The sequence below is a fragment of the Oncorhynchus masou genome, unplaced genomic scaffold, assembly GCF_036934945.1.
Source record: "Oncorhynchus masou masou isolate Uvic2021 unplaced genomic scaffold, UVic_Omas_1.1 unplaced_scaffold_582, whole genome shotgun sequence".
NCBI classification, from domain to species: domain Eukaryota; kingdom Metazoa; phylum Chordata; class Actinopteri; order Salmoniformes; family Salmonidae; genus Oncorhynchus; species Oncorhynchus masou.
The window spans coordinates 370730-438729 of NW_027012239.1; the positions used below are offsets into that span (position 1 = coordinate 370730).

The 68000-nt window shown below is 44.6% G+C and overlaps 1 protein-coding gene across 1 annotated transcript; it reads right to left on the reverse strand.

The window, feature by feature from the left end:
• Window positions 1–44418: 44418 nt before the first annotated feature.
• On the reverse strand, window positions 44419–60718 carry LOC135536247 (titin-like). The gene is made up of 5 exons (XM_064962613.1): window positions 53355–60718; window positions 52932–53228; window positions 47685–48272; window positions 46980–47285; window positions 44419–45631 (listed from the first exon to the last, which is right to left on the reverse strand). Exons 1-5 carry the CDS (start codon window positions 60712–60714, stop codon window positions 45318–45320), a joined length of 8865 nt encoding a protein of 2954 aa, XP_064818685.1. The 5' UTR covers window positions 60715–60718; the 3' UTR covers window positions 44419–45317.
• Window positions 60719–68000: the final 7282 nt, after the last annotated feature.

Below are 68000 nucleotides of genomic sequence, written 5' to 3' on the forward strand. Positions count from 1 at the left end.
AGAGGTGAGCCTGCCAGTCAAACTTCACTTCATATGAGCAGAGAGCAGGTATGAGCTCTTGGTCCCTAAAACCAAATGGGGAGGGACAACAACATCATAACAAAACACATCTCCCATCTCCCACTCCATCTTTTACAGAATTCCCTCAGATCCCCTCAAATGGAAAGCCTCCCCCCGCTTCTACAAGGGAAGTTAATGACCAATGCACTTTGGAGGATTCTCCAGTTCCAAGTTTAGAGAGATATGTTGTTTAGAGAGGAGGAGAGGGGTGTATGTTGGGGGAAACAGGGCTGGAGGGGGGCGAGGTAGAGGGGGAGAGGGGTGTATGTTGGGGGAAACAGGCTGGAGTGGGGTGAGGTAGAGGGGGAGAGGGGGAGAGGGGTGTATGTTGGGGGAAACAGGGCTGGAGGGGGACGAGGTAGAGGAGGAGAGGGGTGTATGTTGGGGGAAACAGGCTGGAGTGGGGCGAGGTAGAGGGGGAGAGGGGTGTATGTTGGGGGAAACAGGGCTGGAGGGGGACGAGGTAGAGGGGGAGAGGGGTGTATGTTGGGGGAAACAGGGCTGGAGGGGGCGAGGTAGAGGGGGAGAGGGGGAGAGGGGTGTATGTTGGGGGAAACAGGCTGGAGTGGGGCGAGGTAGAGGGGGAGAGGGGTGTATGTTGGGGGAAACAGGGCTGGAGGGGGACGAGGTAGAGGGGGAGAGGGGTAGAGGGGTGTATGTTGGGGGAAACAGGCTGGAGTGGGGCGAGGTAGAGGGGGAGAGGGGGAGAGGGGTGTATGTTGGGGGAAACAGGGCTGGAGGGGGACGAGGTAGAGGGGAAGAGGGGTAGAGGGGTGTATGTTGGGGGAAACAGGGCTGGAGGGGGACGAGGTAGAGGGGGACAGGGGTGTGTGTTGGGGGGAACAGGGCTGGAGGGGGACGAGGTAGAGGGGGAGAGGGATGTATGTTGGGGGAACAGGGTTGTAGGGGGACAAGTTGAGGGGGGAGGAGCATGTGTGTTGGGGTGGGCAGAGAAGGAAAGGGGTGTGTAATGAGGGTGATATGGGGAGAGGGGTGTGGAGGGAGTTGGTTTGGCCCAACAGGGTGATATGGGGAGAGGGGTGTGGAGGGAGTTGGTTTGGCCCAACAGGGTGATATGGGGAGAGTGGAGTGGGAGAAGGGATGTGGAGTGAGTTGGTTTGGCCCAGAGTTTACTGAAGTGGATCAATAGACATGACCTTCAGTGTTGGGCTGGTTTGGCCCAGAGTTTACTGAATTGGATCAATAGACATGACCTTCAGTGTTGGGCTGGTTTGGCCCAGAGTTTACTGAAGTGGATCAATAGACATGACCTTCAGTGTTGGGCTGGTTTGGCCCAGAGTTTACTGAAGTGGATCAATAGACATGACCTTCAGTGTTGGGCTGGTTTGGCCCAGAGTATACTGAAGTGGATCAATAGACATGACCTTCAGTGTTGGGCTGGTTTGGCCCAGAGTTTACTGAAGTTTATCAATAGACATGACCTTCAGTGTTGGGCTGGTTTGGCCCAGAGTTTACTGAAGTTTATCAATAGACATGACCTTCAGTGTTGGGCTGGTTTGGCCCAGAGTATACTGAAGTGGATCAATAGACATGACCTTCAGTGTTGGGCTGGTTTGGCCCAGAGTTTACTAGAGTTGACTTGATTTGATTTGAAGTTGTGCAAAAAAACAACAACATTTGGAGACATGTGGCTCAAAGTCACAGCCTGAAGCCTGGGAGGCAAGGCCTCATTAGGGTCCATGTTTACTCTTCAGATCCGTCATGAAGTTTGAGGAAAAGCTGCCAGTCCTCCAAGTGTCTGCTAGCAATCAAGGTCTGCATGATTGACGTCGCTGAAGTGAAACACATCTCAACGGTTGTCAAAGTGAATTATGTTATTGGGAGGGGGAAAACCCCCTACATCTGATTAATGGTTGGGTTGATACCATGACTTGGAGCTTGGCTCCTCAGCAGGAGAACCAGTCTTCTTCACTTAGCTAGGATGGTTAGTGATTTATTCATTGTTTCACAACACCAAAAAAAACACTCTAGATGTTGTTCCAGTCTTCTCGTCTTGGGTAGGTACATATCAATGACCTTGAATGAAGGAAACACATCGAGGTGTAGACTTGACGTACGCAAACACATATGATCCTGACCTGCCCAGTCAAAGACCTGACGAAGACATGAAGTAGTCAAGATATCTCCTGTCCAGTCAAAGACCTGACGAAGACATGATTAGTCAAGATATCTCCTGCGCAGTCAAAGACCTGACGAAGACATTATTAGTCAAGATATCTCCTGCGCAGTCAAAGACCTGACGAAGACATGAAGTAGTCAAGATATCTCCTGCCCAGTCAAAGACCTGACGAAGACATTATTAGTCAAGATATCTCCTGACCAGTCAAAGACCTGACGAAGACATGAAGTAGTCAAGATATCTCCTGCCCAGTCAAAGACCTGACGAAGACATTATTAGTCAAGATATCTCCTGACCAGTCAAAGACCTGACGAAGACATTATTAGTCAAGATATCTCCTGACCAGTCAAAGACCTGATGAAGACATTATTAGTCAAGATATCTCCTGCCCAGTCAAAGACCTGATAAAGACATTATTAGTCAAGATATCTCCTGCCCAGTCAAAGACCTGACGAAGACATTATTAGTCAAGATATCTCCTGTCCAGTCAAAGACCTGACGAAGACATTATTAGTCAAGATATCTCCTGTCCAGTCAAAGACCTGATGAAGACATTATTAGTCAAGATATCTCCTGCCCAGTCAAAGACCTGACGAAGACATGAATTAGTCAAGATATCTCCTGTCCAGTCAAAGACCTGACGAAGACATTATTAGTGGTCAGTGGTCTCCAGGGTGTTGAGGGTAGCTGTATTAGTTTAGATATCTCCTGTCCAGTCCAGTGGTCTCCAGGGTGTTGAGGGTAGCTGTATTAGTTTAGATATCTCCTGTCCAGTCCAGTGGTCTCAAGGGTGTTGAGGGTAGCTGTGTTAGTTTAGATATCTCCTGTCTAGCCCAGTGGTCTCCAGGGTGTTGAGGGTAGCTGTATTAGTTTAGATATCTCCTGTCCAGCCCAGTGGGTTGAGGGTAGCTGTATTAGTTTAGATACCTCCTGTCCAGCCCAGTGTGTTGAGGGTATCTATATTAGTCTAGATATCTCCTGTCCAGCCCAGTGGTCTCCAGGGTGTTGAGGGTAGCTGTATTAGTTTAGATATCTCCTGTCCAGTCCAGTGGTCTCCAGGGTGTTGAGGGTAGCTGTATTAGTTTAGATACCTCCTGTCCAGCCCAGTGGTCTCCAGGGTGTTGAGGGTAGCTGTATTAGTTTAGATACCTCCTGTCCAGCCCAGTGGTCTCCAGGGTGTTGAGGGTAGCTGTATTAGTTTAGATATCTCCTGTCCAGTCCAGTGGTCTCCAGGGTGTTGAGGGTAGCTGTATTAGTCTAGATATCTCCTGTCCAGCCCAGTGGTCTCCAGGGTGTTGAGGGTAGCTGTATTAGTTTAGATATCTCCTGTCCAGCCCAGTGGGTTGAGGGTAGCTGTATTAGTTTAGATACCTCCTGTCCAGCCCAGTGTGTTGAGGGTAGCTGTATTAGTCTAGATATCTCCTGTCCAGTCCAGTGGTCTCCAGGGTGTTGAGGGTATCTGTATTAGTTTAGATATCTCCTGTCCAGTCCAGTGGTCTCCAGGTTGTTGAGGGTAGCTGTATTAGTTTAGATATCTCCTGTCCAGTCCAGTGGTCTCCAGGGTGTTGAGGGTAGCTGTATTAGTTTAGATATCTCCTGACCAGTCCAGTGGTCTCCAGGGTGTTGAGGGTAGCTGTATTAGTTTAGATATCTCATGTCCAGCCCAGTGGTATCCAGTGTGTTGAGGGTAGCTGTATTAGTTTAGAGACCTCCTGTCTAGTCCAGTGTGTTGAGGGTAGCTGTATTAGTTTAGATATCTCATGTCCAGCCCAGTGGTATCCAGTGTGTTGAGGGTAGCTGTATTAGTTTAGAGACCTCCTGTCCAGTCCAGTGTGTTGAGGGTAGCTGTATTAGTTTAGATATCTCCTGTCCAGTCCAGTGGTCTCCAGGGTGTTGAGGGTAGCTGTATTAGTTTAGATATCTCCTGTCCAGTCCAGTGGTCTCCAGGGTGTTCAGGGTAGCTGTATTAGTTTAAATATCTCCTGTCCAGCCCAGTGTGTTGAGGGTAGCTGTATTAGTCTAGATATCTCCTGTCCAGTCCAGTGGTCTCCAGGGTGTTGAGGGTAGCTGTATTAGTTTAGATATCTCCTGTCCAGTCCAGTGGTCTCCAGGGTGTTGAGGGTAGCTGTATTAGTTTAGATATCTCCTGTCCAGCCCAGTGGTCTCCAGGGTGTTGAGGGTAGCTGTATTAGTTTTGATATCTCCTGTCCAGTCCAGTGGTCTCCAGGGTGTTGAGGGTAGCTGTATTAGTTTAGATATCTCCTGTCCAGCCCAGTGGTCTCCAGGGTGTTGAGGGTAGCTGTATTAGTTTAAATATCTCCTGTCCAGCCCAGTGTGTTGAGGGTAGCTGTATTAGTCTAGATATCTCCTGTCCAGTCCAGTGGTCTCCAGGGTGTTGAGGGTAGCTGTATTAGTTTAGATATCTCCTGTCCAGTCCAGTGGTCTCCAGGGTGTTGAGGGTAGCTGTATTAGTTTAGATATCTCCTGTCCAGCCCAGTGGTCTCCAGGGTGTTGAGGGTAGCTGTATTAGTTTTGATATCTCCTGTCCAGTCCAGTGGTCTCCAGGGTGTTGAGGGTAGCTGTATTAGTTTAGATATCTCCTGTCCAGCCCAGTGGTCTCCAGGGTGTTGAGGGTAGCTGTATTAGTTTAAATATCTCCTGGCCAGCACAGTGTGTTGAGGGTAGCTGTATTAGTCTAGATATCTCCTGTCCAGTCCAGTGGTCTCCAGGGTGTTGAGGGTAGCTGTATTAGTTTAGATATCTCCTGTCCAGTCCAGTGGTCTCCAGGGTGTTGAGGGTAGCTGTATTAGTTTAGATATCTCCTGTCCAGCCCAGTGGTCTCCAGGGTGTTGAGGGTAGCTGTATTAGTTTAGATATCTCCTGTCCAGCCCAGTGGTCTCCAGGTTGTTGAGGGTAGCTGTATTAGTTTAGATATCTCCTGTCCAGTCCAGTGGTCTCCAGGGTGTTGAGGGTAGCTGTATTAGTTTAGATATCTCCTGTCCAGCCCAGTGGTATCCAGTGTGTTGAGGGTAGCTGTATTAGTCTAGATATCTCCTGTCCAGCCCAGTGGTCTCCAGGGTGTTGAGGGTAGCTGTATTAGTTTAGATATCTCCTGTCCAGCCCAGTGTGTTGAGGGTAGCTGTATTAGTTTAGATATCTCCTGTCCAGCCCAGTGGTCTCCAGGGTGTTGAGGGTAGCTGTATTAGTTTAGATATCTCCTGTCCAGCCCAGTGTTTTGAGGGTAGCTGTATTAGACTAGATATCTCCTGTCCAGCCCAGTGGTCTCCAGGGTGTTGAGGGTAGCTGTATTAGTTTAAATATCTCCTGTCCAGCCCAGTGTGTTGAGGGTAGCTGTATTAGTCTAGATATCTCCTGTCCAGTCCAGTGGTATCCAGTGTGTTGAGGGTAGCTGTATTAGTCTAGATATCTCCTGTCCAGCCCAGTGGTCTCCAGGGTGTTGAGGGTAGCTGTATTAGTTTAGATATCTCATGTCCAGCCCAGTGGTATCCAGTGTGTTGAGGGTAGCTGTATTAGTTTAGAGACCTCCTGTCTAGTCCAGTGTGTTGAGGGTAGCTGTATTTGTTTAGATATCTCATGTCCAGCCCAGTGGTATCCAGTGTGTTGAGGGTAGATGTATTAGTTTAGAGACCTCCTGTCCAGTCCAGTGTGTTGAGGGTAGCTGTATTAGTTTAGATATCTCCTGTCCAGTCCAGTGGTCTCCAGGGTGTTGAGGGTAGCTGTATTAGTTTAGATATCTCCTGTCCAGTCCAGTGGTCTCCAGGGTGTTGAGGGTAGCTGTATTAGTTTAAATATCTCCTGTCCAGCCCAGTGTGTTGAGGGTAGCTGTATTAGTCTAGATATCTCCTGTCCAGTCCAGTGGTCTCCAGGGTGTTGAGGGTAGCTGTATTAGTTTAGATATCTCCTGTCCAGTCCAGTGGTCTCCAGGGTGTTGAGGGTAGCTATATTAGTTTAGATATCTCCTGTCCAGCCCAGTGGTCTCCAGGGTGTTGAGGGTAGCTGTATTAGTTTTGATATCTCCTGTCCAGTCCAGTGGTCTCCAGGGTGTTGAGGGTAGCTGTATTAGTTTAGATATCTCCTGTCCAGCCCAGTGGTCTCCAGGGTGTTGAGGGTAGCTGTATTAGTTTAAATATCTCCTGTCCAGCCCAGTGTGTTGAGGGTAGCTGTATTAGTCTAGATATCTCCTGTCCAGTCCAGTGGTCTCCAGGGTGTTGAGGGTAGCTGTATTAGTTTAGATATCTCCTGTCCAGCCCAGTGGTCTCCAGGGTGTTGAGGGTAGCTGTATTAGTTTAGATATCTCCTGTCCAGCCCAGTGGTCTCCAGGGTGTTGAGGGTAGCTGTATTAGTTTAAATATCTCCTGGCCAGCACAGTGTGTTGAGGGTAGCTGTATTAGTCTAGATATCTCCTGTCCAGTCCAGTGGTCTCCAGGGTGTTGAGGGTAGCTGTATTAGTTTAGATATCTCCTGTCCAGTCCAGTGGTCTCCAGGGTGTTGAGGGTAGCTGTATTAGTTTAGATATCTCCTGTCCAGCCCAGTGGTCTCCAGGGTGTTGAGGGTAGCTGTATTAGTTTAGATATCTCCTGTCCAGCCCAGTGGTCTCCAGGGTGTTGAGGGTAGCTGTATTAGTTTAAATATCTCCTGGCCAGCACAGTGTGTTGAGGGTAGCTGTATTAGTCTAGATATCTCCTGTCCAGTCCAGTGGTCTCCAGGGTGTTGAGGGTAGCTGTATTAGTTTAGATATCTCCTGTCCAGCCCAGTGGTCTCCAGGGTGTTGAGGGTAGCTGTATTAGTTTAGATATCTCCTGTCCAGTCCAGTGGTCTCCAGGGTGTTGAGGGTAGCTGTATTAGTTTAGATATCTCCTGTCCAGCCCAGTGGTCTCCAGGTTGTTGAGGGTAGCTGTATTAGTTTAGATATCTCCTGTCCAGTCCAGTGGTCTCCAGGGTGTTGAGGGTAGCTGTATTAGTTTAGATATCTCCTGTCCAGCCCAGTGGTATCCAGTGTGTTGAGGGTAGCTGTATTAGTCTAGATATCTCCTGTCCAACCCAGTGGTCTCCAGGGTGTTGAGGGTAGCTGTATTAGTTTAGATATCTCCTGTCCAGCCCAGTGTGTTGAGGGTAGCTGTATTAGTTTAGATATCTCCTGTCCAGCCCAGTGGTCTCCAGGGTGTTGAGGGTAGCTGTATTAGTTTAGATATCTCCTGTCCAGCCCAGTGTTTTGAGGGTAGCTGTATTAGACTAGATATCTCCTGTCCAGCCCAGTGGTCTCCAGGGTGTTGAGGGTAGCTGTATTAGTTTAGATATCTCCTGTCCAGTCCAGTGGTCTCCAGGGTGTTGAGGGTAGCTGTATTTGTCTAGATATCTCCTGTCCAGCCCAGTGGTCTCCAGGGTGTTGAGGGTAGCTGTATTAGTTTAGATATCTCCTGTCCAGTCCAGTGGTCTCCAGGGTGTTGAGGGTAGCTGTATTAGTTTAGATATCTCCTGTCCAGTCCAGTGGTCTCCAGGGTGTAGAGGGTAGCTGTATTAGTTTAGATATCTCCTGTCCAGCCCAGTGGTATCCAGTGTGTTGAGGGTAGCTGTATTAGTCTAGATATCTCCTGTCCAGCCCAGTGGTCTCCAGGGTGTTGAGGGTAGCTGTATTAGTTTAGATATCTCCTGTCCAGTCCAGTGGTCTCCAGGGTGTTGAGGGTAGCTGTATTAGTTTAAATATCTCCTGTCCAGCCCAGTGTGTTGAGGGTAGCTGTATTAGTCTAGATATCTCCTGTCCAGTCCAGTGGTCTCCAGGGTGTTGAGGGTAGCTGTATTAGTTTAGATATCTCCTGTCCAGTCCAGTGGTCTCCAGGGTGTTGAGGGTAGCTGTATTAGTTTAGATATCTCCTGTCCAGCCCAGTGGTCTCCAGTGTGTTGAGGGTAGCTGTATTAGTCTAGATATCTCCTGTCCAGTCCAGTGGTCTCCAGTGTGTTGAGGGTAGCTGTATTAGTTTAGATATCTCCTGTCCAGCCCAGTGTGTTGAGGGTAGCTGTATTAGTTTAGATATCTCCTGTCCAGCCCAGTGTGTTGAGGGTAGCTGTATTAGTCTAGATATCTCCTGTCTAGCCCAGTGGTCTCCAGGGTGTTGAGGGTAGCTGTATTAGTTTAGATATCTCCTGTCCAGCCCAGTGGGTTGAGGGTAGCTGTATTAGTTTAGATATCTCCTGTCCAGCCCAGTGGTCTCCAGGGTGTTGAGGGTAGCTGTATTAGTTTAGATATCTCCTGTCCAGTCCAGTGGTCTCCAGGGTGTTGAGGGTAGCTGTATTAGTTTAGATATCTCCTGTCCAGCCCAGTGGTATCCAGTGTGTTGAGGGTAGCTGTATTAGTTTAGATATCTCCTGTCCAGCCCAGTGGTATCCAGTGTGTTGAGGGTAGCTGTATTAGTTTAGATATCTCCTGTCCAGCCCAGTGGTCTCCAGGGTGTTGAGGGTAGCTGTATTAGTTTAGATATCTCCTGTCCAGTCCAGTGGTCTCCAGGGTGTTGGGGGTAGCTGTATTAGTTTAGATATCTCCTGTCCAGTCCAGTGGTCTCCAGGGTGTTGAGGGTAGCTGTATTAGTTTAGATACCTCCTGTCCAGTCAAAGACCTGAAGAAGACATTATTAGTCTAGACCTGGTCTTCAAGTGGACGTCTACATTGATCTATAGCATGTCATCCACTAGGTCTTCAAGTGGACCTCTACATTAATCTATAGCATGTCATCCACTCGGTCTTCAAGTGGACCTCTACATTAATCTATAGCATGTCATCCACTCGGTCTTCAAGTGGACCTCTACATTAATCTATAGCATGTCATCCACTCGGTCTTCAAGTGGACCTCTACATTAATCTATGGCATGTCATCCACTGGGTCAATGAGAAGACAAATATCAAATGCAACTGTATAGTAACTTTATAACAAATGATGCACACAGCGCTGTTAAATTCTTTCCATTCCATTTCTGTTGCCGACTCCTGATTGGATGGTGCCAGATCTACAGGCCGTCCAGCCCAGTGGACTCCAGTGTGTTTATCCCTAGAGGTCAGTTTAGTCCAGGGGATTTAGATAACTGCTGAGGGGGAAGGGGAAATATATGTTAAGTCCCTAATGGCACCCTATTCCCTATATAGTGCACTACTTTAGACCAGAGCCCTATTCCCTATATAGTGCACTACTTTACACCAGAGCCCTACGGCACCCTATTCCCTATATAGTGTACTACTTTAGACCAGAGCCCTATGGCACCCTATTCCCTATATATATAGTGCACTACATTAGACCAGAGCCCAATGGCACCCTATTCCCTACATAGTGCACTACTTTAGACCAGGGTCCACAGGGCTCTGGTCAAAAGTAGTGCACTATATAGGGAAGAGGGGGTATGGTAGAGGGGGTATGTTAGAGGGTTTAGTAGAGCTGTCCATAGAGGGGGTATGGTAGAGGGATTCGTAGAGCTGTCCATAGAGGGGTATGGTAGAAGGATTAGTAGAGCTGTCCATAGAGGGGGTATTGTAGAGGGATTCGTAGAGCTGTCCATAGAGGGGGTATGGTAGAGTGATTCGTAGAGCTGTCCATAGAGGGGGTATGGAAGAGGGATTCGTAGAGCTGTCCATAGAGGGGGTATGGTAGAGGGATTAGTAGAGCTGTCCGTAGAGGGGGTATGGTAGAGTGATTCGGAGAGCTGTCCATAGAGGGGGTATGGTAGAGGGATTAGTAGAGCTGTCCATAGAGGGGGTATGGTAGAGTGATTCGTAGAGCTGTCCATAGAGGGGGTATGGAAGAGGGATTCGTAGAGCTGTCCGTAGAGGGGGTATGGTAGAGTGATTCGTAGAGCTGTCCATAGAGGGGGTATGGAAGAGGGATTCGTAGAGCTGTCCATAGAGGGGGTATGGTAGAGGGATTAGTAGAGCTGTCCGTAGAGGGGATATGGTAGAGTGATTCGGAGAGCTGTCCATAGAGGGGGTATGGAAGAGGGATTCGTAGAGCTGTCCATAGAGGGGGTATGGTAGAGGGATTAGTAGAGCTGTCCGTAGAGGGGGTATGGTAGAGTGATTCGGAGAGCTGTCCATAGAGGGGGTATGGTAGAGGGATTCGTAGAGCTGTCTGTAGGGGGGGAATGGTAGAGGGATTCGTAGAGCTGTCCATAGAGGGGGTATGGTAGAGGGATTAGTAGAGCTGTCCATAGAGGGGGTATGGTAGAGTGATTCGTAGAGCTGTCCATAGAGGGGCTATGGTAGAGGGATTCGTAGAGCTGTCCATAGAGGGGGTATGGTAGAGGGATTCGTAGAGCTGTCCATAGAGGGGGTATGGTAGAGTGATTCGTAGAGCTTTCCATAGAGGGGGTATGGTAGAGTGATTCGTAGAGCTGTCCATAGAGGGGGTATGGTAGAGGGATTAGTAGAGCTGTCCATAGAGGGGGTATGGTAGAGGGATTAGTAGAGCTGTCCATAGAGGGGGTATGGTAGAGGGATCAGTAGAGCTGTCCATAGAGGGGGTATGGTAGAGGGATCAGTAGAGCTGTCCATAGAGGGGTATGGTAGAGGGATTAGTAGAGCTGTCCGTAGAGGGAACAGTAATTACCTCAGTATTTAACTCCAGACTGATGGGCTGTTTGGGAGAGACCTGGAGAAATCAGCCTCTACATTCCTGGTAAAAAATAGTGCACTATGTAGGGAATAGAGTGCCATTTGGGACTGCGGGAAGAGGGTTCTAGTAATGGTATTAGTTGTGGTGGTAGAGTAATGAGACGATCAAACATTAGACAGCAGGGAGGGAGTAGGAGTAAACAGCCTCCACATACCTCACATTCCTCATAGACAGGTTCAACACCACACCTTCAGTACATTCTACAACATGGGTTTAGGTTCAACACCACACCTTCAGTACATTCTACCACAACATGGGTTTAGGTTCAACACCACACCTTCAGTACATTCTACCACAACATGGGTTTAGGTTCAACACCACACCTTCAGTACATTCTACCACAACATGGGTTTAGGTTCAACACCACACCTTCAGTACATTCTACCACATGGGTTTAGGTTCAACACCACACCTTCAGTACATTCTACCACAACATGGGTTTAGGTTCAACACCACACCTTCAGTACATTCTACCACAACATGGGTTTAGGTTCAACACCACACCTTCAGTACATTCTACCACAACATGGGTTTAGGTTCAACACCACACCTTCAGTACATTCTACCACATGGGTTTAGGTTCAACACCACACCTTCAGTACATTCTACCACAACATGGGTTTAGGTTCAACACCACACCTTCAGTACATTCTACCACATGGGTTTAGGTTCAACACCACACCTTCAGTACATTCTACCACATGGGTTTAGGTTCAACACCACACCTTCAGTACATTCTACCACAACATGGGTTTAGGTTCAACACCACACCTTCAGTACATTCTACCACAACATGGGTTTAGGTTCAACAACACCTTCAGTACATTCTACCACAACATGGGTTTAGGTTCAACACCACACCTTCAGTACATTCTACCACATGGGTTTAGGTTCAACACCACACCTTCAGTACATTCTACCACAACATGGGTTTAGGTTCAACACCACACCTTCAGTACATTCTACCACAACATGGGTTTAGGTTCAACACCACACCTTCAGTACATTCTACCACAACATGGGTTTAGGTTCAACACCACAACTTCAGTACATTCTACCACAACATGGGTTTAGGTTCAACACCACACCTTCAGTACATTCTACCACAACATGGGTTTAGGTTCAACACCACACCTTCAGTACATTCTACCACAACATGGGTTTAGGTTCAACACCACACCTTCAGTACATTCTACCACAACATGGGTTTAGGTTCAACACCACACCTTCAGTACATTCTACCACAACATGGGTTTAGGTTCAACACCACACCTTCAGTACATTCTACCACAACATGGGTTTAGGTTCAACACCACACCTTCAGTACATTCTACCACATGGGTTTAGGTTCAACACCACACCTTCAGTACATTCTACACACATGGGTTTAGGTTCAACACCACACCTTCAGTACATTCTACCACAACATGGGTTTAGGTTCAACACCACACCTTCAGTACATTCTACCACAACATGGGTTTAGGTTCAACAACACCTTCAGTACATTCTACCACAACATGGGTTTAGGTTCAACACCACACCTTCAGTACATTCTACCACATGGGTTTAGGTTCAACACCACACCTTCAGTACATTCTACCACAACATGGGTTTAGGTTCAACACCACACCTTCAGTACATTCTACCACAACATGGGTTTAGGTTCAACACCACACCTTCAGTACATTCTACCACAACATGGGTTTAGGTTCAACACCACACCTTCAGTACATTCTACCACAACATGGGTTTAGGTTCAACACCACACCTTCAGTACATTCTACCACAACATGGGTTTAGGTTCAACACCACACCTTCAGTACATTCTACCACAACATGGGTTTAGGTTCAACACCACACCTTCAGTACATTCTACCACAACATGGGTTTAGGTTCAACACCACACCTTCAGTACATTCTACCACAACATGGGTTTAGGTTCAACACCACACCATTTCAGTTACATTCTACATTCACAACATGGGTTTAGGTTCAACACCACACCTTCAGTACATTCTACCACATGGGTTTAGGTTCAACACCACACCTTCAGTACATTCATGGGTTTAGGTTACCTTCAGTACATTCTACACAACATGGGTTTAGGTTCAACACCACACCTTCAGTACATTCTACACAACATGGGTTTAGGTTCAACACCACACCTTCAGTACATTCTACCACAACATGGGTTTAGGTTCAACACCACACCTTCAGTACATTCTACCACAACATGGGTTTAGGTTCAACACCACACCTTCAGTACATTCTACCACAACATGGGTTTAGGTTCAACACCACACCTTCAGTACATTCTACCACAACATGGGTTTAGGTTCAACACCACACCTTCAGTACATTCTACCAACATGGGTTTAGGTTCAACACCACACCTTCAGTACATTCTACACAACATGGGTTTAGGTTCAACACCACACCTTCAGTACATTCTACATTCACAACATGGGTTTAGGTTCAACACCACACCTTCAGTACATTCTACCACAACATGGGTTTAGGTTCAACACCACACCTTCAGTACATTCTACCACAACATGGGTTTAGGTTCAACACCACACCTTCAGTACATTCACAACATGGGTTTAGGTTCACCTTACATTCTACCACAACATGGGTTTAGGTTCAACACCACACCTTCAGTACATTCTACCACAACATGGGTTTAGGTTCAACACCACACCTTCAGTACATTCTACCACATGGGTTTAGGTTCAACACCACACCTTCAGTACATTCTACCACAACATGGGTTTAGGTTCAACACCACACCTTCAGTACATTCTACCACAACATGGGTTTAGGTTCAACACCACACCTTCAGTACATTCTACCACAACATGGGTTTAGGTTCAACACCACACCTTCAGTACATTCTACCACAACATGGGTTTAGGTTCAACACCACACCTTCAGTACATTCTACCACAACATGGGTTTAGGTTCAACACCACACCTTCAGTACATTCTACCACAACATGGGTTTAGGTTCAACACCACACCTTCAGTACATTCTACCACAACATGGGTTTAGGTTCAACACCACACCTTCAGTACATTCTACCACATGGGTTTAGGTTCAACACCACACCTTCAGTACATTCTACCACAACATGGGTTTAGGTTCAACACCACACCTTCAGTACATTCTACCACAACATGGGTTTAGGTTCAACACCACACCTTCAGTACATTCTACCACATGGGTTTAGGTTCAACACATTCACACCTTCAGTACATTCTACCACAACATGGGTTTAGGTTCAACACCACACCTTCAGTACATTCTAACACAACATGGGTTTAGGTTCAACACCACACCTTCAGCACATTCTACCACAACATGGGTTTAGGTTCAACACCACACCTTCAGTACATTCTACCACAACATGGGTTTAGGTTCAACACCACACCTTCAGTACATTCTACCACATGGGTTTAGGTTCAACACCACACCTTCAGTACATTCTACCACAACATGGGTTTAGGTTCAACACCACACCTTCAGTACATTCTACCACATGGGTTTACGTTCAACACCACACCTTCAGTACATTCTACCACATGGGTTTAGGTTCAACACCACACCTTCAGTACATTCTACCACATGGGTTTAGGTTCAACACATTCACACCATGGGTTTAGGTTACATTCTACATTCTACAACATGGGTTTAGGTTCAACACCACACCTTCAGTACATTCTACCACAACATGGGTTTAGGTTCAACACCACACCTTCAGTACATTCTACCACAACATGGGTTTAGGTTCAACACCACACCTTCAGTACATTCTACCACAACATGGGTTTAGGTTCAACACCACACCTTCAGTACATTCTACCACAACATGGGTTTAGGTTCAACACCACACCTTCAGTACATTCTACCACAACATGGGTTTAGGTTCAACACCACACCTTCAGTACATTCTACCACATGGGTTTAGGTTCAACACCACACCTTCAGTACATTCTACCACAACATGGGTTTAGGTTCAACACCACACCTTCAGTACATTCTACACAACATGGGTTTAGGTTCAACACCACACCTTCAGTACATTCTACCACAACATGGGTTTAGGTTCAACACCACACCTTCAGTACATTCTACCACAACATGGGTTTAGGTTCAACACCACACCTTCAGTACATTCTACACAACATGGGTTTAGGTTCAACACCACACCTTCAGTACATTCTACAGTACACAACATGGGTTTAGGTTCAACACCACACCTTCAGTACATTCTACACAACATGGGTTTAGGTTCAACACCACACCTTCAGTACATTCTACCACATGGGTTTAGGTTCAACACCACACCTTCAGTACATTCTACACAACATGGGTTTAGGTTCAACACCACACCTTCAGTACATTCTACCACAACATGGGTTTAGGTTCAACACCACACCTTCAGTACATTCTACCACAACATGGGTTTAGGTTCAACACCACACAGTACATTTCAGTTACATTCTACATTCTACCACAACATGGGTTTAGGTTCAACACCACACCTTCAGTACATTCTACCACAACATGGGTTTAGGTTCAACACCACACCTTCAGTACATTCTACCACAACATGGGTTTAGGTTCAACACCACACCTTCAGTACATTCTACCACAACATGGGTTTAGGTTCAACACCACACCTTCAGTACATTCTACCACAACATGGGTTTATGGGTTTAGGTTCAACACCACACCTTCAGTACATTCTACCACAACATGGGTTTAGGTTCAACACCACACCTTCAGTACATTCTAACATGGGTTTAGGTTCAACACCACCTTCAGTACATTCTACCACAACATGGGTTTAGGTTCAACACCACACCTTCAGTACATTCTACCACAACATGGGTTTAGGTTCAACACCACACCTTCAGTACATTCTACCACAACATGGGTTTAGGTTCAACACCACACCTTCAGTACATTCTACCACAACATGGGTTTAGGTTCAACACCACACCTTCAGTACATTCTACCACAACATGGGTTTAGGTTCAACACCACACCTTCAGTACATTCTACCACAACATGGGTTTAGGTTCAACACCACACCTTCAGTACATTCTACATGGGTTTAGGTTCAACACCACACCTTCAGTACATTCTACCACAACATGGGTTTAGGTTCAACACCACACCTTCAGTACATTCTACCACAACATGGGTTTAGGTTCAACACCACACCTTCAGTACATTCTACCACAACATGGGTTTAGGTTCAACACCACACCTTCAGTACATTCTACCACAACATGGGTTTAGGTTCAACACCACACCTTCAGTACATTCTACCAACATGGGTTTAGGTTCAACACCACACCTTCAGTACATTCTACACAACATGGGTTTAGGTTCAACACCACACCTTCAGTACATTCTACCACAACATGGGTTTAGGTTCAACACCACACCTTCAGTACATGGGTTTAGGTTCAACACCACACCTTCAGTACATTCAACATGGGTTTAGGTTCAACACCACACCTTCAGTACATTCTACCACAACATGGGTTTAGGTTCAACACCACACCTTCAGTACATTCTACCACAACATGGGTTTAGGTTCAACACCACACCTTCAGTACATTCTACCACAACATGGGTTTAGGTTCAACACCACACCTTCAGTACATTCTACCACAACATGGGTTTAGGTTCAACACCACACCTTCAGTACATTCTACCACAACATGGGTTTAGGTTCAACACCACACCTTCAGTACATTCTACCACCAACATGGGTTTAGGTTCAACACCACACCTTCAGTACATTCTACCACAACATGGGTTTAGGTTCAACACCACACCTTCAGTACATTCTACCACAACATGGGTTTAGGTTCAACACCACACCTTCAGTACATTCTACCACAACATGGGTTTAGGTTCAACACCACACCTTCAGTACATTCTACCACAACATGGGTTTAGGTTCAACACCACACCTTCAGTACATTCTACCACAACATGGGTTTAGGTTCAACACCACACCTTCAGTACATTCTACCACAACATGGGTTTAGGTTCAACACCACACCTTCAGTACATTCTACCACAACATGGGTTTAGGTTCAACACCACACCTTCAGTACATTCTACCACAACATGGGTTTAGGTTCAACACCACACCTTCAGTACATTCTACCACAACATGGGTTTAGGTTCAACACCACACAGTACATTCTACCACAACATGGGTTTAGGTTCAACACCACATTCTACCACAACATGGGTTTAGGTTCAACACCACACCTTCAGTACATTCTACCACAACATGGGTTTAGGTTCACCACACCTTCACATTCACACCTTCAGTACATTCTACATTCACAACATGGGTTTAGGTTCAACACCACACCTTCAGTACATTCTACCACAACATGGGTTTAGGTTCAACACCACACTTCAGTACATTTACCACAACATGGGTTTACATTCATTCTACCACAACATGGGTTTAGGTTCAACACCACACCTTCAGTACATTCTACCACAACATGGGTTTAGGTTCAACACCACACCTTCAGTACATTCTACCACAACATGGGTTTAGGTTCAACACCACACCTTCAGTACATTCTACCACATGGGTTTAGGTTCAACACCACACCATTTCAGTACACCTTCAGTACATTCTAACATGGGTTTAGGTTCAACACCACACCTTCAGTACATTCTACCACAACATGGGTTTAGGTTCAACACCACCTTCAGTACCTTGGGTTTACATTCTACATTCACAACATGGGTTTAGGTTCAACACCACACCTTCAGTACATTCTACCACAACATGGGTTTAGGTTCAACACCACACCTTCAGTACATTCTACCACAACATGGGTTTAGGTTCAACACCACACCTTCAGTACATTCTACCACAACATGGGTTTAGGTTCAACACCACACCTTCAGTACATTCTACCACAACATGGGTTTAGGTTCAACACCACACCTTCAGTACATTCTACCACAACATGGGTTTAGGTTCAACACCACACCTTCAGTACATTCTACCACAACATGGGTTTAGGTTCAACACCACACCTTCAGTACATTCTACCACAACATGGGTTTGGTTCAACACCACACCTTCAGTACATTCTACACACATGGGTTTAGGTTCAACACCACACCTTCAGTACATTCTACCACAACATGGGTTTAGGTTCAACACCACACCTTCAGTACATTCTACCACAACATGGGTTTAGGTTCAACACCACACCTTCAGTACATTCTACCACAACATGGGTTTAGGTTCAACACCACACCTTCAGTACATTCTACCACATGGGTTTAGGTTCAACACCACACCTTCAGTACATTCTACCAACATGGGTTTAGGTTCAACACCACACCTTCAGTACATTCTACCACAACATGGGTTTAGGTTCAACACCACACCTTCAGTACATTCTACATGGGTTTAGGTTCAACAACATGGTACATTCTACCACAACATGGGTTTAGGTTCAACACCACACCTTCAGTACATTCTACCACAACATGGGTTTAGGTTCAACACCACACCTTCAGTACATTCTACCACAACATGGGTTTAGGTTCAACACCACACCTTCAGTACATTCTACCACAACATGGGTTTAGGTTCAACACCACACCTTCAGTACATTCTACCACAACATGGGTTTAGGTTCAACACACCTTCAGTACATTCTACATGGGTTTAGGTTCAACACCACACCTTGGGTTTAGGTTCAACACCACACCTTCAGTACATTCTACCACAACATGGGTTTAGGTTCAACACCACACCTTCAGTACATTCTACATTCACAACATGGGTTTAGGTTCAACACCACACCTTCAGTACATTCTACCACAACATGGGTTTAGGTTCAACACCACACCTTCAGTACATTCTACCACAACATGGGTTTAGGTTCAACACCACACCTTCAGTACATTCTAGGTTCAACACCACACCTTCAGTACATTCTACCACAACATGGGTTTAGGTTCAACACCACACCTTCAGTACATTCTACCACAACATGGGTTTAGGTTCAACACCACACCTTCAGTACATTCTACCACAACATGGGTTTAGGTTCAACACCACACCTTCAGTACATTCTACCACAACATGGGTTTAGGTTCAACACCACACCTTCAGTACATTCTACCACAACATGGGTTTAGGTTCAACACCACACCTTCAGTACATTCTACCACAACATGGGTTTAGGTTCAACACCACACCTTCAGTACATTCTACCACAACATGGGTTTAGGTTCAACACCACACCTTCAGTACATTCTACCACAACATGGGTTTAGGGTACATTTACCACAACAGGTTCAACACCACACCTTCAGTACATTCTACCACAACATGGGTTTAGGTTCAACACCACACCTTCAGTACATTCTACACAACATGGGTTTAGGGTACATTCTAACATGGGTTTAGGTTCCACACCTTCAGTACATTCTACCACAACATGGGTTTGGGTTTAGGTTCAACACCACACCTTCAGTACATTCTACCACAACATGGGTTTAGGTTCAACACATGGGTTTAGGTTCAACACCTTCAGTACATTCTACCACAACATGGGTTTAGGTTCAACACCACACCTTCAGTACATTCTACCAACATGGGTTTAGGTTCAACACCACACCTTCAGTACATTCTACCACAACATGGGTTTAGGTTCAACACACCTTCAGTACATTCTACCACAACATGGGTTTAGGTTCAACACCACACCTTCAGTACATTCTACCACAACATGGGTTTGGTTCAACACCACACCTTCAGTACATTTACCACAACATGGGTTTAGGTTCAACACCACACCTTCAGTACATTCTACACAACATGGGTTTAGGTTCAACACCACACCTTCAGTACATTCTACCACATGGGTTTAGGTTCAACACCACACCTTCAGTACATTCTACCACAACATGGGTTTAGGTTCAACACCACACCTTCAGTACATTCTACCACAACATGGGTTTAGGTTCAACACCACACCTTCAGTACATTCTTCATGGGTTTAGGTTCAACACCACACCTTCAGTACATTCTAACATGGGTTTAGGTTCAACACCACACCTTCAGTACATTCTACCACAACATGGGTTTAGGTTCAACACCACACCTTCAGTACATTCTACCACAACATGGGTTTAGGTTCAACACCACACCTTCAGTACATTCTACCACAACATGGGTTTGGTTCAACACCACACCTTCAGTACATTCTACCACAACATTTAGGTTCAACACCACACCTTCAGTACATTCTACCACAACATGGGTTTAGGTTCAACACCACACCTTCAGTACATTCTACCACAACATGGGTTTAGGTTCAACACCACACCTTCAGTACATTCTACCACAACATGGGTTTAGGTTCAACACCACACCTTCAGTACATTTCTACCTTCAGTACATTCTACCACAACATGGGTTTAGGTTCAACACCACACCTTCAGTACATTCTACCACAACATGGGTTTAGGTTCAACACCACACCTTCAGTACATTCTACCACAACATGGGTTTAGGTTCAACACCACACCTTCAGTACATTCTACCACAACATGGGTTTAGGTTCAACACCACACCTTCAGTACATTCTACCACAACATGGGTTTAGGTTCAACACCACACCTTCAGTACATTCTTCATGGGTTTAGGTTCAACACCACACCTTCAGTACATTCACAACATGGGTTTAGGTTCAACACCACACCTTCAGTACATTCTACCACAACATGGGTTTAGGTTCAACACCACACCTTCAGTACATTCTACCACAACATGGGTTTAGGTTCAACACCACACCTTCAGTACATTCTACCACAACATGGGTTTAGGTTCAACACCACACCTTCAGTACATTCTACCACAACATGGGTTTAGGTTCAACACCACACCTTCAGTACATTCTACCACAACATGGGTTTAGGTTCAACACCACACCTTCAGTACATTCTACCACAACATGGGTTTAGGTTCAACACCACACCTTCAGTACATTCTACCACAACATGGGTTTAGGTTCAACACCACACCTTCAGTACATTCTACCACAACATGGGTTTAGGTTCAACACCACACCTTCAGTACATTCTACCACAACATGGGTTTAGGTTCAACACCACACCTTCAGTACATTCTACCACAACATGGGTTTAGGTTCAACACCACACCTTCAGTACATTCTACCACAACATGGGTTTAGGTTCAACACCACACCTTCAGTACATTCTACCACATGGGTTTAGGTTCAACACCACACCTTCAGTACATTCTACCACAACATGGGTTTAGGTTCAACACCACACCTTCAGTACATTCTACCACAACATGGGTTTAGGTTCAACACCACACCTTCAGTACATTCTACCACAACATGGGTTTGGTTCAACACCACACCTTTACATTCTACCACAACATGGGTTTAGGTTCAACACCACACCTTCAGTACATTCTACAACATGGGTTTAGGTTCAACACCACACCTTCAGTACATTCTACCACAACATGGGTTTAGGTTCAACACCACACCTTCAGTACATTCTACCACAACATGGGTTTAGGTTCAACACCACACCTTCAGTACATTCTACCACAACATGGGTTTAGGTTCAACACCACACCTTCAGTACATTCTACCACAACATGGGTTTAGGTTCAACACCACACCTTCAGTACATTCTACCACAACATGGGTTTAGGTTCAACACCACACCTTCAGTACATTCTACCACATGGGTTTAGGTTCAACACCACACCTTCAGTACATTCTACCACAACATGGGTTTAGGTTCAACACCACACCTTCAGTACATTCTACCACACATGGGTTTAGGTTCAACACCACACCTTCAGTACATTCTACACAACATGGGTTTAGGTTCAACACCACACCTTCAGTACATTCAACATGGGTTTAGGTTCAACACCACACCTTCAGTACATTCTACCACAACATGGGTTTAGGTTCAACACCACACCTTCAGTACATTCTACCACAACATGGGTTTAGGTTCAACACCACACCTTCAGTACATTCTACCACAACATGGGTTTAGGTTCAACACCACACCTTCAGTACATTCTACCACAACATGGGTTTACACCACACCTTCAGTACATTCTACCACAACATGGGTTTAGGTTCAACACCACACCTTCAGTACATTCTACCACAACATGGGTTTAGGTTCAACACCACACCTTCAGTACATTCTACCACAACATGGGTTTAGGTTCAACACCACACCTTCAGTACATTCTACCACAACATGGGTTTAGGTTCAACACCACACCTTCAGTACATTCTACCACAACATGGGTTTAGGTTCAACACCACACCTTCAGTACATTCTACACAACATGGGTTTAGGTTCAACACCACACCTTCAGTACATTCTACCACAACATGGGTTTAGGTTCAACACCACACCTTCAGTACATTCTACCACAACATGGGTTTAGGTTCAACACCACACCTTCAGTACATTCTACCACAACATGGGTTTAGGTTCAACACCACACCTTCAGTACATTCTACCACAACATGGGTTTAGGTTCAACACACAACATGGGTTTAGGTTCAACACCACACCTTCAGTACATTCTACACATGGGTTTAGGTTCAACACACCTTCAGTACATTCTACCACATGGGTTTAGGTTCAACACCACACCTTCAGTACATTCTACCACAACATGGGTTTAGGTTCAACACCACACCTTCAGTACATTCTACCACAACATGGGTTTAGGTTCAACACCACACCTTCAGTACATTCTACCACAACATGGGTTTAGGTTCAACACCACACCTTCAGTACATTCTACCACAACATGGGTTTAGGTTCAACACCACACCTTCAGTACATTCTACCACATGGGTTTAGGTTCAACACCACACCTTCAGTACATTCTACCACAACATGGGTTTAGGTTCAACACCACACCTTCAGTACATTCTACACAACATGGGTTTAGGTTCAACACCACACCTTCAGTACATTCTACCACAGTACATTCTACCACAACCAACACCACACCTTCAGTACATTCTACCACAACATGGGTTTAGGTTCAACACCACACCTTCAGTACATTCTACCACAACATGGGTTTAGGTTCAACACCACACCTTCAGTACATTCTACCACAACATGGGTTTAGGTTCAACACCACACCTTCAGTACATTCTACCACAACATGGGTTTAGGTTCAACACCACACCTTCAGTACATTCTACCACAACATGGGTTTAGGTTCAACACCACACCTTCAGTACATTCTACCACATGGGTTTAGGTTCAACACCACACCTTCAGTACATTCTACCACAACATGGGTTTAGGTTCAACACCACACCTTCAGTACATTCTACCACAACATGGGTTTAGGTTCAACACCACACCTTCAGTACATTCTACCACAACATGGGTTTAGGTTCAACACCACACCTTCAGTACATTCTACCACAACATGTACATTCTACCACAACATGGGTTTAGGGTTCAACACCACATTTACATTCACAACATGGGTTTAGGTTCAACACCACACCTTCAGTACATTCTACCACTACATGGGTTTAGGTTCAACACCACACCTTCAGTACATTCTACCACATGGGTTTAGGTTCAACACCACACCTTCAGTACATTCTACCACAACATGGGTTTAGGTTCAACACCACACCTTCAGTACATTCTACCACAACATGGGTTTAGGTTCAACACCACACCTTCAGTACATTCTACCACAACATGGGTTTAGGTTCAACACCACACCTTCAGTACATTCTACCACAACATGGGTTTAGGTTCAACACCACACCTTCAGTACATTCTACCACAACATGGGTTTAGGTTCAACACCACACCTTCAGTACATTCTACCACAACATGGGTTTAGGTTCAACACCACACCTTCAGTACATTCTACCACAACATGGGTTTAGGTTCAACACCACACCTTCAGTACATTCTACCACAACATGGGTTTAGGTTCAACACCACACCTTCAGTACATTCTACCACAACATGGGTTTAGGTTCAACACCACACCTTCAGTACATTCTACCACAACATGGGTTTAGGTTCAACACCACACCTTCAGTACATTCTACCACAACATGGGTTTAGGTTCAACACCACACCTTCAGTACATTCTACCACAACATGGGTTTAGGTTCAACACCACACCTTCAGTACATTCTACCACAACATGGGTTTAGGTTCAAGGTTCAACACCACCTTCAGTACATTCTACCACAACATGGGTTTAGGTTCAACACCACACCTTCAGTACATTCTACCACATGGGTTTAGGTTCAACACCACACCTTCAGTACATTCTACCACATGGGTTTAGGTTCAACACCACACCTTCAGTACATTCTACCACAACATGGGTTTAGGTTCAACACCACACCTTCAGTACATTCTACCACAACATGGGTTTAGGGTTCAACACCACACCTTCAGTACATTCTACCACAACATGGGTTTAGGTTCAACACCACACCTTCAGTACATTCTACCACAACATGGGTTTAGGTTCAACACCACACCTTCAGTACATTCTACCACAACATGGGTTTAGGTTCAACACCACACCTTCAGTACATTCTACCACAACATGGGTTTAGGTTCAACACCACACCTTCAGTACATTCTACCACAACATGGGTTTAGGTTCAACACCACACCTTCAGTACATTCTACCACAACATGGGTTTAGGTTCAACACCACACCTTCAGTACATTCTACCACAACATGGGTTTAGGTTCAACACCACACCTTCAGTACATTCTACCACAACAGTACATTCTACATTCTACCACAACATGGGTTTAGGTTCAACACCACACCTTCAGTACATTCTACCACAACATGGGTTTAGGTTCAACACCACACCTTCAGTACATTTACCACAACATGGGTTTAGGTTCAACACCACACCTTCAGTACATTCTACCACAACATGGGTTTAGGTTCAACACCACATGGGTTTTTACCTTCAGTACATTTCAACATGGGTTTAGGTTCAACACCACACCTTCAGTACATTCTACCACAACATGGGTTTAGGTTCAACACCACACCTTCAGTACATTCTACCACAACATGGGTTTAGGTTCAACACCACACCTTCAGTACATTCTACCACAACATGGGTTTAGGTTCAACACCACACCTTCAGTACATTCTTCATGGGTTTAGGTTCAACACCACACCTTCAGTACATTCTAACATGGGTTTAGGTTCAACACCACACCTTCAGTACATTCTACCTTCAGTACACAACATGGGTTTAGGTTCAACACCACACCTTCAGTACATTCTACCACAACATGGGTACATTTTGGGTTCAACACCACACCTTCAGTACATTCTACCACAACATGGGTTTAGGTTCAACACCACACCTTCAGTACATTCTACCACAACATGGGTTTAGGTTCAACACCACACCTTCAGTACATTCTACCACAACATGGGTTTAGGTTCAACACCACACCTTCAGTACATTCTACCACAACATGGGTTTAGGTTCAACACCACACCTTCAGTACATTCTACACAACATGGGTTTAGGTTCAACACCACACCTTCAGTACATTCTACCACAACATGGGTTTAGGTTCAACACCACACCTTCAGTACATTCTACCACAACATGGGTTTAGGTTCAACACCACACCTTCAGTACATTCTACCACAACATGGGTTTAGGTTCAACACCACACCTTCAGTACATTCTACCACAACATGGGTTTAGGTTCAACACCACACCTTCAGTACATTCTACCACAACATGGGTTTAGGTTCAACACCACACCTTCAGTACATTCTACCACAACATGGGTTTAGGTTCAACACCACACCTTCAGTACATTCTACCACAACATGGGTTTAGGTTCAACACCACACCTTCAGTACATTCTACCACAACATGGGTTTAGGTTCAACACCACACCTTCAGTACATTCTACCACAACATGGGTTTAGGTTCAACACCACACCTTCAGTACATTCTACCACATGGGTTTAGGTTCAACACCACACCTTCAGTACATTCTACCACAACATGGGTTTAGGTTCAACACCACACCTTCAGTACATTCTACCCACAACATGGGTTTAGGTTCAACACCACACCTTCAGTACATTCTACCACAACATGGGTTTAGGTTCAACACCACACCTTCAGTACATTCTACCACAACATGGGTTTAGGTTCAACACCACACCTTCAGTACATTCTACCACAACATGGGTTTAGGTTCAACACCACACCTTCAGTACATTAGGTTCAACACCACACCTTCAGTACATTCTAACATGGGTTTAGGTTCAACACCACACCTTCAGTACATTCTACCAACATGGGTTTAGGTTCAACACCACACCTTCAGTACATTCTACCACAACATGGGTTTAGGTTCAACACCACACCTTCAGTACATTCTACCACAACATGGGTTTAGGTTCAACACCACACCTTCAGTACATTCTACCACAACATGGGTTTAGGTTCAACACCACACCTTCAGTACATTCTACCACAACATGGGTTTAGGTTCAACACCACACCTTCAGTACATTCTACCACAACATGGGTTTAGGTTCAACACCACACCTTCAGTACATTCTACACAACATGGGTTTAGGTTCAACACCACACCTTCAGTACATTCTACCACAACATGGGTTTAGGTTCAACACCACACCTTCAGTACATTCTACCACAACATGGGTTTAGGTTCAACACCACACCTTCAGTACATTCTACCACAACATGGGTTTAGGTTCAACACCACACCTTCAGTACATTCTACCACAACATGGGTTTAGGTTCAACACCACACCTTCAGTACATGGGTTTATTCTACATTCTACCACAACATGGGTTTAGGTTCAACACCACACCTTCAGTACATTCTACCACAACATGGGTTTAGGTTCAACACCACACCTTCAGTACATTCTACACAACATGGGTTTAGGTTCAACACCACACCTTCAGTACATTCTACCACAACATGGGTTTAGGTTCAACACCACACCTTCAGTACATTCTACACAACATGGGTTTAGGTTCAACACCACACCTTCAGTACATTCTACCACAACATGGGTTTAGGTTCAACACCACACCTTCAGTACATTCTACACAACATGGGTTTAGGTTCAACACCACACCTTCAGTACATTCTACCACATGGGTTTAGGTTCAACACCACACCTTCAGTACATTCTTACATTCACATGGGTTTAGGTTCAACACCACACCTTCAGTACATTCTACCACAACATGGGTTTAGGTTCAACACCACACCTTCAGTACATTCTACCACAACATGGGTTTAGGTTCAACACCACACCATTTACCACAACATGGGTTTAGGTTCAACACCACACCTTCAGTACATTCTACCACAGTACATGGGTTTAGGTTCAACACCACACCTTCAGTACATTCTACCTACCACAACATGGGTTTAGGTTCAACACCACACCTTCAGTACATTCTACCACAACATGGGTTTAGGTTCAACACCACACCTTCAGTACATTCTACCACATGGGTTTAGGTTCAACACCACACCTTCAGTACATTCTACCACAACATGGGTTTAGGTTCAACACCACACCTTCAGTACATTCTACACAACATGGGTTTAGGTTCAACACCACACCTTCAGTACATTCTACCACAACATGGGTTTAGGTTCAACACCACACCTTCAGTACATTCTACCACAACATGGGTTTACCTTCAGTTCAACACCACACCTTCAGTACATTCTACCACAACATGGGTTTAGGTTCAACACCACACCTTCAGTACATTCAGTACATTCTACCACAACATGGGTTTAGGTTCAACACCACACCTTCAGTACATTCTACCACAACATGGGTTTAGGTTCAACACCACACCTTCAGTACATTCTACATTCACAACATGGGTTTAGGTTCAACACCACACCTTCAGTACATTCTACCACAACATGGGTTTAGGTTCAACACCACACCTTCAGTACATTCTACCACAACATGGGTTTAGGTTCAACACCACACCTTCAGTACATTCTACCACAACATGGGTTTAGGTTCAACACCACACCTTCAGTACATTCTACATTCACAACATGGGTTTAGGTTCAACACCACACCTTCAGTACATTCTACACAACATGGGTTTAGGTTCAACACCACACCTTCAGTACATTCTACCACATGGGTTTAGGTTCAACACCACACCTTCAGTTACATTCTACATTCACAACATGGGTTTAGGTTCATGGGTTTACACCACACCTTCAGTACATTCTACCACAACATGGGTTTAGGTTCAACACCACACCTTCAGTACATTCTACCACAACATGGGTTTAGGTTCAACACCACACCTTCAGTACATTCTAACACAACATGGGTTTAGGTTCAACACCACACCTTCAGCACATTCTACCACAACATGGGTTTAGGTTCAACACCACACCTTCAGTACATTCTACCACAACATGGGTTTAGGTTCAACACCACACCTTCAGTACATTCTACCACATGGGTTTAGGTTCAACACCACACCTTCAGTACATTCTACCACAACATGGGTTTAGGTTCAACACCACACCTTCAGTACATTCTACCACAACATGGGTTTAGGTTCAACGGTCAGACACACAGCACACCTTCAGCACATTCTACCACAACACCTTCATTATTACTTTAGGACTTCATTAGGACTTCATTAGGACTTTAGGACTTCATTAGGACTTTAGGACTTCATTAGGACTTCATTAGGACTTCATTAGGACTTCATTAGGACTTCATTAGGACTTCATTAGGACTTTAGGACTTCATTAGGACTTCATTAGGACTTCATTAGGCGGCAGTGTAGCTTAGTGGTTAGAGCATTGGACTAGTAACCGGAAGGTTGGGAGTTCAAACCCCCGAGCTGACAAGGTACAAAATCTGTCGTTCTGCCCCTGAACAGGCAGTTAACCCACTGTTCCCAGGCCGTCATTGAAAATAAGAATTTGTTCTTAACTGACTTGCCTGGTTAAATAAAGGTAAAAAAAAAAAAAAAAAAATTAGGACTTCATTAGGACTTCATTAGGACTTTAGGACCTCATTAGGACTTCATTAGGACTTTAGGACTTCATTACAACCCTAACTGCTAACCCAAACTACTAACTACTAACCCTAACTACTACCCCTAAATACTAACCCTAACTACTATCCCTAACTGCTAACCCTAACTACTAACACTAACTGCTAACTACTAACCCTAACTACTAACCCTAACTACTAACTACTATCCATAACTGCTAACCCTAACTACTATCCCTAGCTACTAACTGCTTCCCCTAACTATTAACCCTAACTACTAACTACTATCCCTAACTACTAACCCTAACCCTAACTGCTAACCCTAACTGCTAACCTAACTGTGAACCCTAACTACTAACCCTAACTGCTAACTACTAATCCTAACTTCTAACCATATCTACTAACCCTAACTACTAACTACTAACCCTAACTACTAACTGCTAACATAACTACTAACCCTAACTTCTAACTACTAACCTTAACTACTAACCATAACTACTTACCTTAACTACTAACTCTAACTACTAACTACTATACCTAACTGCTAACCCTAACTACTAACCCTAACTACTAACCCTAACTACTAACTACTACGCCTAACTACTAACTACAAACCCTAACTACTAACTACTAACACTAACTACTAACCCTAACTACTATCCCTTAACTTCTAACCCTAACTAATAACCCTAAATACTAACCCTAACTACTAACCCTAACTACTAACACTAACTACTAACCCTAACTACTAACCCTAACTACTAACTACTAACCCTAACTACTAACCTAACTGCAAACCCTAGCTACTAACCCTAACTATTAACTACTATCCCTAACTACTAACCCTAACTACTAACCTAACTGCAAACCCTAACTACTAACCCTAACTATTAACTACTATCCCTAACTACTAACCCTAACTACTAACCCTAACTACTAACTACTAACTGCTAACATAACTACTAACCCTAACTTCTAACTACTAACCCTGACTACTAACCTTAACTACTATCCCTAACTACTAACCATAACTACTTACCTTAACTACTAACTCTAACTACTAACTACTATACCTAACTGCTAACCCTAACTACTAACCCTAACTACTAACCATAACTACTAACCCTAACTACTAACCGAAACTACTAACTACTACCCCTAACTACTAACTACTAACCCTAACTACTAACTACTAACCCTAACTACTAACCCTAACTGCTAACCCTAACTACTAACACTAACTACTAACCCTAACTAATAACCCTAAATACTAACCCTAACTACTAACCCTAACTAATAACCCTAAATACTAACCCTAACTACTAACCCTAACTGCTAACCCTAACTACTAACACTAACTACTAACTACTAACCCTAACTACTAACTACTAACCCTAACTACTAACCTAACTGCTAACCCTAACTACTAACCCTAACTACTAACCATAACTACTAACTACTAACCCTAACTACTAACTGCTAACCATAACTGCTAACCTAACTGCTAACCCTAACTGCTAACTACTACTACCGTTCACCTTTCCCTTGATCCTGACTAGTCTCCCAGTCCCTGCCGCTGAAAAACATCCCCACAGCATGATGCTGCCACCACCATGCTTCACCGTAGGGATGGTGCCAGGTTTCCTCCAGACGTGACACATGGCATTTAAGCCTAAGAGTTTGGTCTGAGATTCGTTAGGTACCTTTTGGCAAACTCCAAGCGGGCTGTCATGTGCCTTTTACTGAGTAGTGGCGACTCTACCATAATGGTCTGGTTGGTGGAGTGCAGCAGAGATAGTTGTCCTTCTGGAAGGTTCTCCCATCTCCATAGAGGAACTCTGGAGCCCTGTCAAAGTGACCATCAAGTTCTTGGTCACCTCCCTGACCAAGGCCATCTCCCCCGATTGCTAGGTTTGGCCAGGAGGCCAGCTCTAGGAAGAGTCTTGGTGGTTCCAAACGTCTTCCATTTTAGAATGATGGCGGCCACTGTGTTCTTGGGGTCCTTCAATGCTGCAGAAATGTTTTGGTACCCTTCCCCAGATCTGTGCCTCGCCACAATCCTGTCTCGGAGCTCTACGGACAATTCCTTCAACCTCATGGATTGGTTTTTACTCTGATATGCACTGTCAACTGTGGGACCTTATATAGACAGGTGTGTGCCTTTCCAAATCATGTCCAATCAGTTGAATTTACCACAGGTGGACTCCAATCAAGTTGTAGAAACATCTCAAGGATGATCAATGGAAACAGGATGCACCTGAGATCAATTTCGAGTCTCACAGCAAAGCTTCTGAATACTAATGTAAACAAAGTATTTCTGTTTTATTTTTATTTTTTTAAATTAAACATTTGCACAAATGTCTAAAAACTTGTTTTCACGTTGTCATTATTGTGTGTAGACTGACGAGGAAATTGTGATCTGACGTCCATTTTGGAATAATGCAACAGGATGTGGAAACAGCAAAGGTGTCCGAATTCACTGGAAGAACACTAGTTACATTGAAATCTGAGACGTCTGGTTTTTTTGTAGCAGGTTTCTACTGTAAAACGCCTGACATATTTTATTTCATCTTTATTTAACCAGGTAAACCAGTTGAGAACAAGTTCTCATTTACAACTGCGACCTGGCCAAGGTAAAAAGCAAAGCAGTTCGACACACACACACACAACGACAGAGTTTACACAGAGCCGATTATATAAGAGCCCCTTTTAAAACGTGAAATTGAAGTTAATCAATAGGTGAAGTGCTGTGTTTAAAGATCCTGCTTTATCTACGTCAGCCATAGTAGTAAACTCCTGGCAGCTCTGACTCCCTGTTCAACACACTTATCGCTGGACAGACATGGGATAAGACAAGCGAGCGGAGCAAACATCATATCTACGTCCGTGGCATGTTAACAAGGCCTACGTCCCAAAGGGCACCCTATTCCCTACATAGTGCACTACTTTAGACCGGGATCTATGTCACCCTATTCCCTATATAGTGCACTACTTCAGACCAGAGCCCTATTCCTTATATAGTGCACTTCTTTAGACCAGAGCCCTATTCCCTACATAGTGCACTACTTTAGACCGGGATCTATGTCACCCTATTCCCTACATAGTGCACTACTTTAGACCGGGATCTATGTCACCCTATTCCCTACATAGTGCACTACTTTAGACCGGGACCTATGTCACCCTATTCCCTACATAGTGCACTACTTTAGACCAGAGCCCTATGGCACCCTATTCCCTATATATAGTGCACTACTTTAGACCAGAGCCCTATGGCACCCTGTTCCCTATATATAGTGCACTACTTTAGACCAGGGCCTATCACACCCTATTCCCTATATAGTGCACTACTTTAGACCAGAGCCCTATGGCACCCTGTTCCCTATATATAGTGCACTACTTTAGACTGGGGCCTATGTCACCCAATTCCCTACATAATAGTGCACTACTTTTGGTCCCTGGTCAAAAGTAGTGCACTACATAGGGAACAGGGTGGCATTCAGGACATTGCCAAGGAAACATTCTTCTGAGGGGAAAACAGTGATACAGCATGTTTCATTTTGAGACTCGGTGTTGAAAGATCTGGCCAGGATATTTATAGTAACAATGGTCCATGGGAGGATGGGTGTGTGAAAGATAGACAGAGGTATTTCTCTTCAATGCACATTTATGACAAGTTAGTTTAGTCGTTTAATGACTTGGCTCCATTGTTCTCTGTTGACCTTAAATAAAACACCTGACAGGTTAGTTAGTGGTTAGTTAGTGGTTAGTTAGTGGTTAGTCAGTGGTTTAATTGTTCCATTGTTCTCCGTTGACCTTAAATAAAACACCTGACAGGGTAGTTAGTGGTTAGTTAGTGGGTAGTTAGTGGTTAGTTAGTGGTTAGTAGGTGGTTCAATTGTTCCATTGTTCTCCGTTGACCTTAAATAAAACAACCCATATTGTTCCAGTAACCACGAGGTTGTGATGTCACAGCCCTGTTACTCATTCACAGTCTGACTGACTATGTCCTATGTCAGACTTCATCTGTCTATGTCCTATGTCAGACTTCATCTGTCTGTGTCCTATGTCAGACTTCATCTGTCTATGTCCTATGTCAGACTTCATCTGTCTATGTCCTATGTCAGACTTCATCTGTCTGTGTCCTATGTCAGACTTCATCTGTCTATGTCAGAGTTCATCTGACTATGTCCTATGTCAGACTTCATCTGTCTGTGTCCTATGTCAGACTTCATCTGTCTATGTCCTATGTCAGACTTCATCTGTCTGTGTCCTATGTCAGACTTCATCTGTCTATGTCCTATGTCAGACTTCATCTGTCTGTGTCCTATGTCAGACTTCATCTGTCTATGTCAGAGTTCATCTGACTATGTCAGAGTTCATCTGTCTATGTCCTATGTCAAACTTCATCTGTCTATGTCCTATGTCAGACTTCATTTCTCTGTGTCCTATGTCAGACTTCATCTGTCTGTGTCCTATGTCAGACTTCATCTGTCTATGTCCTATGTCAGACTTCATCTGTCTATGTCAGACTTCATCTGTCTGTGTCCTATGTCAGACTTCATCTGTCTATGTCCTATGTCAGACTTCATCTGTCTGTGTCCTATGTCAGACTTCATCTGTCTGTGTCCTATGTCAGACTTCATCTGACTATGTCCTATGTCAGACTTCATTTGACTATGTCAGACTTCATCTGTCTATGTCCTATGTCAGAGTTCATCTGTCTATGTCAGAGTTCATCTGTCTGTGTCCTATGTCAGACTTCATCTGTCTATGTCCTATGTCAGACTTCATCTGTCTATGTCCTATGTCAGACTTCATCTGACTATGTCCTATGTCAGACTTCATCTGTCTGTGTCCTATGTCAGAGTTCATCTGACTATGTCCTATGTCAGACTTCATCTGTCTGTGTCCTATGTCAGAGTTCATCTGACTATGTCCTATGTCAGACTTCATCTGTCTGTGTCCTATGTCAGACTTCATCTGTCTATGTCCTATGTCAGACTTCATCTGTCTATGTCCTATGTCAGACTTCATCTGTCTGTGTCCTATGTCAGACTTCATCTGTCTATGTCCTATGTCAGACTTCATCTGTCTATGTCCTATGTCAGACTTCATCTGTCTATGTCCTATGTCAGACTTCATCTGTCTGTGTCCTATGTCAGACTTCATCTGTCTGTGTCCTATGTCAGACTTCATCTGTCTATGTCCTATGTCAGACTTCATCTGTCTATGTCCTATGTCAGACTTCATCTGTCTATGTCCTATGTCAGACTTCATCTGTCTATGTCCTATGTCAGACATCATCTGTCTATGTCAGAGTTCATCTGACTATGTCCTATGTCAGACTTCATTTGACTATGTCCTGATGGTCAGAATTCATTTCTCTATGTCCTATGTCAGACTTAATTTATCTATGTCCTATGTCAGACTTAATTTGTCTATGTCAGCCTTCATTTGTCTATGTCAGCCTTCATTTGTCTATGTCCTGATGGTCAGACATAATTTGACTATGTCCTATGTCAGACTTAATTTGTCTATGTCAGCCTTCATTTGTCTATGTCCTGATGGTCAGACATAATTTGACTATGTCCTATGTCAGACTTAATTTATCTATGTCCTATGTCAGACTTCATCTGTCTATGTCCTATGTCAAACTTCATTTGTCATACATAATCAAAGCAAAGCGGACACTTCCTGTAACACCAGGTGACCATCAGGTGAAAGGACACCTCCTGTAATACCAGGTGACCATCAGGTGAATGTGAATGGACACCTCCTGTAATACCAGGTGACCATCAGGTGAATGGGCACCTCCTGTAATACCAGGTGACCATCAGGTGAATGGGCACCTCCTGTAATACCAGGTGACCATCAGGTGAAAGGACACCTCCTGTAATACCAGGTGACCATCAGGTGAAAGGACACCTCCTGTAATACCAGGTGACCATCAGGTGAAAGGACACCTCCTGTAATACCAGGTGACCATCAGGTGAATGGGCACCTCCTGTAATACCAGGTGACCATCAGGTGAATGGACACCTCCTGTAATACCAGGTGACCATCAGGTGAAAGTGAATGGACACCTCCTGTAATACTAGGTGACCATCAGGTGAATGGACACCTCCTGTAATACCAGGTGACCATCAGGTGAATGGACACCTCCTGTAATACCAGGTGACCATCAGGTGAATGGACACCTCCTGTAATACCAGGTGACCATCAGGTGAATGGACACCTCCTGTAATACCAGGTGACCTTCAGGTGAATGTGAATGGACACCTCCTGTAATACCAGGTGACCATCAGGTGAATGTGAATGGACACCTCCTGTAATACCAGGTGACCATCAGGTGAAAGGACACCTCCTGTAATACCAGGTGACCATCAGGTGAATGTGAATGGACACCTCCTGTAATACCAGGTGACCATCAGGTGAATGGGCACCTCCTTAATACCAGGTGACAATCAGGTGAATGTGAATGGACACCTCCTGTAATACCAGGTGACCATCAGGTGAAAGGGCACCTCCTGTAATACCAGGTGACCATCAGGTGAATGGGCACCTCCTTAATACCAGGTGACCATCAGGTGAATGTGAATGGACACCTCCTGTAATACCAGGTGACCATCAGGTGAAAGGGCACCTCCTGTAATACCAGGTGACCATCAGGTGAAAGGGCACCTCCTGTAATACCAGGTGACCATCAGGTGAATGGGCACCTCCTTAATACCAGGTGACCATCAGGTGAATGTGAATGGACACCTCCTGTAATACCAGGTGACCATCAGGTGAAAGGGCACCTCCTGTAATACCAGGTGACCATCAGGTGAAAGGACACCTCCTGTAATACCAGGTGACCATCAGGTGAACGGACACCTCCTGTAATACCAGGTGACCATCAGGTGAAAGGACACCTCCTGTAATACCAGGTGACCATCAGGTGAACGGACACCTCCTGTAATACCAGGTGACCATCAGGTGAATGGACACCTCCTGTAATACCAGGTGACCATCAGGTGAATGGACACCTCCTGTAATACCAGGTGCCTATCAGGTGAATGGACACCTCCTGTAATACCAGGTGCCTATCAGGTGAACGGACACCTCCTGTAATACCAGGTGACCATCAGGTGAAAGGACACCTCCTGTAATACCAGGTGACCATCAGGTGAATGGACACATCCTGTAATACCAGGTGACCATCAGGTGAATGGACACCTCCTGTAATACCAGCTGACCATCAGGTGAATGGACACCTCCTGTAATACCAGGTGACCTTCAGGTGAATGTGAATGGACACCTCCTGTAATACCAGGTGACCATCAGGTGAATGTGAATGGACACCTCCTGTAATACCAGGTGACCATCAGGTAAAAGGACACCTCCTGTAATACCAGGTGACCATCAGGTGAATGTGAATGGACACCTCCTGTAATACCAGGTGACCATCAGGTGAATGGGCACCTCCTTAATACCAGGTGACAATCAGGTGAATGTGAATGGACACCTCCTGTAATACCAGGTGACCATCAGGTGAAAGGGCACCTCCTGTAATACCAGGTGACCATCAGGTGAATGGGCACCTCCTTAATACCAGGTGACCATCAGGTGAATGTGAATGGACACCTCCTGTAATACCAGGTGACCATCAGGTGAAAGGGCACCTCCTGTAATACCAGGTGACCATCAGGTGAAAGGACACCTCCTGTAATACCAGGTGACCATCAGGTGAACGGACACCTCCTGTAATACCAGGTGACCATCAGGTGAAAGGACACCTCCTGTAATACCAGGTGACCATCAGGTGAACGGACACCTCCTGTAATACCAGGTGACCATCAGGTGAATGGACACCTCCTGTAATACCAGGTGACCATCAGGTGAATGGACACCTCCTGTAATACCAGGTGCCTATCAGGTGAATGGACACCTCCTGTAATACCAGGTGCCTATCAGGTGAACGGACACCTCCTGTAATACCAGGTGACCATCAGGTGAAAGGACACCTCCTGTAATACCAGGTGACCATCAGGTGAATGGACACCTCCTGTAATACCAGGTGACCATCAGGTGAATGGACACCTCCTGTAATACCAGGTGACCATCAGGTGAAAGGCTGATTTTAATGGTCATTCATCTATTATAATGTAATCAGAAACCCACACCTCATCTCTCTGTAATACCTATAAAAAAAACTGGCACCGAGTTAACGACCTGGTCCCAAAATGACAACCTTATTCCCTATCTAGTTCACTAGTTTGAGCAGGGTCCATAGGGTGAGTGACATTTGGCACACACCTTATCTATGATCTAGAACCTGGGGACTATCAGCTAGACTGGCAGCTATTCACCAGCCTGACATCTTGGCACTGAGACGGTGAGCTGACTGGAAAGGACACCGGTGTATTGTACTGGAGGTGATGTCATCATGTCTTATCTCCTGTACAGAACTCTTCCACACAGCAACAGGTGTGTCTGTCTCTGGGGAGACTGTTTCCACACAGCAACAGGTGTGTCTGTCTCTGAGAAGACTGTTTCCACACAGCAACAGGTGTGTCTGTCTCTGAGAAGACTGTTTCCACACAGCAACAGGTGTGTCTGTCTCTGGGAAGACTGTTTCCACACAGCAACAGGTGTGTCTGTCTCTGGGGAAGACTGTTTCCACACAGCAACAGGTGTGTCTGTCTCTGGGAAGACTGTTTCCACACAGCAACAGGTGTGTCTGTCTCTGGGAAGACTGTTTCCACACAGCAACAGGTGTGTCTGTCTCTGAGAAGACTGTTTCCACACAGCAACAGGTGTGTCTGTCTCTGGGAAGAATGTTTCCACACAGCAACAGGTGTGTCTGTCTCTGAGAAGACTGTTTCCACACAGCAACAGGTGTGTCTGTCTCTGAGAAGACTGTTTCCACACAGCAACAGGTGTGTCTGTCTCTGGGGAAGACTGTTTCCACACAGCAACAGGTGTGTCTGTCTCTGGGAAGACTGTTTCCACACAGCAACAGGTGTGTCTGTCTCTGGGAAGACTGTTTCCACACAGCAACAGGTGTGTCTGTCTCTGAGAAGACTGTTTCCACACAGCAACAGGTGTATCTGTCTCTGGGGAAGACTGTTTCCACACAGCAACAGGTGTGTCTGTCTCTGGGAAGACTGTTTCCACACAGCAACAGGTGTGTCTGTCTCTGAGAAGACTGTTTCCACACAGCAACAGGTGTGTCTGTCTCTGGGAAGACTGTTTCCACACAGCAACAGGTGTGTCTGTCTCTGGGGAGACTGTTTCCACACAGCAACAGGTGTGTCTGTCTCTGAGTAGACTGTTTCCACACAGCAACAGGTGTGTCTGTCTCTGAGAAGACTGTTTCCACACAGCAACAGGTGTGTCTGTCTCTGGGGAGACTGTTTCCACACAGCAACAGGTGTGTCTGTCTCTGAGAAGACTGTTTCCACACTGCAACAGGTGTGTCTGTCTCTGAGAAGACTGTTTCCATACAGCAACAGGTGTGTCTGTCTCTGAGAAGACTGTTTCCACACAGCAACAGGTGTGTCTGTCTCTGGGAAGACTGTTTCCACACAGCGACAGGTGTGTCTGTCTCTGAGAAGACTGTTTCCACACAGCAACAGGTGTGTCTGTCTCTGGGGAAGACTGTTTCCACACAGCAACAGGTGTGTCTGTCTCTGAGAAGACTGTTTCCACACAGCAACAGGTGTGTCTGTCTCTGAGAAGACTGTTTCCACACAGCAACAGGTGTGTCTGTCTCTGAGAAGACTGTTTCCACACAGCAGCAGGTGTGTCTGTCTCTGAGAAGACTGTTTCCACACAGCAACAGGTGTGTCTGTCTCTGAGAAGACTGTTTCCACACAGCAACAGGTGTGTCTGTCTCTGAGAAGACTGTTTCCACACAGCAACAGGTGTGTCTGTCTCTGAGAAGACTGTTTCCACACAGCAACAGGTGTGTCTGTCTCTGAGAAGACTGTTTCCACACAGCAACAGGTGTGTCTGTCTCTGGGAAGACTGTTTCCACACAGCAACAGGTGTGTCTGTCTCTGAGAAGACTGTTTCCACACAGCAACAGGTGTGTCTGTCTCTGAGAAGACTGTTTCCACACAGCAACAGGTGTGTCTGTCTCTGGGAGACTGTTTCCACACAGCAACAGGTGTGTCTGTCTCTGGGGAGACTGTTTCCACACAGCAACAGGTGTGTCTGTCTCTGAGAAGACTGTTTCCACACAGCAACAGGTGTGTCTGTCTCTGGGGAAGACTGTTTCCACACAGCAACAGGTGTGTCTGTCTCTGAGAAGACTGTTTCCACACAGCAACAGGTGTGTCTGTCTCTGGGGAAGACTGTTTCCACACAGCAACAGGTGTGTCTGTCTCTGAGAAGACTGTTTCCACACAGCAACAGGTGTGTCTGTCTCTGGGGAGACTGTTTCCACACAGCAACAGGTGTGTCTGTCTCTGAGAAGACTGTTTCCACACAGCAACAGGTGTGTCTGTCTCTGAGAAGACTGTTTCCACACAGCAACAGGTGTGTCTGTCTCTGGGGAAGACTGTTTCCACACAGCAACAGGTGTGTCTGTCTCTGGGGAGACTGTTTCCACACAGCAACAGGTGTGTCTGTCTCTGGGGAGACTGTTTCCACACAGCAACAGGTGTGTCTGTCTCTGGGAAGACTGTTTCCACACAGCAACAGGTGTGTCTGTCTCTGAGAAGACTGTTTCCACACAGCAACAGGTGTGTCTGTCTCTGAGAAGACTGTTTCCACACAGCAACAGGTGTGTCTGTCTCTGAGAAGACTGTTTCCACACAGCAACAGGTGTGTCTGTCTCTGAGAAGACTGTTTCCACACAGCAACAGGTGTGTCTGTCTCTGAGGAGACTGAAGTTTTGTGTGGGAAGCATTTACAGTAGAGGGTGTGTACTGAGTTATTGTTACATGGTAGTTACTGGGTGTCTCTGGATTCCAGGAGTTATTGTTACATGGTAGTTACCGGGTGTCTCTGGATTCCAGGAGTTATTGTTACATGGTAGTTACTGGGTGTCTCTGGATTCCAGGAGTTATTGTTACATGGTAGTTACTGGGTGTCTCTGGATTCCAGGAGTTATTGTTACATGGTAGTTACCGGGTGTCTCTGGATTCCAGGAGTTATTGTTACATGGTAGTGACTGGGTGTCTCTAGATTCCAGGAGTTATTGTTACATGGTAGTGACTGGGTGTCTCTGGAGTTTCCAACATTGTGTAGCCCTATCAATGGGTTGTTGTTTGGAAAGGCAGGTACAGGCTAGTTGCTGGGTAGAACTGAATGTTGGGTATATTGTGTATTTTTTTTAACCTTTATTTAACCAGGCAAGTCAGTTAAGAACAAATTCTTATTTTCAATGACGGCCTAGGAACAGTGGGTTAACTGCCTGTTCAGGGGCAGAACGACAGATTTGTACCTTGTCAACTCGGTGGGTTTGAACTTGCAACGGTTACTCGTCCAACACTCAAACCACTAGGCTACACTTTTGGGCTTTTGAGAAAAGCATTACATTAGTGATTGAGTTAGGACTTCAGGAGTTTTATTGCAGAAGTGTTGGCTAGTTGCTGGTTAGATTCTTGTCTTGTGACAGCCTCGGGTAAAGCAGGGATACCCCCCCTTCCCTCCATCTAACCCAGAAACAAAACACCTCGGGGACTACAGCACCACTATCAATATTCATAAGCACGTACTTAGCATGCATCTAATTACTGCACTTCTGTTTCATCGTATGCTAATTATTACCTAGAGAGAGTCAGAACTAACCTTGTGTTTATGGGTAACAACTGTATGAACCCAAGTGTTCCAGAGTAGGAATTCTGATCTAGGATCAGGTCTCAGGGTAGGAGTGGTGATCTAGGATCAGGTCTAGGATCAGGTCTCAGGGTAGGAGTGGTGGTCTAGGATCAGGTCTCAGGGTAGGAGTGGTGGTCTAGGATCAGGTCTCAGGGTTGGAGTGGTGGTCTAGGATCAGGTCTCAGGGTAGGAGTGGTGATCAGGTCTCAGGGTAGGAGTGGTGATCTAGGATCAGGTCTAGGATCAGGTCTCAGGGTAGGAGTGGTGGTCTAGGATCAGGTCTCAGGGTAGGAGTGGTGGTCTAGGATCAGGTCTCAGGGTAGGAGTGGTGGTCTAGGATCAGGTCTCAGGGTAGGAGTGGTGGTCTAGGATCAGGTCTCAGGGTAGGAGTGGTGGTCTAGGATCAGGTCTCAGGGTAGGAGTGCTGATCTAGGATCAGGTCTCAGGGTAGGAGTGGTGGTCTAGGATCAGGTCTCAGGGTAGGAGTGGTGGTCTAGGATCAGGTCTCAGGGTAGGAGTGGTGGTCTAGGATCAGGTCTCAGGGTAGGAGTGGTGGTCTAGGATCAGGTCTCAGGGTAGGAGTGGTGGTCTAGGATCAGGTCTCAGGGTAGGAGTGGTGGTCTAGGATCAGGTCTCAGGGTAGGAGTGGTGGTCTAGGATCAGGTCTCAGGGTAGGAGTGGTGGTCTAGGATCAGGTCTCAGGGTAGGAGTGGTGATCTAGGATCAGGTCTCAGGGTCGGAGTGGTGATCTAGGATCAGGTCTCAGGGTAGGAGTGGTGGTCTAGGATCAGGTCTCAGGGTAGGAGTGGTGGTCTAGGATCAGGTCTCAGGGTAGGAGTGGTGGTCTAGGATCAGGTCTCAGGGTAGGAGTGGTGGTCTAGGATCAGGTCTCAGGGTAGGAGTGCTGATCTAGGATCAGGTCTCAGGGTAGGAGTGTTGGTCTAGGATCAGGTCTCAGGGTAGGAGTGCTGATCTAGGATCAGGTCTCAGGGTAGGAGTGGTGGTCTAGGATCAGGTCTCAGGGTAGGAGTGGTGGTCTAGGATCAGGTCTTAGGGTAGGAGTGGTGGTCTAGGATCAGGTCTTAGGGTAGGAGTGCTGATCTAGGATCAGTTTAGCCTTTTTAGAGCATTGTTAAAAAGACTTTACAGACAAGGGGAGACCTGATCCCAGATCAGCACCACTATTCTGAGATGCTTGATATTGTACACACAGTCCCAGCCAGGTGTCCAGTTATTCTGCAGGGTGAGGGGTTATACAGGTATTCTGACTCATAGGTCATAGCATTAAATGGGCCCTCCAAGTCCAATAACTGGTTTGACGAATCCAGATGCACCGTTCCTTTGATTCATACTCTGGTCTGGGAGCCAGAGATTTGTCCTACACTCCTTAAAGCTGACTTATCAGCTGTCCTCCTTCTTAAAGGTGACTTATCAGCTGTCCTCCTTCTTAAAGGTGACTTATCAGCTGTCCTCCACTCCTTAAAGATGACTTATCAGCCCAGCGGTGAGAACACACCGGGTGGGAGGGAGGGAGAACGGGAGGGAGGGAGAACGGGAGGGAGGGTGATACTGGCAGGATGGATCTCTCTCCTTGGCAGGACCCACTGAGGAGAGATGTAGGGACACGTAGAGATAGAGACAGAGGTAGAGACAGAGGTAGAGACAGAGATAGAGATAGAGACAGAGGTAGAGACAGAGACAGATGGAGACAGAGGTAGAGACAGAGGTAGAGACAGAGGTAGAGATAGAGACAGAGGTAGAGACAGATGGAGACAGAGGTAGAGACAGAGAAAGAGGTAGAGACAGAGGGAGACAGAGGTAGAGACAGAGATAGAGACAGATGGAGACAGAGGTAGAGACAGAGATAGAGACAGAGGTAGAGACAGATGGAGACAGAGGTAGAGACAGAGGTAGAGACAGAGACAGAGATAGAGACAGAGGTAGAGACAGATGGAGACAGAGGTAGAGACAGAGAAAGAGGTAGAGACAGAGGGAGACAGAGGTAGAGACAGAGATAGAGACAGATGGAGACAGAGGTAGAGACAGAGATAGAGACAGAGATAGAGACAGAGATAGAGACAGAGATAGAGACAGAGGTAGAGACAGAGGTAGAGACAGAGGTAGAGACAGAGGTAGAGACAGAGGTAGAGATAGAGGGAGAGACAGAGGTACCTACACCAACCCCACCAGCCGCAACACCCCCACCAGCCTAGTGGTCAGAGAGTTGGGCTAGTAACCAGAAGGTTGCAAGTTCAAACCCCTGAGCTGACAAAGTACAAATCTGTCATTATGCCCCTGAACAGGCAGTTCACCCACTGTTCCTAGGCCGTCATTGAAAATAAGAATTTGTTCTTAACTGACTTGCCTAGTTAAATAAAGGTAAAATTAAATATTAAAAACCCCCACCACCCTCAACACCCTACATGAAATGTGTGTTATTTCAGTTTTGATGTCTTCACTACTATTCTACAATGTAGAAAATAGTACAAATAAAGAAAACCCCTGGAATGAGCAGGTCCAAACTTTGGACCGGAACTGTATGTAAAAGTCACATTTTATTTTTTTATGGTTACTAGTCCAACGCTCTAACCACTAGTCTACCTGCTGGTTACTAGTCCAACACTCTAACCACTAGGCTACCTGATTGTTACTAGTCCAACGCTCTAACCACTAGGCTACCTGTATTAGAGGAGAGAGAGAGAGAGAGAGATAGAGAGAGAGAGAAATCTATGGAGAGAGAGAAAGAGAGAGACCCTTTTAATTAAATTGAAATACAGAGACTGACAGAGGCCGAGAGTTTTATTACATTCTTTAGTAAACCATTGTTTAACTAGTCAAATCAGTTAAGAAGAAACTTGTATTTATAATGACGGCCTACTGGGGAACAGTAGGGGGAACAGTAGGGGGAACTGTGGGTTAACTGCCTTGTTCAGGGGCAGAACGACAGATTTTTACCTTGTCAGCTCAGGGATTCAATCCAGCAAACTTTCGGTTACTGGCCCAACACTCTAACCACTAGGCTACCTGCTGATTACAAGTCCAATGCTCTATCCACTAGGCTACCTGCTGGTTACTGGCCCAACGCTCTAACCACTAGTCTACCTGCTGGTTACTGGCCCAATGCTCTATCCACTAGGCTACCTGCTGGTTACTGGCCCAACGCTCTAACCACTAGGCTACCTGCTGGTTACTAGTCCAACGCTCTAACCACTCGGCTACCTGCCGCCCCTCCACCCCTCCACTCTAACCACTAGGCTACCTGCCGCCCCTCCACCCCTCCACTCTAACCACTAGTCTACCTGCCGTCCCTCAACCTCTAACCACTAGGCTACCCTGCCGCCCCTCCACTCTAACCACTAGTCTACCTGCCGTCCCTCCACTCTAACCACTAGGCTACCTGCCGTCCCTCCACTCTAACCACTAGTCTACCTGCCGTCCCTCCACTCTAACCACTAGGCTACCTGCCGTCATCCACTCTAACCACTAGTCTACCTGCCGTCCATCCACTCTAACCACTAGGCTACCAGCCGTCCCTCCACTCTAATCCCTCCACTCTAACCACTAGGCTACCTGCCGTCCCTCCACTCTAACCACTAGTCTACCTGCCGTCCCTCCACTCTAACCACTAGTCTACCTGCCGCCCCTCCACTCTAACCACTAGGCTACCTGCCGCCCCTCCACTCTAACCACTAGGCTACCAGCCGTCCCTCCACTCTAACCACTAGGCTACCAGCCGTCCCTCCACTCTAACCACTAGGCTACCTGCCGTCCCTCTACTCTAACCACTAGTCTACCTGCCGCCCCTCTACTCTAACCACTAGTCTACCTGCCGTCCCTCTACTCTAACCACTAGTCTACCTGCCGTCCCTCCACTCTATCCACTAGTCTACCTGCCGTCCCTCCACTCTAACCACTAGGCTACCTGCCGCCCCTCCACTCTAACCACTAGGCTACCTGCTGAGAGAGTAGAGGCAACATGACTACCGTTATCTGACACACGTCTGTTTTTCGATTTCTTCTCTTAAACTGTTAAATATAATAATACCAATCAAATGTAAAAACAAAAACGTGCAAACAGTCCACACGGCTGACAATATGTTTCCATGGGATTTCTTCAACATTGTAAAACTCACACTCTAAATAAACAAGTGATGACATCCCATCCACTGTTAACACTGTGATTTACGCACACAAATCAACCATTCTGACCTTTTTCCCAACAAGTCATACAATGGTTGAAGCATATCAAATCTTCTCTGCTATTAAAATCAGCTATCAGAACAGAAATATCGTCTACCAAATCAAAACAAATAGCTATTTCAGTAACCACATCAATGAAAAAATTTTAAAGAAAAAAAAAAACAAATGCAAATTTAACGACTTCGACCACTTTTCACAACAATACTAGCAAAGCCTCTGACAATTAAAAAAAAATCAGATAAAACCCATCTAATCTTCTTCGTAAGCGTCCGTGTCCACACACATCACCGGGCCGGCAGCGACGGACGGATTACTGACTGATCCCGCTGCATTCTTGGCCACGACTCTGAATTCGTAAAGCACACACTCCTTCAGCTCGGTCACAGTATAGTGGGTGTCAGACACGTTGGTGAGGTTGGCCTGCGTCCACCTGTCTCTTTCTCCCTCTTTCTTCTCAACCAGGTATCCCGTTACCTTGCTACCACCATCGTAAGTCGGCTTCAGCCATTCAAGTCTGACGGAGGACTTTCTGATGTGAGTGATCCGCACGTTGGTCGGAGGCTCTGCAACAAACAACGACAACAAAAGATATAGAGGTTCAGATACAGTTGTTAATATTTAGTTTAAAAGGAAGTAGACAGTGTTATTGAAAAACACAACAAATTAAAGCAAGTGTAACGTGAGGTTTTAATAATAAACAGATATAACTCAATCCTGCTGACTACGCCACACTGTGATGGACAACCACTAGGTGATAGAGAAATGTGATGGACCAACCACTAGGTGATAGAGAAATGTGATGGACAACCACTAGGTGATAAAGAAATGTGATGGACAACCACTAGGTGATAGAGAAATGTGATGGACCAACCACTAGGTGATAGAGAAATGTGATGGACCAACCACTAGGTGATAGAGAAATGTGATGGACCAACCACTAGGTAAAGAAATGTGATGGACAACCACTAGGTGATAAAGAAATGTGATGGACAACCACTAGGTGATAAAGAAATGTGATGGACAACCACTAGGTGATAAAGAAATGTGATGGACAACCACTAGGTGATAGAGAAATGTGATGGACCAACCACTAGGTGATAGAGAAATGTGATGGACAACCACTAGGTGATAGAGAAATGTGATGGACCAACCACTAGGTGATAGAGAAATGTGATGGACAACCACTAGGTGATAGAGAAATGTGATGGACCAACCACTAGGTGATAGAGAAATGTGATGGACCAACCACTAGGTGATAGAGAAATGTGATGGACAACCACTAGGTGATAGAGAAAAGTGACGGACCAACCACTAGGTGATAGAGAAATGTGATGGACCAACCACTAGGTGATAGAGAAATGTGATGGACCAACCACTAGGTGATAAAGAAATGTGATGGACAACCACTAGGTGATAGAGAAATGTGATGGACCAACCACTAGGTGATAGAGAAATGTGATGGACCAACCACTAGGTGATAGAGAAATGTGATGGACCAACCACTAGGTGATAAAGAAATGTGATGGACAACCACTAGGTGATAGAGAAATGTGATGGACCAACCACTAGGTGATAGAGAAATGTGATGGACCAACCACTAGGTGATAGAGAAATGTGATGGACCAACCACTAGGTGATAAAGAAATGTGATGGACAACCACTAGGTGATAGAGAAATGTGATGGACCAACCACTAGGTGATAGAGAAATGTGATGGACCAACCACTAGGTGATAGAGAAATGTGATGGACCAACCACTAGGTGATAAAGAAATGTGATGGACAACCACTAGGTGATAGAGAAATGTGATGGACCAACCACTAGGTGATAGAGAAATGTGATGGACCAACCACTAGGTGATAGAGAAATGTGATGGACCAACCACTACTGAAAGTAACGAAAGTTGCCTCACCACAAGCATCAATTGCCAGTACAGCGTCTGAGATCTTGCTAAGGGGACTGCATCCAGCTGCGTTTTCCGCTACCACCTTGAACTCATAGATGAGACCAGCAACGATGACGTTCGTCACTTTGAAGTGTGTGGCACGGATAACGGTTTTGTTCACCGTCTGCCACAGGATGCTGTTCTTGTCCTTCATCTGAAGATGGTATCCGACGACCGGTCTTCCTCCGTTCCAGTTCGGCTCCGTCCAGGCCACAGTGACGCTTTCTCTGGTTACAGACGTAACGATAGGGGGTGACGGAGATTCAGGGACGGCTATAGACGAAAGAAAACAACATTTAGCGGTATCTTTTACAATAACACGTTCTCAGGTATTCTTTATCAGTTCAATGGGTGGCATAGTACAGCGCCTCCTAGTGGTCTGTCACAAGTTGATATGTTACATGTACAATTAGTTTTACTTTACCTTTATATAACTAGGCAAGTCAGTTAAGAACAAATTCTTATTTACAATGACGACCTACCGGAGAACAGTGGGTTAACTGCCTTGTTCAGGGGCAGAACGACAGATTTGTACTTTGTCAGCTTGGAGGATTCGATCTTGCAACCTTTCGGTCACTCTAACCACTAGGCTACGCTGCCGCCACATACATGTATATATGGAGAGAGAGAAAATACAAAGATAAAACGTGAATAGAGTCGTATAAAACTTACTGTAGTTGAGATCCACTCTGACGGCTGCAGAGTCGATGCTCTCACTGATGCCGTAGCGATTTTCAGCCCTGATTCTGAACTGGTAATCCCGTCCTGTTATGAGCTTCATGATTTTCATTGTGCATTTCGCAACGACCGAGGAGACTTGGGTCCAGTCGGCGTTTGTCGTTTCTCGTTTGGTTACAATGTAGTTTGTGACGGGGCTTCCGCCGTCATACCGAGGAGGAAGCCACGCCAGACTCACACTGTCCTCGGTCACCTCAGACATTCCAATAGGACCAACTGGGGCGCTGGGTCTGTCCAGAACCACGATGGTCACAAAAGACCTGCAGGCTCCGCTGGTGTTGGAGGCACATATGTCGTACCGTCCTGAATCGGTAGCAGTGCTCTCACGAAGACTGATGATAAGATGTTCAGGAGTGACTTCAGAGTTGAATCTCATTGTTGACTTCAACACCACGTCGTCCTTCGACAGAGATATTTTTGGCGCAGGTTTCCCAGTAAGTGGGATCTGGCAATTTAGGTTTGATCCTGCTCTGACGTAGACTATATTGTCAGGGAACTTGTTCATGTTAATTTCAGGAGGTTCTGTTGAAAGATAGATGAAGACGTGTTGAAGATATCAGATCACAATGAAACAATCTACATGTAAGAATCCGTTTTCCAGAATGTAGTAAACCATCTGTCTTGGTTATGAATGTGGTAAACTATCTGTCTTGGTTATGAATGTGGTAAACTATCTGTCTTGGTTATGAATGTAGTAAACTATCTGTCTTGGTTATGAATGTAGTAAACCATCTGTCTTGGTTATGAATGTGGTAAACTATCTGTCTTGGTTATGAATGTGGTAAACCATCTGTCTTGGTTATGAATGTAGTAAACCATCTGTCTTGGTTATGAATGTGGTAAACTATCTGTCTTGGTTATGAATGTGGTACACTATCTGTCTTGGTTATGAATGTGGTAAACTATCTGTCTTGGTTATGAATGTGGTAAACTATCTGTCTTGGTTATGAATGTGGTAAACTTTCTGTCTTGGTTATGAATGTGGTAAACTATCTGTCTTGGTTATGAATGTGGTAAACTATCTGTATTGGTTATGAATGTGGTACACTATCTGTCTTGGTTATGAATGTAGTAAACTATCTGTCTTGGTTATGAATGTAGTAAACTATCTGTCTTGGTTATGAATGTGGTTAACTATCTGTCTTGGTTATGAATGTGGTAAACTATCTGTATTGGTTATGAATGTGGTAAACTCTCTGTCTTGGTTATGAATGTGGTAAACTATCTGTCTTAGTTATGAATGTGGTAAACTATCTGTCTTGGTTATGAATGTGGTAAACTATCTGTGTTGGTTATGAATGTAGTAAACTATCTGTCTTGGTTATGAATGTGGTACACTATCTGTCTTGGTTATGAATGTGGTAAACTATCTGTCTTGGTTATGAATGTGGTAAACTATCGGTCTTGGTTATGAATGTAGTAAACTATCTGTCTTGGTTATGAATGTGGTAAACTATCTGTCTTGGTTATGAATGTGGTAAACTATCTGTCTTGGTTATGAATGTGGTAAACTATCTGTCTTGGTTATGAATGTAGTAAACTATCTGTCTTGGTTATGAATGTGTTAAACTATCTGTCTTGGTTATGAATGTGTTAAACTATCTGTCTTGGTTATGAATGTGGTACACTATCTGTCTTGGTTATGAATGTAGTAAACTATCTGTCTTGGTTATGAATGTGGTACACTATCTGTCTTGGTTATGAATGTGGTACACTATCTGTCTTGGTTATGAATGTAGTAAACTATCTGTCTTGGTTATGAATGTGGTAAACTATCTGTCTTGGTTATGAATGTGGTAAACTATCTGTCTTGGTTATGAATGTGGTAAACTATCTGTCTTGGTTATGAATGTGGTAAACTATCTGTCTTGGTTATGAATGTAGTAAACTATCTGTCTTGGTTATGAATGTGGTACACTATCTGTCTTGGTTATGAATGTGGTAAACTATCTGTCTTGGTTATGAATGTGGTAAACTATCAGTCTTGGTTATGAATGTAGTAAACTATCTGTCTTGGTTATGAATGTAGTAAACCATCTGTCTTGGTTATGAATGTGGTAAACTATCTGTCTTGGTTATGAATGTGGTAAACTATCTGTCTTGGTTATGAATGTGGTACACTATCTGTCTTGGTTATGAATGTGGTAAACTATCTGTCTTGGTTATGAATGTAGTAAACTATCTGTCTTAGCTATGAATGTGGTAAACTATCTGTCTTGGTTATGAATGTGGTAAACTATCTGTCTTGGTTATGAATGTGGTAAACTATCTGTCTTGGTTATGAATGTGGTAAACTATCTGTCTTGGTTATGAATGTGGTAAACTCTCTGTCTTGGTTATGAATGTAGTAAACTATCTGTCTTGGTTATGAATGTAGTAAACTATCTGTCTTGGTTATGAATGTAGTAAACTATCTGTCTTGGTTATGAATGTGGTACACTATCTGTCTTGGTTATGAATGTGGTAAACTATCTGTCTTGGTTATGAATGTGGTAAACTATCGGTCTTGGTTATGAATGTAGTAAACTATCTGTCTTGGTTATGAATGTGGTAAACTATCTGTCTTGGTTATGAATGTGGTAAACTATCTGTCTTGGTTATGAATGTGGTAAATAATCTGTCTTGGTTATGAATGTAGTAAACTATCTGTCTTGGTTATGAATGTGTTAAACTATCTGTCTTGGTTATGAATGTGTTAAACTATCTGTCTTGGTTATGAATGTGGTACACTATCTGTCTTGGTTATGAATGTAGTAAACTATCTGTCTTGGTCATGAATGTGGTACACTATCTGTCTTGGTTATGAATGTGGTACACTATCTGTCTTGGTTATGAATGTAGTAAACTATCTGTCTTGGTTATGAATGTGGTAAACTATCTGTCTTGGTTATGAATGTGGTAAACTATCTGTCTTGGTTATGAATGTGGTAAACTATCTGTCTTGGTTATGAATGTGGTAAACTATCTGTCTTGGTTATGAATGTAGTAAACTATCTGTCTTGGTTATGAATGTGGTACACTATCTGTCTTGGTTATGAATGTGGTAAACTATCTGTCTTGGTTATGAATGTGGTAAACTATCAGTCTTGGTTATGAATGTGGTAAACTATCTGTCTTGGTTATGAATGTAGTAAACCATCTGTCTTGGTTATGAATGTGGTAAACTCTCTGTCTTGGTTATGAATGTGGTAAACTATCTGTCTTGGTTATGAATGTGGTACACTATCTGTCTTGGTTATGAATGTGGTAAACTATCTGTCTTGGTTATGAATGTAGTAAACTATCTGTCTTAGTTATGAATGTGGTAAACTATCTGTCTTGGTTATGAATGTGGTAAACTATCTGTCTTAGTTATGAATGTGGTAAACTATCTGTCTTGGTTATGAATGTGGTAAACTATCTGTGTTGGTTATGAATGTAGTAAACTATCTGTCTTGGTTATGAATGTAGTAAACTATCTGTCTTGGTTATGAATGTGGTACACTATCTGTCTTGGTTATGAATGTGGTACACTATCTGTCTTGGTTATGAATGTAGTAAATTATCTGTCTTGGTTATGAATGTGGTAAACTATCTGTCTTGGTTATGAATGTGGTAAACTATCTGTCTTGGTTATGAATGTGGTAAACTATCTGTCTTGGTTATGAATGTGGTAAACTATCTGTCTTGGTTATGAATGTAGTAAACTATCTGTCTTGGTTATGAATGTGGTACACTATCTGTCTTGGTTATGAATGTGGTAAACTATCTGTCTTGGTTATGAATGTGGTAAACTATCAGTCTTGGTTATGAATGTGGTAAACTATCTGTCTTGGTTATGAATGTAGTAAACCATCTGTCTTGGTTATGAATGTGGTAAACTATCTGTCTTGGTTATGAATGTGGTAAACTATCTGTCTTGGTTATGAATGTGGTACACTATCTGTCTTGGTTATGAATGTGGTAAACTATCTGTCTTGGTTATGAATGTAGTAAACTATCTGTCTTAGTTATGAATGTGGTAAACTATCTGTCTTGGTTATGAATGTGGTAAACTATCTGTCTTAGTTATGAATGTGGTAAACTATCTGTCTTGGTTATGAATGTGGTAAACTATCTGTGTTGGTTATGAATGTAGTAAACTATCTGTCTTGGTTATGAATGTAGTAAACTATCTGTCTTGGTTATGAATGTGGTACACTATCTGTCTTGGTTATGAATGTGGTAAACTATCTGTCTTGGTTATGAATGTAGTAAACCATCTGTCTTGGTTATGAATGTAGTAAACTATCTCTCTTTGTTATGAATGTAGTAAACTATCTGTCTTGGTTATGAATGTGGTAAACTATCTGTCTTGGTTATGAATGTGGTAAACTATCTGTCTTGGTTATGAATGTGGTAAACTATCTGTCTTGGTTATGAATGTGGTAAACTCTCTGTCTTGGTTATGAATGTAGTAAACTATCTGTCTTGGTTATGAATGTAGTAAACTATCTGTCTTGGTTATGAATGTGGTACACTATCTGTCTTGGTTATGAATGTGGTAAACTATCTGTCTTGGTTATGAATGTGGTAAACTATCGGTCTTGGTTATGAATGTGGTAAACTATCTGTCTTGGTTATGAATGTAGTAAACTATCTGTCTTGGTTATGAATGTGGTAAACTATCTGTCTTGGTTATGAATGTGGTAAACTATCTGTCTTGGTTATGAATGTGGTAAACTATCTGTCTTGGTTATGAATGTGGTAAACTATCTGTCTTGGTTATGAATGTGGTAAACTATCTGTCTTGGTTATGAATGTGGTAAACTATCTGTCTTGGTTATGAATGTAGTAAACTATCTGTCTTGGTTATGAATGTGGTACACTATCTGTCTTGGTTATGAATGTGGTAAACTATCTGTCTTGGTTATGAATGTGGTAAACTATCAGTCTTGGTTATGAATGTAGTAAACTATCTGTCTTGGTTATGAATGTAGTAAACCATCTGTCTTGGTTATGAATGTGGTAAACTATCTGTCTTGGTTATGAATGTGGTAAACTATCTGTCTTGGTTATGAATGTGGTACACTATCTGTCTTGGTTATGAATGTGGTAAACTATCTGTCTTGGTTATGAATGTAGTAAACTATCTGTCTTGGTTTATGCTCAGCAATTCTCTACCCTTAGTAACTGTACATGTAGGTTTGGGCAACAACTCACCAAGTTGCCCTTTAACTAACACAGGGAGAGCCATTTCTGTAGGGTCACTGAATCCAGCGTGGTTTTCAGCACGAACTCTAAAAAAGTATTGAGTAGCTTCCTTCAGGTCGTACACCACAAAGTGGACGGTCTTGGTGACACCACACTTCACCCATTTATCCTGACCGTTCTCGAGAGCATCGACGCGATAACTGGTGATTCTGCTCCCTCCGTCATTCTCGGGCTTAATCCATGACAAGGACACGCTTTCCTTGGTGATCTCGGTGACTTCGATGGTTTGTGGTGGGCTTGGTTTTTCTGAAATCAAGAAGAAAAAAAAAGAAAAAAAACTTCTGTTTAATTTTTTTTTTAAACATACAAAAATGAAATTTTTTACAAATATATATTGGAACGTTAACATTTGGATTATCAGTTCTGGCATACCTGTAATCATTGCTCCGTATTTGGTCTCAGCTGGCAAGCCGGTTCCATACTGGTTTTCTCCAGTGACTCTGAAGTAGTACACACCTCCCTCTTGTAGATCTGACACTCTGTAGGTCAGACGAGGACATGAATCTGTGACTCTGGTCCATCCCTTGTTGTTCACCTCACGAATATCAACAAGGTAGTTGGTGACAGCAGCACCAACTTCATTTTCTGGGGTATCCCAGGCAACTGTTGCAGAGCTCTTGGTAACATCCTTGACCGCAACACGGCACGGTGGACCAGGAGAGTCAAGAACCCTGACATTTAACGTACATGTGACTTTTCCAGCAACGTTTTGTAAAGTTAATGTATATTTTCCAGAGTCGTCTCTTGTTGCTTGATCCACCGTGATAGACGTGACGGTATCAGTGGTATGAATACTGGCCCTCACTCTCAGGTCAACATCTGCCTTGTCCCACATAACGTTAGGAAAAGGCTTGCCGCTGAACGGCACAGTTAAGGTGAAAGAACTGCCGTCCTTTACAAGAAGAGTCTTTCGCATCTCATTGCTGATATTAAACTGTGGTTCCTCTTCTCGGTCCTCAGCTGCTTGTGGATCAGTAGGAGGGCTTGGCTCACTGACACCAATCTTGTTGATGGATTTGACAACAAATATATATTCTGCACCAGGTGTCAAACCAATGACAGTGGATTCAGTGTTCTCTGTGTTTGAAACACTGACGAACCAGTCCTCCTCATCCGTTCTCTTATATTCAACGCAGTATCCTGTTACAGGAGCTCCCCCATCAAACAACGGCTTATTCCATGAAAGAGTTACAGAAGTCTTGGTTGAGTCAATGACGTTGGGTTTAGCTGGTGGGGACGGCAGAAATTGTGGATCCTCTGCTTTTGTCAGTTTGCAAGGAACACTTGGGGGACTCGAGCCTGCAACATTTTCTGCATAGACTCTGTACTCATACTCACATCCCTCACAGAGATTGGATGCCTTGACCCGAAGGTCATTCACAGGCTTTGTGTTCACCCGTACCCAGCGCATTCCTGATTTCTCTCGTTTCTCAATAACGTAGCCAGAAATGCTGCTTCCTCCATCGGACTCAGGTCTTTTCCAGCAGATTGTCATTGTCTCACTTGTTATGCTGGTGATTTCAACATCTGTTGGTGCAGCAGGGACAGTGAATGGATCTGTGGCCCTGGTTGGCTCACTCTCCAAGGCTTCACCTTCTCCATATTCATTCACTGCCTTTACTCTGAAGATGTATTCCTTTCCTTTACGCAGACCGGTGACCTTGCATGTTGTAGCCTTCGTGTCTTCATATACTGAAGTCCAGGTGACACGACTGGTTTCACATTTATCAACTATATAGCGCAGAATTTCCGCACCACCGTTTTCTTGAGGTGGTCCCCAGGTCAAAGTGCATTTCTCTGCGGTCAGACCAGTCACATCCAATGGCCCAGAGGACGGTCCAGGGCGGTCAAGAACCTTACAGTTTACAGACAGGGACCTTGTACCAGCAATGTTCTGCACTGTTACAGTGTACTGACCCGAGTCTCTTCGGATAGTGTCTCTGACTAGTAATGTGGTGGTAGTGTGTGTTGAAGTGATCTCTATTCTTGCCTTGATCTCAATCCTTTCACCATCTTTTGACCAGGAAATGACTGGACGTGGGCGCCCAGAAATATCTGCATCGATTCTCAGAACATCTCCGGCTTTGACAACGACTAATTTCTTATACTTGTTATCCAAGACAATGCGAGGTAGAACAACGTTATCCTTGACTGTGACGGCAGCTGTGCATTGCGACGGCTCACTGAGTACTCCAGCAGAGTTCTTTGCAATAACACGGAAGTCATATTGAATGTCCTCCGTAAGACCTTCAATGTCAAAGCAAGTTTCCTGGAGATTGGTGAAATTGCACTTCAGCCAACAGCCATCTGGAAGCTCCCTGCGTTCAACAATGTAGCCAGTCACCTTGGCTCCACCATCATTCTCTGGCTTGGACCAAGTAAGAGAAATTGAAGATCTTGTGATGTCTGTGACTGTAAGGTTAGCAGGAGGATCACATGGGTCTCTTGCAGCTATAGGCTCAGTGGCTTTGCTGTACGGTCCAACGCCAGCAATATTCTCAGCAGCAACACGGAATTCATACTGCAAGCTTTCTTCAACGCCATTCACTTTAAATTCTGTTTCAGCAATGAGACGTCCTCTGTTAGTTTTTGTCCAGCGAATACTGCTATAGTCCTTCATTTCCAGGTGATAACCGATGATTGGACTACCACCGTCACTGGCTGGTTCATGCCACGTAACCAACATGAAGGACTTTGTAGCCTGGGAAACACGGAGAGTAGTGGGAGGGCCAGGTGTCTCGAAGGGGTACTGTGCAACAACTGAAGCGGACTCCACAGCATGGCTCATGCCGTAACGGTTTTCAGCTGCAATTCGAAACTGATATTCAGTGCCTTGTGTCAAACGAGGAACCTTAATAGACGTTCTGGCAACTGTGGATGAAACAGTCTTCCATGTTGTAGTGGTAGTATCTCTCTTCTCTACTACGTAGTTGCTGATTGGACATCCACCATCGTAGAGTGGGGGATCCCAAGACAGTGAAATATAGTCAGCGTTGACCTCATCTACCTTGATTGGACCAGGTGGGCCAGGTTTATCCAAGATGACAACAGCTATTATTGCTGATTTTCTACCAACTGTGTTGGTTAAGGTGATCTTATAGTTCCCTGATTCCTCCCTGGTTGCGCTTCTGATAGTGATTAGTGATGAGTTATTAGATGTTAGAAAGCTAACCCTGGTTGTCTCCTTCAACTCAGCACCATCTTTCTTCCATGAAACCTCAGGTTCAGGTCTACCCTTGAATGGAACATCAATCTTCAGGTTGTCTCCTGCCTTGACACTGTATGAGTTGCTCATTAGATCTATGATGGGTTCTATTGTGTCGTCCTTTACTGGCCTGGCCAGTGGCTTCGGGTCACTCTTGTCTGTAATCATTGCTCCGTATTTGGTCTCAGCTGGCAAGCCGGTTCCATACTGGTTTTCACCAGTGACTCTGAAGTAGTACACACCTCCCTCTTGTAGATCTGACACTCTGTAGGTCAGACGAGGACATGAATCTGTGACTCTGGTCCATCCCTTGTTGTTCACCTCACGAATATCAACAAGGTAGTTGGTGACAGCAGCACCACCTTCATTTTCTGGGGTATCCCAGGCAACTGTTGCAGAGCTCTTGGTAACATCTTTGACCGCAACACGGCACGGTGGACCAGGAGAGTCAAGAACCCTGACATTTAACGTACATGTGACTTTTCCAGCAATGTTTCGTAAAGTCACTGTATATTTTCCAGAGTCGTCTCTTGTTGCTTGTTCCACCGTGATAGACGTGACGGTATCAGTGGTATGAATACTGGCCCTCACTCTCAGGTCAACATCTGCCTTGTCCCACATAACGTTAGGAAAAGGCTTGCCGCTGAACGGCACAGTTAAGGTGAAAGAACTGCCGTCCTTTACAAGAAGAGTCTTTCTCATCTCATTGCTGATATTGAACTGTGGTTCCTCTTCTCTGTCCTCAGCTGCTTGTGGATCAGTAGGAGGGCTTGGCTCACTGACACCAATCTTGTTGATGGATTTGACAACAAATATATATTCTGCACCAGGTGTCAAACCAACGACAGTGGATTCAGTGTTCTCTGTGTTTGAAACACTGACACACCAGTCCTCCTCATCCGTTCTCTTATATTCAACGCAGTATCCTGTTACAGCAGCTCCCCCATCAAACAATGGCTTATTCCATGAAAGAGTTACAGAAGTCTTGGTTGAGTCAATGACTTTGGGTTTAGCTGGTGGGGACGGCAGGAATTGTGGATCCTCTGCTTTTGTCAGTTTGCAAGGAATACTTGGGGGACTCGAGCCTGCAACATTTTCTGCATAGACTCTGTACTCATACTCACATCCCTCACAGAGATTGGATGCCTTGACCCGAAGGTCATTCACAGGCTTTGTGTTCACCTGTGCCCAGCGCATTCCTAATTTCTCTCGTTTCTCAATAACGTAGCCAGAAATGCTGCTTCCTCCATCGGACTCAGGTCTTTTCCAGCAGATTGTCATTGTCTCACTTGTTATGCTGGTGATTTCAACATCTGTTGGTGCAGCAGGGACAGTGAATGGATCTGTGGCCCTGGTTGGCTCACTCTCCAAGGCTTCACCTTCTCCATATTCATTCACTGCCTTTACTCTGAAGATGTATTCCTTTCCTTTACGCAGACCGGTGACCTTGCATGTTGTAGCCTTCGTGTCTTCATATACTGAAGTCCAGGTGACACGACTGGTTTCACATTTATCAACTATATAGCGCAGAATTTCCGCACCACCTTTTTCTTGAGGTGGTCCCCAGGTCAAAGTGCATTTCTCTGCGGTCAGACCAGTCACATCCAATGGCCCAGAGGACGGTCCAGGGCGGTCAAGAACCTTACAGTTTACAGACAGGGACCTTGTACCAGCAATGTTCTGCACTGTTACAGTGTACTGACCCGAGTCTCTTCGGATAGTGTCTCTGACTAGTAATGTGGTGGTAGTGTGTGTTGAAGTGATCTTTATTCTTGCATTGATCTCAATCCTTTCACCATCTTTTGACCAGGAAATGACTGGACGTGGGCGCCCAGAAATATCTGCATCGATTCTCAGAACATCTCCGGCTTTGACAACGACTAATTTCTTATACTTGTTATCCAAGACAATGCGAGGTAGAACAACGTTATCCTTGACTGTGACGGCACCTGTGCATTGCGACGGCTCACTGAGTACTCCAGCAGAGTTCTTTGCAATAACACGGAAGTCATATTGAATGTCCTCCGTAAGACCTTCAATGTCATAGCAAGTTTCCTGGAGATTGGTGAAATTGCACTTCAGCCAACAACCATCTGGAAGCTCCCTGCGTTCAACAATGTAGCCAGTCACCTTGGCTCCACCATCATTCTCTGGCTTGGACCAAGTAAGAGAAATTGAAGATCTTGTGATGTCTGTGACTGTAAGGTTAGCAGGAGGATCACATGGATCTCTTGCAGCTATAGGCTCAGTGGCTTTGCTGTACGGTCCAACGCCAGCAATATTCTCAGCAGCAACACGGAATTCATACTGCAAGCTTTCTTCAACGCCATTCACTTTAAATTCTGTTTCAGCAATGAGACGTCCTCTGTTAGTTTTTGTCCAGCGAATACTGCTATAGTCCTTCATTTCCAGGTGATAACCGATGATTGGACTACCACCGTCACTGGCTGGTTCATTCCACGTAACCAACATGAAGGACTTTGTAGCCTGGGCAACACGGAGGGTAGTGGGAGGGCCAGGTGTCTCGAAGGGGTACTGTGCAACAACTGAAGCGGACTCCACAGCATGGCTCATGCCGTAACGGTTTTCAGCTGCAATTCGGAACTGATATTCAGTGCCTTGTGTCAAACGAGGAACCTTAATAGACGTTCTGGCAACTGTGGATGAAACAGTCTTCCATGTTGTAGTGGTAGTATCTCTCTTCTCTACTACGTAGTTGCTGATTGGACATCCACCATCGTAGAGTGGGGGATCCCAAGACAGTGAAATATAGTCAGCGTTGACTTCATCTACCTTGATTGCACCAGGTGGGCCAGGTTTATCCAAGATGACAACAGCTATTATGGCTGATTTTCTACCAACCGTGTTGGTTAAGGTGATCTCATAGTTCCCCGATTCCTCCCTGGTTGTGTTTCTGATAGTGATTAGTGATGCGTTATTAGATGTTAGAAAGCTAACGCTGGTCGTCTCCTTCAATTCAACACCATCTTTGTTCCATGTAACCTCAGGTTCAGGTCTGCCTCTAAATGGAACATCGATCTTCAGGTCGTCTCCTGCCTTGACACTGTATGTGTTACACATCAGATCTATTATGGGTTCCGTTGTGTCGTTGTTTACTACGACAGCCTCTGCCAGTAGCTTAGGTTCACTCTTGCCTGTTTCATTGACTGCACTAATCCTAAATGAATATTCCTCACCTGTTAAGAGTCCATCAATAGTTGATCTCAATCCCCGTATCTCAGTACACACAGTCCATTTGTCATCGCTCTTGGTTTGCATTTCCACTACGTAGCACTTGATTCTGCTACCACCGTCATCGTCAGGCTTTTCCCATGACAGACTCACACTGTCGTGAGTAACATCTACAACAGTGACTTTACCAGGAGGCAAAGGAGCTTGGGATACCTTGATTGGTTCTGGTGTTTCCGCTGGCAAACCCACACCGAGCTCATTAACAGCTCGTACACGGAAGTAATAAATCCCCCCTTCTATAAGGTTGTCGATCTTCATTCTATTTCTTCCACAGTTCTCGGAAACACTGGTAAAGGCCAGTCTTTGAGCTTCTCTCTTCTCCACAATGTAATGTGTGATCTTAGCTCCGCCGTCAATCAGTGGAGGCTCCCAGGATAGTGATACAGAATCTCTAGTAATGTCCTTGACTTCAAAGTGCTCAGGGGCACTTGGTGAATCCAACACCGTGACATTAATGAAAGCAGACTTCATACCGCTGACGTTCTCAAGAGTCAACGCATACTTGCCAGTGTCAAGTCTGTTGACAGTGTGGATGACAAGGACTGTGTAGGTGCTTGTGACCTCAATGTGTGCAAGCTCAGTAAGAGGACCTTCCATCTTGGACCACCTGACTACAGGTTGAGGTTTTCCTTTGAATGGGACAAACAGACGCAGTTTTGCACACGCCCGAACTGACACCATTTTCCTAAGGTCTGAATCGAGTTCAATCTCAGGTGCCTCAAGTCTTTCAGATGTAACTACAGGCCCTGGTACATCAGCTGGTTCCCCAACTCCTTCAGTGTTAATCGCACAGACGTGGAAGTTGTATTCTCCATTTTCCTTCAGTGTTTTCACAGTGAAGTGTGTTTCTTCAACACCAGTTGGCGGTGTACAGGTTGTCCACTCTTCCTCCGTTACTTCCTTCATCTCAACAACATATCCTTTGATGGCTGCTCCGCCATCATAGATGGGTTTTGCCCATGAGATGGACACGGTTGTAGTTGACTGGTCTGTCACCCTAGGGTTGTAAGGAGGACCTGGTGGATATAAGGGGTCACAAGCTTTGATATATCCTGTTGGTTCACTTGGCACTCCCACACCAGCAGAATTCTCAGCAGATACTCTGAACTCGTAGGAATGCCCCTCGGCGAGTCCGGTGCATCTGAACCGAATATCGTTAAGTCTTCTCTTGTTACACTTTGTCCATCTAACACCGTCTTTATCGCGTTTTTCAACGATATAGCCATCTATTTCTGAGCCGCCATCGTTTTCTGGACGACTCCATGTAAGGACCATTGAGTCGCTTTGGCTCCTTATTTACTATATAGTGCACTACCTTTGGCCAGGGGCTCTGGACAGAAGTAGTACACTATATAAGGAACATGATGCCATTTCAGACGCTCAAGTCAACAAGTGTAGATAGAAAATATTGGACCGTGTCAATTTGTCATGATTTGACTTCCATTGAAAACCAGATAAATGCTGAGTCATTATGCCGGGGGAAAGGAGAATCTGTCACTTGGGCTGGCAATGCAGGCTGGATGTTAGTACAGTGCATTAGAATTCTCCTCAGGTGAATCTAACTACAGCTTTAAAATCCAATTTGTGTCTTGTTTTGGCCCCCAGAAGACCAGTTTGTTTCCAAATAACGAGTCTGATCTGTGCTGACAACATACCTGACACAGCTAATAAACACTGCTTATGCTCATCACTGTGGACAGTGGTGAGCTAATAGACTATGCTGTGTTAATCTGCTCACTGTACATGTTGTATGTGCGTACAGTATATGAAACAGGATATACTACATGTATATAGTATAATACAGTACAGTGTTATACTGTCTCGAGTCAAACCATGGCGGATGAAATGTCCTTTGTATCAGTTGTGTTTTTCAGAATGAGGTTCTGATTCAGAGCTGAGTGGAACATACAGCAGCAGAGAGATAAAATACCACTACATTCCTCTTAAGGCCCTGTGTGTGACAGCCTGTAAGAGGCTCTGAATTACTGCCTTGGTATTTAGTACTAGTAGACAAGAAAGTTTCTCTCGCTCTCTCGCTCTCTCTCTTCCTGCCTCTCTCTACCTCTCTCTCTCTCTCTCTCTCTCTCTCTCTCTCTCTCTCTCTCTCTCTCTCTCTCTCTTCCTGCCTCTCTCTACCTCCCTCTCTCTCTCTCTTGCTCTCTCTCTCTGCCTCTCTCTCTCTCTCTCTCTCTCTTTCTTCCTGCCTCTCTCTACCTCCCTCTCTCTCTCTCTCACTCTCTCTCTTCCTGCCTCTCTCTACCTCTCTTTCTCTCTCTCTCTCTCTCTCTCTCTCTCTCTCTATCTCTTACTGCCTCTCTCTACCTCCCTCTCTCTCTCTCTTGCTCTCTCTCTCTCTGCCTCTCTCTCTACCTCCCTCTCTCTCTCTCTTACTGCTCCTCTGCTCTCTCTCTCTCTCTACCTTCTCTCTCTACCTCCTCTCTCTCTCTCTCTCTCTCTGCCTCTCTATCACCATCATTCTCTCTCTGTGTCTGTTTTACCTCAGTCTCTTGAACTGCATTGTTGGTTAAGGGCTTGTAAGTAAGCATTTCACGGTAAGGTCTACACATGTTGTATTCGGGGCATGTGAAAAGTAAAGTTTGATTTGATTTAAGAACAGAGAGAAAAAGAGTCAGAGAGAGTGAAAGAAGGAAAGAGGGAGAACAAAACAGAGAGAGAGAGGGGGGGGGAGAAAGAGAGGGAAAGAGAGACAGAGAGATAGAGAGAGACAGAGAGAGAGAGAGAGGAGAGAGAGACAGAGAGATAGAGAGAGAGAGAGAGAAAGAGAGAGAGGTAGAGAGAGGCAGGAAGAGAGAGAGAGAGAGAGAGAGAGAGAGAGAGAGAGGGAAAGAGAGAGGAAAAGAGAGGGAAAGAGAGACAGAGAGAGAGAGAGAGAGAGAGAGATAGAGAAAGAGAGGGAAAGAGAGGGAAAGAGAGACAGAGAGAGAGAGAGAGAGAGAGACAGAGAGAGAGAGAGAGAGAGAGAGAGGGAAAGAGAGGGAAAGAGAGAGAGAGAGAGAGAGAGAGAGAGAGACATTGGGTTGTGATGCAGAAGAGTTATATTGTATTCCAGTTGTCATGGTGACAGCGACAAAATTCAGAATCCTCATGAAGGGCTAATCAGAGACAACATCCTCCTGCATAGACAGTCTGAATCTACTTCATCATTGGAGCACACACACACACACACACACACACACACACACACACACACACACACACACACACACACACACACACACACACACACACACACACACACACACACACACACACAATCATACAGACACACACTCCCACTCCCCACTCCCTTCCTGTCCTAGTATTTGCATGTGTATTGCTATACAGAGTACTGAGATTCATTCTGTCTACAGACAACCGATTAGTAATGCTTTATACAAGAGCTTTACAAGCAGCTTTAAATTCAGCTCAATGTATTCATGACCTCAATGTATTCAAGGACCCTCAATGTATTCATGACCCTCAATGTATTCATGACCCTCAATGTATTCATAACTTTTAAGGGATGGGAAAATAGCGTATACATGATATTTCCTATTTATGGGTTCTTCATATATTTAGCTGGTATCTGGGAGGCCTTGGCCAAGACATGATTTACAGAGCCACACTCCCTCCACACAGACACTTATTTAATACAAGAAGATAAGTAGAATGAGGAGGAGGAGGGGAGGAGGAGGAGGAGGAGGGAACGTATAAAAGAAAAAGAAAGAGAGAATGAGAGAGAGAAATAGAAAATAACATTTCCGGAGCACTAAGAGCCACACGAGACACTTTCAGATGAGCACAGATACAAAGGCAATGGAAAAGACAGAAAGGGAGCAGGAAGGAAGGAGAAATAAGAAAAGACTCAAAGGGAGGAAAGCAGGAAGGAAGAAGAAATAAGAAAAGACTCAAAGGGAGCAGGAAGGAGGGAGGAATAAGAAAAGACTCAAAGGGAGGAAAGCAGGAAGGAAGAAGGAATAAGAAAAGACTCAAAGGGAGCAGGAAGGAAGGAGGAATAAGAAAAGACAGAAAGGGAGGAAAGCAGGAAGGAAGGAGAAATAAGAAAAGACAGAAAGGGAGGAAAGCAGGAAGACATTAATCATGTCAACGTTATCGGTTGCCTGTTTTGTCGATTCACATCATGCTCCCATGACAACGGGGTAGATATCACCGTGGGAACGTCAACGATCCACAACACTTCACTGTGATCTATCGTTTTATTGGCCAGATTAGATGGATTGCTGATGTGTCACAGATCAGGTGGGATACATTGTATTTGGTGTCACAGACATTAGTGTATTAAAACAGAACATCAGGAATAATGTCCAATTTATATTTCATGTTTATCTTTCCTTCTTACTGAGTCATGCGGCTTCACGGGACAGTAACGATGTCACTAGTTTAACGTAACCAATAAGGTACACTAAATACGACATGCGTATTTCTGACTTAAAACTTCGTAGTCAGAAAAAACTTAAACTTCAGTAGAGTTCTGACTCACTAACTCTGGAAGGGAAAAACATCATTGAAACAAAACACTTCAAACACAATTCATACACAATGTTCTGTAGACTGGAGATTATATACTGTATGCTAGGAGGAGAGAAAATAGAGTGTTAGATGAAATACAAACCTTACAAACACATTTTATATCTGACAGGGAAAATAATGAGCATCAAATCCAAATGAACCGTTAACGTCAATGATCTGAACAAGAGCTCAAATTAAAGGGCACAAACGCACATTTCTAAATGTACATGATGGCTGATATGGTGATATGGGTCTATTGAGAATGACTGGTTTTCATGGAGCCACACACACACACACACACACACACACACACACACACACACACACACACACACACACACACACACACACACACACACACACACACACACACACACACACACACATGTGCACGCACACACACCACGCATGTGCACGCACACACGCATGCCACGCACACACACACACACACACAAACACACACACACACACACACACAATATCACACACACACACACACACACACACACAAACACACACACACACACACACACACACAAACACACACACACACACACACACACACTACAATGCTTGTGGGGACCAAAGAAATGATTCCCATTCAAAATTCTATTTAACTAACCCTAACCTGAACCTTAAGCTCAAACCTAGTTATAACCCTGACTCTAATTGTATCACTAACCCTGAACCTAAACCCTAAGCCTAATATAGCCTTTTTCCTTGTGAGTACCGGCAAAATGGCCCCACTTGCATGTGGATTCCTCGTTTTACCATTATTGTCAGGACGTCTGGTCCCCGCAACGATAGTAAAACCAAAACACACCACAAACACACCACCCACAACAACAACTAAACACCCACTCATTCTACAGTAGAGGACACATTTTCAGAAGAGAGGGAGGAGAGAGAGGGCAGAGGAGATAATAACATCCTACAGAGAGAGAGGGCAGAGGAGATAATAACATCCTACAGAGAGAGAGGCCAGAGGAGATAATAACATCCTACAGAGAGAGAGGGCAGAGGAGATAATAACATCCTACAGAGAGAGAGGGCAGAAGAGATAATAACATCCTACAGAGAGAGAGGGCAGAGGAGATAATAACATCCTACAGAGAGAGGGCAGAGGAGATAATAACATCCTACAGAGAGAGAGGGCAGAGGAGATAATAACATCCTACAGAGAGAGAGGGCAGAGGAGATAATAACATCCTACAGAGAGAGAGGGCAGAGGAGATAATAACATCCTACAGAGAGAGAGGGCAGAGGAGATAATAACATCCTACAGAGAGAGAGGGCAGAGGAGATAATAACATCCTACAGAGAGAGAGGCCAGAGGAGATAATAACATCCTACAGAGAGAGAGGCAGAGGAGATAATAACATCCTACAGAGAGAGAGGGCAGAGGAGATAATAACATCCTACAGAGAGAGAGGGCAGAGGAGATAATAACATCCTACAGAGAGAGAGGGCAGAGGAGATAATAACATCCTACAGAGAGAGGCAGAGGAGATAATAACATCCTACAGAGAGAGAGGCAGAGGAGATAATAACATCCTACAGAGAGAGGGCAGAGGAGATAATAACATCCTACAGAGAGAGAGGGCAGAGGAGATAATAACATCCTACAGAGAGAGAGGCCAGAGGAGATAATAACATCCTACAGAGAGAGAGGGCAGAGGAGATAATAACATCCTACAGAGAGAGAGGGCAGAGGAGATAATAACATCCTACAGAGAGAGAGGGCAGAGGAGATAATAACATCCTACAGAGAGAGGGCAGAGGAGATAATAACATCCTACAGAGAGAGAGGGCAGAGGAGATAATAACATCCTACAGAGAGAGAGGGCAGAGGAGATAATAACATCCTACAGAGAGAGAGGGCAGAGGAGATAATAACATCCTACAGAGAGAGAGGCCAGAGGAGATAATAACATCCTACAGAGAGAGAGGGCAGAGGAGATAATAACATCCTACAGAGAGAGAGGGCAGAGGAGATAATAACATCCTACAGAGAGAGAGGGCAGAGGAGATAATAACATCCTACAGAGAGAGAGGGCAGAGGAGATAATAACATCCTACAGAGAGAGAGGCAGAGGAGATAATAACATCCTACAGAGAGAGAGGCAGAGGAGATAATAACATCCTACAGAGAGAGAGCAGAGGAGATAATAACATCCTACAGAGAGAGAGGGCAGAGGAGATAATAACATCCTACAGAGAGAGAGGGCAGAGGAGATAATAACATCCTACAGAGAGAGGGCAGAGGAGATAATAACATCCTACAGAGAGAGAGGGCAGAGGAGATAATAACATCCTACAGAGAGAGAGGGCAGAGGAGATAATAACATCCTACAGAGAGAGAGGGCAGAGGAGATAATAACATCCTACAGAGAGAGGGCAGAGGAGATAATAACATCCTACAGAGAGAGAGGGCAGAGGAGATAATAACATCCTACAGAGAGAGAGGGCAGAGGAGATAATAACATCCTACAGAGAGAGAGGGCAGAGGAGATAATAACATCCTACAGAGAGGGCAGAGGAGATAATAACATCCTACAGAGAGGACAGAGGAGATAATAACATCCTACAGAGAGGGCAGAGGAGATAATAACATCCTACAGAGAGAGAGGGCAGAGGAGATAATAACATCCTACAGAGAGGGCAGAGGAGATAATAACATCCTACAGAGAGAGGCCAGAGGAGATAATAACATCCTACAGAGAGAGAGGGCAGAGGAGATAATAACATCCTACAGAGAGAGAGGGCAGAGGAGATAATAACATCCTACAGAGAGAGAGGGCAGAGGAGATAATAACATCCTACAGAGAGAGAGGCAGAGGAGATAATAACATCCTACAGAGAGAGAGGGCAGAGGAGATAATAACATCCTACAGAGAGGGCAGAGGAGATAATAACATCCTGCAGAGGAGATAATAACATCCGACAGAGAGAGAGAGGGCAGAGGAGATAATAACATCCTACAGAGAGAGAGGGCAGAGGAGATAATAACATCCTACAGAGAGAGAGGGCAGAGGAGATAATAACATCCTACAGAGAGAGAGGGCAGAGGAGATAATAACATCCTACAGAGAGAGAGGGCAGAGGAGATAATAACATCCTACAGGCTTTCCAGTTTACTCAGGCTAAATGGAGGGGCGGGATGGAGGGAAGAGAGGGAGGAGAGGGGATACATAAATCACAGTAACACAGACACGTGTAGATAGTACAGCCTTTTAACACGTCAGGTCTTTTGAGTGTCAGAACCACTCAGTAGGAGGCCTGGGACCTCTCTCCTCTCTCAATTCAATTCAAGGGGCTTTATTGGCATGGGTAACATTGCCAAAGCAAGTAAGATAGATAATATATAAAGTGAAATAAACAATAAAAATTAACAGTAGATATCACAAATACTGAAGTTTCAAATCAATAAAGACATTACAAATGTCATATTATATATATATACAGTGTTTTTACAATGTACAAATGGTAAAGGACACAAGATAAAATAAATAAACATAGATATGGGTTGTATTTACAATGGTGAGTGTTCTTCACTGGTTGCCCTTTTCTCGTGGCAACAGGTCACAAATCTTGCTGCTCTGATGGCACACTGTGGAATTTCACCCAGTAGATATGGGAGTTTTTCAAAATTGGATTTGTTTTCGAATTCTTTGTGGATCTGTGTAATCTGAGGGAAATATGTCTCTCTAATATGGTCATACATTGGGCAGGAGGTTAGGAAGTGCAGCTCAGTTTCCACCTCATTTTGTGGGCAGTGAGCACATAGCCTGTCTTCTCTTGAGAGCCATGTCTGCCTACGGCGGCCTTTCTCAATAGCAAGGCTATGCTCGCTGAGTCTGTACATAGTCAAAGCTTTCCTTAATTTTGGGTCAGTCACAGTGGTCAGGTATTCTGCCGCTGTGTACTCTCTGTGTAGGGCCAAATAGCATTCTAGTTTGCTCTGTTTTTTTGTTAATTCTTTCCAATGTGTCAAGTAATTATCTTTTTGTTTTCTCATTTTCTCTCTCTCT

What these genes read in the sequence shown, in the direction of transcription:
- LOC135536247 (XM_064962613.1), bottom strand. Translation starts at nt 60,714, where the DNA reads ATGGTCCTTACATGGAGTCGTCCAGAAAACGATGGCGGCTCAGAAATA. An exon ending in GTTAGTTAAAGGGCAACTTG is followed by an intron (nt 48,273 to 52,931) that starts GTGAGTTGTTGC and finishes ATCTTTCAACAG; the next exon opens with AACCTCCTGAAATTAACATG. An exon ending in ACTGGCAATTGATGCTTGTG is followed by an intron (nt 45,632 to 46,979) that starts GTGAGGCAACTT and finishes TGTTTGTTGCAG; the next exon opens with AGCCTCCGACCAACGTGCGG.